Source organism: Nothobranchius furzeri, chromosome 11 (genome assembly GCF_043380555.1).
Source record: "Nothobranchius furzeri strain GRZ-AD chromosome 11, NfurGRZ-RIMD1, whole genome shotgun sequence".
NCBI classification, from domain to species: Eukaryota; Metazoa; Chordata; class Actinopteri; order Cyprinodontiformes; family Nothobranchiidae; genus Nothobranchius; species Nothobranchius furzeri.
The window spans coordinates 48593331-48663720 of NC_091751.1; the positions used below are offsets into that span (position 1 = coordinate 48593331).

Sequence of the window (70390 nt, forward strand, 5' to 3'; positions counted from 1 at the left end):
CGAATCGCGCTGCAATCTTCAAAAAGCTGCCGAGCGCAAACTTTACAGCATCTGCAGTTATCCAGCACCAGACTCACTCCTGCTGCACACCCTGGGACCTCAGAGGAACACTGGCACTCTTTAGGACATGAAGCCGACACCTGAGAGGAGAAATCTGATAAAAATCTGACTCCTTAAATCCATAAATACATCAGTTATTGTCTTACTAGTGGGACGGAGGTGATCATAAGGATTTTCCACATCTTCCACAAAATCCTGAGCTGGCAGAAATCTGTTCTCCTACTTTATCAAGTCGATCTTTTATTTGGCAGATCTGATGTATGGGCAGAATGAAGAAGGGGTCCCAGAACTATAGAGGAATGCATCTCTGCACATTCTGCCATGAGCTCTGCATAAGGTCCTCCTCTTCCTCCTCTGGGTCAGAGCCAAGAGCTGCCCTGAAGAGCTTCCACTGAGCCTGTCCTAGATCCTAAAACATCTAATTGTGAAAATCTAAAGGATAATTTATTGATTATAGGTGAGTTATTTTTCAAAGCCTAAAAAAAATAAAACACCAATTATTTAAGTTCACTTGAAATTTCTTAAAGTTTTAAAATGTACATAAAATTTGTAATTAAAGCTGCAGCGGCTCATTGGGGACTGACCTGTTTGCACATACTTTGTGCAATTTGTGGTTTAATGCAAATAAGGAATTGATTTTTAGAAATCACTGAGCTTTATGTCAGAAGAAATTACAACAGTCTCTAAACAACAGAAAGAGATGAAGGAATTAGTGGAGGAGGTTAAAGTCCTAAGAAGAAAAAATGAGGAAAAGGACAGGAAAATCACCTTACTGGAAGAAAGAGTGTCAGAACTGGAACAATATTCAAGAATAAATTATGTAATAGTGACAGGACATGAAACAACACACCAAGCTTATGCAAGAGCAACAGCTACAGAGAGTGGAGAACCACCTGAACAAGAATTAAACAACTTAGAAATGCAGGTAATGGACTTCCTTGGTAGCAAAGGGATACATCTAGAGGCCAAGGACTTCTGCTGAGAAGGTCGCTGGATGCAAACTCCCCTCCATACAGGACCTGTACACCTCCGGGACATAGAGGTGTGCAGGTCGGATCACAACAGACCCGTCTCACCCTGGACACGGTCTCTTCGACTCGCTCCCATCTGGCAGGAGGCTGTAAACCATTTGGACCAGAAGCTCTCACTACAAAAACGGTTTCTTCCCTCTGCAGTCGGACTCATGAACGACAATCTGCTGCTTTGTTTCAGTCGCATGACCTGAGTGTTGCGTTTGCACCTGAACTGACCCGCTCTGACCAGAACCTACACTGACTTAAAGTAGCTGCTTCTCTAACTATTGCTTCCATAAATCATCATTTCATTGTGTTTATTTCTTAAATCTAATTTTGCTTATTGTTAATTTTTTATTTCACCAACTTCCGCAGCATTTGAATCCTTCTGATTCTGATATAACACAAAGTTGTTCCATCATTAAAATAAAGTGTTCGTTTTAAAAGTAGTTCTGTTGTTTATCCTAAAGGGGAATGCTGCAATGAATGTTTATTTTGTAGGGTTGTCCTATGGGTATGAATAGGAAAAATAAATTATATGTACAGTATTTCTTTTTTTTTGTGAGGGGGTCTATGCTCTGAGTATACTAAACTGATGCTGATATCATCTTACAAGCTTTTTATGCAACATCCCGACAGAGCATGTTGTTACATATTAGATTAATTAGCATTGGTCCTTAAAGGGATTTTTCTGCAGCTTTCCCTCAGTTCCTTTCTGATCGCTGGGACTGCAGCATGGTAAAATGTTTGTGTTTTGCCCTCCTGCAGCTGGCAGGTTTCAAGTTTGCTCCAATACTGTCATGAACAGGGCATGGTTGGACCCAAGTGCAGGAACCCAGATGACACAGGGAGATGGTGTAATGAAATACAAAGTCTTTATTTCTGAGCGGTCAGGCAGAGCTCGGGGGGGGGGGGGGGGGGGGGGGGGGGGGGGGCAATTCTCAACTAACTCTCAGAAGGCAAATTCTAAACTAGAAACTCAGAAATATGGGAGGCAACAGGTGTGACACTCACGCAGACACACACAATGAACCAACAAACACCGAGAGACGAGATACACAGGGGGCAGTGATCAACAGACCAGGAGCAGGTGTGTGGGGAGTGAGAGCTGATGGAAGACAGGTGAGACTATTTAACTAAATGGGGAGGGAAAACAAAGTAGAGGAGGAAACTAAATCATAAAGCCTGTAAGACAAAAACTCCTGCACAAAAACTAGCCTAAACCTGCAGGGCTAAAGAACCAAAGTAAATAACCAATGGCCTGAAGAGTTACATAACTAAATAAAAGGCGTAGGAAACACAGATGAAACTGGGACTCTGGGTGAAGGAAATTATTTGCAGTTATAGAGACTGGAACCAAGGGCAGGGGGCAATCTAACGACACAAGGAATGAGACAAGGGGCTCACAGGCACACAATGTGACAAATACTTGTGAGTCTAATTCACTTTTTCCTTTTCCAGAGGCCTTTCTCATAAATGATGGGTTTATTTTTACCTTTCTCTCTGCTCTGTTTGTGCAAAAACATAAGGGACAAAAGTCTTAGATTGATGCATAAAATATTCCATCATCAGTTTGTGTGAGCTCAGACCCTTCTGTTAATATATATATATATATATATATATATATATATATATATATATATATATATATAAAAGGAAAGCTACATATTTCTGTTTGTTTAGACTGCTGCATGCGATGGGCTTTTGTGTCATTCAGCAAATTCCAGTGAGCCACCTGCCAGGGTGTGGGTGGATTAGAATCTGCATTAGTGCTTCAGACTTTCAAAGTGAAGACAAGAACTCGAGGGAATGTTTGAACCTGAGAAATCCAGATTAAAGGAGGACATTCAATCCAGTAAAATGTTGCCTGGAGCCACACCCTCTCCGTAGTGAACTTCACAGGTTTCAATTCAATTAAAGGATCAGCATCAAAGAAAATGATCAACTAAAGCAGGAATTTTTGTCTCAAACGTCGGTTACAAAAGTCCTTCAGAGTCTGTGCCAGCCCAAACACATAAAGGGCGAACAAGCGTGAACTCGGTGAACCAATTATGTCTGCAAATCGCTGACTGTAGTGGTTTGGAAGGGAAACGTTTCCCACCAAAAGATGTTATGTTAGAAAATTTCAGAAGCACGTAAATTGAGTGGAATGTTGGACATGAGACAGGCAGATGAAACATTTCAATTCAATGTGAAGGTTTGCTGCAGGGCCACAAAGACACCTGGATTATATGAGCCTTCCTGGAATAATTAAAATGTCTCACCTGAGATGTGCTGAGGAGCCATTTACATGAAAATCATGGAGGGGAAAGGCAAAAGAGGAAGTTTAAACCACATTTTTGCTGTTTTGCATAAAGTGCATGTGAACTCCGTGACACACACGGGGGTGTTAAAAACAGCCAAAAGCTGTAAGGTGGGTGGACAGGAGGGTAAAAATGGCAAGATTATGCAAAATTGTGGTTTCAGAAAGTTAGAAGACGTGATTCTCAGTAGTAGCAAGCTTTTTGTTGCTGGTATAGGATGCATTGTGCCACAGGTGTAAAACAAAATTATCTCATGGCTCTTTGTGCATCTTTTCTACCCTCCTGTTCTCTTACATTTTGCACAAATATTTTAAAATGTCATGAACGTTGTAGTAAAGAACAGACCATGTGCTGTTTTTTATATAAAAGTTCTTTTATTAAGAAAACAATTCACGTCCAGTCTGACCTTTGAAACTCCTGACATCTAAAGAGCATCTTCCAGCAACATCTTTCCTCCTGAAATCAGGAGTATGAGAGCAGTTATTGGTCATCCCTTCAATTTTCGCATTGTTGTATAAAACTATCAAAAGGGAGACAGACGGCCATCCGTCTGCTTTTCATTTGGATGAAAAACCTCTCCTTGGAAAACTAAAGTGTCATTTCTGTCTAGTTTTGTTTAAGATGTTGTCTTCTGTTAATTAAACATGTGGAAAAAGAAAATAAACTGCAATCATTGATGCTGATGAAGAAAAACTGACAGCAGATTGATTTCTGTTTTTCAAGTGATTGATTCATCACACTGAAGAGCAAATGGACAAAAATGTAGAAAGTTGTGGTATATTCTGAATATATACTGTCCAAAGGAGGTGAACTGAAGATGCTGGGGACAGACCAGTAACAATTTCTGGTTTGAAATTCCTAGAAAAAGGATTAGGCTGCTTTTATCTAAAATCACAAGCCTATAGCAGTAGCAAAAATATTTTGCCCTTTGCGTATATATTTACCCATGCAGGATGGCTTGCAAGGCTACCAAATCACGTCTACTACAAACACTCATCATTTCCAGTAGGAACAGGAGTGTTAACCTTTCACTGTGTCATATCCAAACCTAAAGAAATAATATTCTCTGGCGTAATATACTATCCCTATTATTCCAGATAAACTAACTGTAAGGGGAATGGGTTGTGGTAAAAGTACCTTTCTGTTATGATAGTTTTTCTGGGATTTTACCTGTCTGCGGTCCAACAGCACCCCCTCGTGGAGCTGGTTAGAACTACGCGTCACCTTTGAAACTTTCTAAAGCGAAACTTCTCTGTCAGCAGCAGAAAGCAAAGAAAGGTGCTACCCTTTCAATTAAAATAGGCCAATTATACGTCATTTATATTACACTTAATATGCTTTGTTAGAATTTACCGAGAAAAAGTCAGATTTTAGTGAGAGCGGCTTTGTTGTGTGAGCACTCCTCTCTTCTGTCGTTGACGTAGTTAAACATCGACACAATCAGGAAGTCCGGGGCTTTTTTAAAAATGCATTTTCCGTGATTAAGAGAAGGAGACAATAGATGTGTCAACTTTTAACAACGAATTATGAAACATCCCTATCTTTAACGCTTACGGGAGACTTTTTATGACGTTTGTTGAACTGTTTTTCGTTTAAAACGGATTAAAACCGTCATAATTCACCCGGAACACCTGGATTTGAGAGATGGATGCTGCTCAGCTTACTGAAGATGAAATGGCAGAGATTAAAAAAGACGTGAGTATGATCATTCAGACAGCAGCTGGCTCTGAGTCTGGATGAGTTTGATAAAGAGGTGGGGACGGTTTCGATAAGAACGTGATTCTGTGCGCCATGATCCGAGTCAGAGGCCTGTTAAAGGGGGAAATATCTCACCGCACCCTCTGAACCCACAAAAACAATAAATCCTACCAATAACAGCAGAAATGCGGCTTTAGCCACGTTGTAAGTTAAATTAAATAGGCTGTTTTGTTAAAATTGAATGTATGCTCGATATCTATTGTTCTGAAGTAAAAAAAATAAAACATGGAGTGTTGTCCACCTGCTTTTTGGCTTCAAATATTCGCTTTTCGTCCCTTTCATCTGCAGGTGCTGACCAGACTGCGGCACTACCTCTGCGATAAGATCCGAGCTGACCGCCACCTGGACTACCTGCGTTCTCGAAGGATCCTTACGCGAGACGACGCAGAGGAAATCAGCTGTAGGACCACACAGACCAAGAGGACTGCAACGCTGCTGGACATCCTGGCTGAGAACCCACGAGGTCTGGACGCCCTGATCGACTCCATCCGAGAGATGCGAGCACAAAACTTTATCATTGCCAAGATCACGGATGAAGTGCAAAAGGCCAAAAATGAGAAGATAGAGTCACTCAGAGGTTAGTAAGCCTTGCTAAGTGAAGATCAAACCTGCAACATCTTGTAAAAATCATTGTTTCAAAGTTTTTATGGTGCCCAAACCAAAAATATCTGCTTTCTGACTAAACTGCGGGGTGTCAGACAAGGAAGGGGGAGGTCCCCATCAGGGATTGTGAGATGCTTTTTATTGTTTCACTACTGTTGCAGTTCTGACTTGGTTCATAGTTTGTTGGCCCTCTGGGACCCCATTGAGGCCTTGGGGCCCCAAGCAATTGCCTGCCCTGCCTGTTGGCATCTAGCGCCTCTGGTAGTAATGTCTCATGTCCTTCTGCCTCTCAGCTGCAGGAAAATCCAGCTCATCGTGCGGCAGCGCCTTCAACTCCCCGAGCTCCAGCAGCGATCTCCCCAACACATTTTCCAACAACTCCACCATCCTCTTCCACCCAGATGGAGAGCAAAGCTCCTCCACCTCTGACGTGGCAGAGTCACTCAATATGCCATCGATACGGAAATGTGGAAACCTGCCCTCTGTGTCCGGGGCCAGCATCGGAATCGCTTCCTCCACAACCTCCTCCAGCCTCCCGAAGCCGGGAGACCCCGGAGCTCCTCCTCTGCCGGACGAGGTTGTGCTGGAATCTCCTTCCAACATAGACGCAGCAACGCCGGGGTGCACGAGCAGCGGCGGAGATCCGAATTTCCAACCGTTGCGATCACGCTCGCTCACCCCAACATCACACAGAAGCGTCTTTTGAGCCATGCTTTGAAACTTTTGATGGATTCCACTAACGGAGCGCTTCTTAAACACTGGCCTCATGTAGCTCTAACATAGTACAAACCACTATACTAGCCAACGTTCTTAGGACAAAAAGGGCATAATTTTCCATTTTAACGGGTATTTTGGTTATTTTCAAGTGTTTGTGTGAAATGTTTTAATAATTATCATCATAGATCTTAGAAAGTGTCCCGATCAGCCTCTGTTTGGAGAAATAGCTTTTAATTGTTTACTCGAGTTAACGGCTTGTTGGACAACAACCAAGATCAAAGTGAACGGCTGCCTTCTTAAAACAGCTCCCAAACTTTATCGTTTTCATAATCTTCAACAAGCCTGTGTTACTTTTTGTATCTACACAGAAATCTCTGGATCAATAGCCGTGTTCCCTCTATCAGAGTCCTTCAAATTTTCTGGGAGGGGGAATTTGACTGGGATATAGGCTGGCTCGGTCCTCTCTGCTGTTGGCCCTTTCAGGATTTCGCAACCGTTTCGTCAGTGGGTGATGTCACTGATCAGCACCAAAAGGTGTCCACGGACAATAAGAATAATAAATTACGAATTTTATTGTGCCAAAGTACCCTGTAGATTGTGTCATTCAGTTATCAGAAGAAACAGTTTTTTGCATTGCACTGTTAAACCACAAAGCGCCGTGAATTACGTTGTTCGGGGGATTTTCATCACTTTTTTCAGTGTTAAGACTTTAGAAACAACGTTTATAAAGCGGTGTGAATGTTGTTTACTATTTTCCTTTTCATCTGCTTCACCAGCAAATCTTGCTTTTATAAATTCCGGTTGTTTTGGCGACGTGTGCAGATGTCATTTCCTACTCCAATCAGCTTGAGATAACCACAAGCCCCGTTCAGCGAACCTTCAGGCCTATACAAGTACATACCCCAGTTCAGATACTCCGTTTGTTACAAGCATGAATAGTACCAGCACCAGCAAAAGGTAGCACTTCTGAGGCAGTCGGTGAAGTTTGGCTGGAATTTTTTTTAATTTTATTTTAGTTTTTTCAAAAATAACCATAACACAAAATTGATAGAACTAGCCAACAGAATCTATTTCTTCAAACAAAGCTCATTAAGGAAGCTTTCTACCGGAAGTGAGATGGTAATTATTTATGCAAAAACACAATTAAAAAGGGCCAAATTATCCCCATTTGATGTCTTTTGAAATTGGTGCCAACTTGTTACGTTGTTTTTATTTAGAGCAAAAATAATACTTTGGTCTTTAAAAACCATAAATATGTATTTTTTTACCTTTCAGTGTAAGCAGATGTGCAGAAACTGGGCCTGAATAAAGTAACTATGTAAAAAGAATATTTTATAGACATTATGTCATGAAGAGTATCAGTATGATCATTTTTAGTTTCATTTAACGGCGTGTTGTAAGTTTGGACATTCTGATATCACCTCAGACTAGTTCTGCTTTTTACTTCTCTAACTAAACGTGTGATTTCTTCATGAATCGTTGGACTGTTGGGTGATAACCGCTACGGTTTAGTCGTAGTTTTCACACTGGAACGACCGAATTAGTTCTGTACCAGACTCCAAACTGTTTTTGTGTTTTGTTTTTTATTGCATTACAGTAAGTGAACAAGACATTGCCTCCCACTTTTTCACTACAAGTTTTGAATCACAGAATTGATGTGAAATCCAAACTGTATTCTCCTTTTTGTTGGTTATTCACTGGTTGTTTTTACTGTAAAGTAAAACTTACAAATTAAAGGGCAAGTCACCTCCTTTCAGAGTCTTACTCCACCTCCCACTTCCTTTCTGAAAAATGCAACAAATGCTGTTGCCTGGCACACCAAGAGGGCAGAGCTGCTAACACACACAGGCTCACGACATTGTGACATCATAATGTACCAGCCAACATCATAGTGTACCTCTTAGCCAATAGTGATTGCAGATTTAAATTCAAATATAGTGCAGTTTTTACCTGAAGTTGGTGCAACACTACAGTTTTAGGTAGTGTGTGTGTGTGTGTGTGTGTGTGTGTGTGTGTGTGTGTGTGTGTGTGTGTGTGTGTATGGGTGGGTGGGTGGGTTGGGGTGTAAATGATCTTTAGGCCATACATGGCAACTTAGTTTTCTGACAAGTTTTATATTTTGCTTTACTGTTTTTCTTACTTCACTTAGAACGAGCAGCTATGCAGTGGTTTTGTTTGGTATTCTGATCTTTGTTGTGTTGTGTTTTTGCATTAAAGTAGTTGTCCATATTTTTCTTTCATCTGGTGGCACCAGCATATCACACCATGACCTACTCTTCATTTCCATATTTATGGCCAAAAGCAATGCCTCTCGTTCATGACTGCAATCCTCTAGCAGACAAAACAGAGGTAAAACACATTGTTTAACAATTGTCATGCTCATGTTATCTTTTCATATATTTATATTTTAAAGACTTACTTGTCCATGAGAAAGGTCGCCATCTATACGTAAGCGGTATTCTCACATTGCTGGCGCTCAGTTCATATTGCACTGAGCTTTATGGGACAAAGGGTGGGCTTAGCAAAAAACAAAAGATGAATTTCCTACATCATATCACAGTATGGGATAAAAGTAAATCACCTTTATAGATGTCTGAAAAAATCATACATAATTCCTGAAAGGGGAATACTCTGGACAGCAGTTTTAAGCAGCAAATTAAAGTTTTTTGTGCTGGAGCAAGGAAACAACCAAAACATAATGAATATGGAATATCAAGGACCAGAGTTAGAGAGCTAATGTAAAAAAAATTAAGCTTTATTGTTTTTACTTCAATAGCTGGTGGGCCGGTCTCGGCTCAGAATGCCCGAGCTGCTTTATTTTATCCCAGTCCAGCCGTGTGTGTGTGTGTGTGTGTGTGTGTGTGTGTGTGTGTGTGTGTGTGTGTGTGTGTGTGTGTGTGTGTGTGTGTGTGTGTGTGTGTGTGTGTGTGTGTGTGCGTGCGTGCGTGCGTGCGCGCATGTGTGTGTGAGAGAGAGAGATGGTTGGGAACTCAACTCTTCACCCTTAGAAAGTAATATCAGTTTCAGGAAATGCAACAGAACAGAAAACACGTCATTTCACAAAATGCAAAGTTCCAAAAACTCACTCATCTCAACTCATTCCTCAGTAGGATCTCCATCGGACAAAAGGTGGGGTCACCCTAAGAAGGGTATAAGAAAACAGTTTTGTTACATGGTGCTTTTGCTTTAGGATATTTTGTGTTTTCTGCTTGATTGATCTTTATAGAACATTTTCTTTGTGTTGAATAACTCTGAAGACCCTGCAATTCAGAGTGTGAACAGGAAATGAGTTTTATTAAACAGAAATCAAAGTTCAGAACATGGGGAACGTGCTCCTCCTCTCAGAGGGTGTCGCAGACTGTGAAAGACTAAAAAAATCCATAATCCAAAATCCAAATATGTGATCTTTTTTTCAGCAGGGGTCATTCACGCGGAAGCAGAAGTAGGGATACTACTACTATCATGTCGTGGTGAGAATCGGTGGTCACGAGGCGGAGCTGATTCCCTGGAAGGCTGTAGGGATCTGTTCTGGGCTGAACCACGTCACATCCAGGGACAGGAACGTGGTCCGACACTAAACAAGAACATAGCTCTGGATCACACCAGTCAAAGGCAGAAACTGAGGGCAGGTTCTAGCCGTGCGCAGGTGAGACAACCAGGTGAAAAAGGCTAAATGAGGAAAAACGAGATGAACAAAAACCACCAGATGATCACATGCTTTTGCAAATTGATTTCTTAAATGGAGTTATTTGGTGTCTGTTTGTTTACTGATAAAGATTTTTTGTGTTATTTTGAAGAATTTCTGTAATTTAGAGCAGAGATGGGGTCGTGACCCCTCATTGAGTCATGAAAAACCTTGTAGGGGGTCTTGAAACGATTTAAAACAAACATCAGCTGCCAAAAACAACAATCATCTATTAAAAAAAATGCTCAAAAATATATGTTTTAGAGCTGATAATGCTGTTTTCTGTCAGACATTCCTTGAAATATTGATTAAATGGTTCAATAGAAAATAAAATAAATAATGTGTAAGTAAAAAACACAAAAACACCACCTGCTGCATGTTTTCTCTTTCACTCCCTGTTTAATTGTCTTTTTCTAATGTTTGATTCTTTCCACCAGTGAAATACGTGCTCAGAGGTGTCTGCTGCTGCTGTTGTTTACATTTGAATCTGCCTGATAAACTTCATATTCAATAGTATGTAATGATAGTTTATTAAAAGATGTTAAAATGTGATTTTGGAGGAACAGAAGCTTCCCTGCTGTTTACAGTCAGCTTCTCCGTGTGTGAACTGTTTAACCATAAGCTCACTTTTTGTTTTGGAAAAACTGGAAAAGCCTACAGTGACACAGAGGAATGACAGTCAAAGCGGTTAAGACTGTCGGAGGGAGCCACCTGCTCTTCAGAAACCACACAGAAGCCCTGAGAGGTGGATGAACGCTCTGCTCTTCAGGTGTTAGCAGGTAACTCACTCCTTATAAAGAAAACATTATTTATGGGTGCTGATGGGATTTCATGTGCTGTTAACAGTAGTTTGTGAAAGAATAAATTAACACAACATATGATGCAAACACATGATGCTTGTGGTTTTTATCCTTGCTTTCTGTCACAATTCTTGGTGAATTTGACGTTATTTCTCATTACATGTTAATTAAATTATTCTTTAATGATCCACATCAATCTTAGTATTTCCTTTCTCGTTTGTTCTCTTTGCTGAATCTAGCTACAGTATCATGAAGGAAGTAGTAAATGGTGGTTTTTAATGTTTTAAAGTACATTTTGAACAACTGCTGAGCTCCTAATGATTACATTTAAACCTGCAGGAGAGGTAAATGGCTGTTGCACACACATGCAGGTCAACCAGTTTGATTAACATCTAAATGTCTGAATGTGTTCCTTTTGTTGTAAAGATTTCTGATTTGCAGTGAGCCTTCACTTGTCTTCTGAAAAGTGGTAAAAAAAAAAAAGTTTTGTTTTTCTCTCCCGAGCTTAATGGAGGAATCTGAGCCTCTGCTGGGTGAGGAGAGGAGGCTGAACGGCCACTGCAGATGGACCACTCATGCTTTGGACACAAAGGCTGTTGAGAATTTCAGACGGAAGCTGAAGTACTTCTTCATGAATCCCTGTGAGAAGTACAGAGCCAGGGGTCGGAAACCATGGAAACTGATGCTGCAGATACTAAAGATCGTGCTCATCACTGCCCAGGTGAATCCTTTGGTTTCTTATTGAGCGTAAATGTGCTAAGATTAGTTTGTTTTTTTATCTCATGGTGATTCCTCTAATTCTCTAATCAGTTGGTTTCTTTTGGCCTGAGCAACGAAATGATGGCCACGTTTAAGGAGGACAATCTAATGACGTTCAGACATCTTTTCCTGAAAGGATACAAGGATCACCAGCAGGGAAGCTTTGCACTTTACACTAAAACAGAAGTGTACGAGCACATCTACTACATCATCGACAGAGTACGAAAAAAACACAGAAAGCTTCAGGCGTTTGGTGTTTTTCTAAACTTACAAAACAATATGTCCCTCCTTTCTTTCAGTACATGAACCTCCAAAACCTGACCTTAGGTAACCTTGCATATGAGATGGACGAAGACGATTACACGCCTTTGTCCATCTGCCAAAGGTTTTACAAAAATGTCACCATCGATCCTGGAAGAGATACCTTTGACATTGATCCACAGATTGATAAAGGTACGAAAGCCCGACCTCAAACAGACACTTATAACTGCTGATTCACAGGCAAGCGTGGAAAATAATCATAATGTGGAGCTCCATGTGATGGCAAAAGAGGAAACAGCCACATTTAGGGAGATTCATCATGAATTATTCCCCCTCCTTGCTGCTAAGACCTAATAACACAGCTTGTTTCTCACTCCTTCCACCTCTTAGATTGTATTTCCATCAACCCTGAGCCGTCGTTGGACAGTAGCTTAGAAACAAAACTCAATTTCTCTTTAGATTTCAAAAGGTAAGCTACAAACCCCAAACGTTGGATTGAAAACCAGGTGATACTCTTGTTTTTACGCTGATTCATGTCTCTGTGTGTAGGTTATTATCAGTAAACATCACCTTTACACTAAAAACCATCAATCTGCAGACTGTGAGGCACCATGAGCTACCCGACTGTTACGGCTTTCACGTCATGGTCAGTGACCATTATCTGTAAACAGCCACACCTTCAGCGGGCCTTTTATAACAACACATCAGGAAAAAATGTGTTGAGACTTTTCACCCATGGATTTAGACACTGGTGTTGATATGTGAGGGAAGAAATAAGGGAATTCTCTTAAACCGTTTTGATGTTTTTTGTTCACGTTTATTGAAAAATTACTTTGCAGCCATTAATTTTACTGTAGCATGTTGCAGGATTCAAATGCAGGGTAATCAATAATTTATTATCATGCCAAAGCACAAAAATGTTTATTTGGATAGAAATAAAACAAATATGTCATCATCTGTGCATACTTTTAACATGTTGCCTTTTTTTATTATGAATTATCCAAAATAATAAACACATTTTATAATTTCTGAATGCATAATAATGTTTCTGTGTTTTTACACAGATAATATTTGACAATCATGCACACAGCGGGAAAATAAATATCATGGTTGATAATGACGTAAGCATCTATGAATGCAGAGACTGGAATGTGGCCGGCAACTGTAAGTTTTTACTTGTTTTCATACAAGATACAAACTCAAAATGTTACTTAAAGGGGACATATTAGGCAAAACTCACCTTTTGCATTCTTTTGTGCGTCCGTTCGGGTCTCTACTGCCTCTTTAAACACTCCAAACTTGAAAATATATTTATATGTTTTCTGTCAGTGTTTAGATTTAAGAATTAAGTGCCTAAAACAAGCTGTTTAAAAAAAGCCCCCGTTTGTGATGTCACAAATAGGTAAATATGAGCAGAACTTCCTCTTACATGCAAAAAGAGCTGCTACTGGAGAGCAGTGGCTCTAACCTGAGCCCCTCCCAGATATTGGCTCTTTACAGCATAGATATGTATATAAACACTAGATGGCTCGTCCCCGCTGTTTGCCAATGGGATGCGACATAAGAACGTGGCGGCCATCTTACCTCAGACAGCTGCCCCCTTTTTTGACATTGGGGTGAATGGTGCATGTACTATTTAAATAACTAACTTGCTCAATTTTCAACTGATTTTCAAAAGGTTCGATTTGTTATTAACACCAGAGATGTGTCTATGAAATAGGATGGGTTTGGCCCAGCAATTCCTGTTATTTCACTCCACAAAGCATTTAATCTTTCATAAATAATACATTTAGTTGTAAACTACAGTAATTTAAAGTATGCATAGCCTATTATATTATATAGATCTATATATATATATATATATATATATATATATATATATATATATTCCTGGTTTGTGAAATAGGATTTGTTTAGAGATGAGATTTCAAGGTTCTTTTGAGGTAAAGCCCACATTAACAGAACACAGATACAAATTGTGCACCCCAACAAATAAGACAACTGACACCCAAATCACATATGTCAGCCAGAACCGGCCCGCCAGCAATAAAATTTCACCCAGCAAATGTTGTATTTTCACTATTTCTTAACTTTTGTTTTCTTATTTATTGACTTTCATTTATTAATTATAAGCCCTTTGGAAGTGCTTTCTGAAAAAGTTAGGAAATAATCAACAGATAGATTAGGTTAATAAATACGATGTCACGTTGAGAGGATGGTTTGGACCCAAAATGCAGTAACCCAGGATGACACGAGGCAGAAGTGGATATGAAGTAAGAATCCGTTTGTTTTAGAAGGCTGGGCATAAATCCAAAGGCAAATGCTGGCAAAACAGAAGCTCTTTCATGAGCAAGATCAGAACACACGAGACGGCCAAAATAACACTGACAACGACAATGGACCGACAAGACACAGAGACAAGACAGGGCTTAAATACACTGGGGCATAATGGGAGGCAGATGAGCTGCAGGTGTGTGGAGTGGGTGGGGGGGGGGGGGGGAGAGAGAGAACCAGGTGAAAGCAATGACTAATCAGGGAAGAAACTAACATGGCCTAAGAGTGAACCTAAAAACAGAAAAGCAACCATATAACTAAAATTCTAAAGGGAAGGAGAACTACTAAAACCGGTGGGACAAAACATATTAAAGAGACTCATAAAAATGAAAAGCTGAAACTATAAACACTGCAGAGGGGTGACTGGCTGCAGAGGGGTGACTGGAGAAGACTAAAGGAACACAGGAGACACATAAATGAGATGCAGACAAAGGACATACGAGGGCGCTATGAAACACAAAAGGAGAACCTGGAGTGGGAACTGGAGGGGCTGGGGAACAAAGGGGCACAGGGATTACAGTAATAAATAAGATAGATGGATGATGGATTCATCTTGTGAAGGAGATTTTCAACATTCATAAAACCAGATAAATGTATAGAAGGAAGTAGCAGCAGCAATGGAACAACAGTTTAAAACTATTTTATTTACATAAAAACAATTAACAGACTGAAAAATGTACAAGTATAGGTTTTCTTTGCAACAGTTACAGATGACAGGTGATCCCACGTTGTCTCAGTTTGTCACAGCGGCGGTTCGAGCATCCGTAGGCTGCATGAAAGTCAGGCATATTGACCCTCGAGCTTCACAATTAATAAAAGTGTATTTCTGCAAACACAAATCCAAAAATGTCTTTTTTTAATATATCCCAATATAAGTTTTGTGTAACAAACCAAAAATGCTTAAAAATTACGGGTAATATTTAGCATTAATTTACTTAAAATAAAACAAGCGACTCCCACTGACGTAAATAGTCAACTTTGTTTTGCTAAGCAGTGTACCCACTGTATCCCTTGTCATCTCTAAGCCAAGTTAGACAGCTAATAAATACAAAAACGTCCACAAACAGCCATTTAGACAACAACTGGGCTGTCATAAAGTTGTTATTGGTTTTGTAGAACCACATAAAATATCGATTGTGGTCTCAACCTGAATAACATGCAGATAGCCTAGACAGGACACATGGTTCACAATTAAGCCACTTTCAAAAGTAAAAGCGTTACTTTGAACATGTGCAATTATGTTGTCTCAAGCCCATGTGTTCTGAGGTTTGTAATAAGGCAACCTGCTTGTAAATCCTTAAATATTTCATCGAGTTAAGGGTGTTTTTGTTTAAGCTGATCGCTCACCTTTCAGCTGCTACCATTGAGAGCAGAGGGGTTTGTTGTCTGAGGTAAGATGGCCGCCATTTAGCTATGCCCTCGACTCCCGCTTTCGCCATCTAGTGTTTATATACATATCTATGCTTCACAGCTCATATGGGCCATTCCCATCTGTACCGGGTTGGCCCGGGCCGGGTAGCCCCAGTCGGCCCCAGCCTGGCCCGGTTGATTCCACACATCCTTGCCTTAAGCCCATGTGGGCTGATTCTACCCACCAATCAGAGGCTTGCTCTAATGGAAGGTGTGAATTTGCTGTCAGCAGTGGGTGTGTTGGCCCTGGTCGGCCTGAAGCAGTACCCCTCGGGAAGAGGGCCGAGAATGAGCCTTGGTTGGCCCGGGAAAATTCCAGGCCACCCAGATATGTAAACAACCTACGCTACCCGGCCCGGGCCGACCCGGTACAGGTGGGAATGGCCCAATAGTAGCCTGAGTGGGGGATGGGTGGGTGTGGCCATCTCCAGCTTGTTTTCTTAAAGTAACAGTCCTGAAACAGCTTATTCAGGAAAGTACTGAAACCGTCAGGAAGAAAAATGCTGAAATAACTATTTGAAAGGGATTTTGTGCAAAGAACTTCATGAGCATGTTTTGTATCAACCACAGAACTATTATAACTTCAGAGAAAATTTCATATGTCCCCTTTAAACATGCCAAGTTTGAATAAAGATTTTTAGAGATTCACATTTATCTTCATGATTAATCTGCATAATAAATTAAGAATATTGTAATTTTGTGCAAAACAGCAGAACAAATTTTTTTTACCTGAAATCTGTGGTTCTGGTTTCCAGCTTCGAAGACTGATTATCTCCTCCTGTTGTTTGATTTTGTGGTCATCCTCGCCTGCTTCGCTTCTTTCATCCTTTGCACTCGATCTGTCATCCGCGGAATCCAGCTCCAATTTGTAAGTTAAGGCATGCATTTTGAGTATTTTACCTAGAAGGAAAAATATGACTGATGATTTTCTTTTTACATCTGCTGTTGCTTTTCATGTCTAATCATCAGGTTTTATTAAAATAAAACTTATTTCTGGTCTTTTTTGAGCCTCGATCATTGTAATTTGTGGAACCATTTATCACTCTGCAGCTTTTTTGCACCAATGATTTATTCTTTAGTGAATATTTTCACTGGTTTTATCATTATTTTTGTATGATTATTTTGTTTTTTGTAAACATACAGTTCTAATTTGCTATATTTATGCACCTAGTGTGTGTGTCCTGTCTGCTTTTGTCTCTCAGCAGTGCTTTTCAACCTTTGATTGATTTGCATTTTTCCTTTTACACCTCAAGAAAAAAAGAAAAGTAAAAGACATCTACATTTTTAGAAAGATTAGCAGCATAGGTCATGAATGAGTTGTGTGGTTGCTTTGCTGCGGAGTTCGACACCACGTTCATATCCTTGTATCTGCAGGAGTTCAACATTTTCTTCCATGCCTACTACAGTAAGATTGTGACGTGGTCAGACCGCATGGAGTTTGTGAACGGCTGGTATATTTTTATCATCATTAGCGACATATTAACCATCACAGGGTCAATGCTGAAAGTTGGAATTCAAACAAAGGTTTGTTTTACTTTGATTTTCATTTGTTGTTAAGTAGGATTGAGGCTATCATTTAAGGCAAACATATCTGCATAAATAAGTTGAAATCAGAACAAAGTATTCTTGACTTTTTAAGCTTGTAGTTTAATTATGTTCTATTTGTAGTTCCTGACCAGCTATGATGTCTGTAGTATTTTGCTGGGAACGGCCACGATGCTCGTTTGGATTGGTGTCATCCGCTACCTTGGTTTCTTCAAGAAATACAATGTAAGGACGTCTAAGCATCACACAGAGCAGACACATCTCTGGTGAAATTGAGTTAATGCGTTTCTTTTCAGGTCTTAATCTTAACTCTGAGGGCAGCGTTTCCAAACGTGATTCGTTTTTGCTGTTGTGCCACCATGATCTATCTCGGCTACTGTTTCTGTGGCTGGATTGTACTGGGACCTTATCATGACAAGGTATAGAATCTCTGTGTTCTCCATCTGAATTGACTTAAAATAAAGTTTATTTTATTCTTTTCCAGTTTCGAACCCTCGACAAAGTGACTGAGTGTCTCTTCTCTCTCATCAATGGGGACGACATGTTTGGCACGTTCCTGAGGATGAGAGACAAGAGCTACATGGTGTGGCTCTTCAGCAGACTCTACCTCTACACCTTCATCTCGCTCTTCATCTACATGGTGCTCAGCCTGTTCATCGCTCTCATCACAGACACCTATGAAACCATCAAGGTCAGCCTGATGACCTGATGATACAGATATATTTAAATGTTTTCTTTTAATTAATGTCTTTAATTTTATTCTTCAGCAAAACCAAAAGGACACCGAGCCAGAGTCCCTGCTCCAGGCCTTCATAGCTGAGTGCAGAGATCAACCGGAGTCTGGAAGATTCCAGACTGATGAAGAGCCTTTGACCTGCTGTGGATCTTTATGGGAGTGTTTTAAAAGAAACTAAAGGAGGTAGCATCTACAAAAAGCATGCAAAAGTGGTCAAAGTCATGGGACTCATTTTAAATGTCTCAATAGTCTATCTGGAACACTTGATTGAATGCATGAATGTTTGTAAATGTCAAGAAAAAAGTGTTTGTACTTTAGTTTCATTTAATGTTCAAAAAATTGTTGCAGCAAATTGATTTTGCAAAATTAAAAGCAGCGTTTTTAATGATTTTTCTAGTCACTATTTCTAGAATTTAAGAAAAATTCTCCCCAGATTCACAATAATATGGAAAGATTCATGTTTTTCTGTATGCACTTGAGTAAAAAACCATGTTGGATTACTTAACTAGGATGATGATGGGCCTGGTTGGAGTCCAACCAGGCCCATCATCCTAGATAGCTTTGCTCCTGTTTCTTTGCCTGAGTTAACCAAACTAGTTAACTCTATGAAGACCTCTGCATGCCCCCTCGACATCTTACCCTCATCTTTGTTTAAAAGTACTTTTCAGTCCATCGGTCCCAGCGTGCTCTCCATAATTAATGCTTCTCTGGTTTCTAGTCAGGTCCCTGCTTACTTTAAGAATGCTGTAATCCACCCGCTTCTTAAAAAACCGAGTCTCGACCCCTCTCTCCATAGCAGTTTCAGACCCATCTCTAAACTTCCGTTCATCTCCAAGATCTTGGAAAAGGTTGTGGCTAAACAACTCACAGCTGCTCTTGATGAACATAACATCTATGATAGCTTCCAGTCAGGTTTTTGTAGAGCTCATTCTACTGAAACAGCTCTTCTTAGGGTCTCTAATGACCTTCTGACTCACAGTGATGCAGGGGACTGTTCTGTTCTGGTCCTGCTGGACCTGACCGCAGCCTTTGACACTGTTGACCATCACCTGCTACTGGAGAGGCTGAGAGACTGGGTAGGCCTATCAGGATCTGCTCTGGAGTGGTTCTCCTCTTATCTCTCTGAGCGCTCTTTTTCTGTGGCCGTCTCCAAGTTTAGGTCCTCCACCACCTCCCTTACCCATGGTGTCCCACAAGGTTCTGTGCTGGGGCCTCTGCTCTTCCTCCTCTATCTGCTTCCTCTTCAGCACATCCTGAGCTCATTCAAAGAAATCTCCTACCATCTTTTTGCAGATGACATCCAACTGTACATCTCCGTTAAGCCCCATGAGATGCCTAAGCTGCAGCTGTTACACACCTGCTTAGACTCTATCAAAACCTGGATGGCTGGGAGCTTTCTTCAGCTGAATGAAGATAAGACTGAGATCCTCATCTGTGCCCCAGACAAGCTGGTTCCCAAAGTCAGAGACTCTCTTGGTCAGCTTGCTTCTCACACCAAACCTTCCGTCAGGAATCTTGGCGTGACCTTTGACCCAGCTCTCAACCTGGATTCTCATGTCAGTTCTCTTGTTCGCTCTTCCTTCTTCCATCTCAGGAACATTGCTAAGCTGAGTCCCATTCTGTCCCGCTCTGAACTTGAGACAGTTATCCACACCTTCATCTCCTCACGCTTAGACTACTGTAACTCTCTTTTCACGTGTCTGAGCAGAACCTCCCTGAACCGTCTACAGGTGGTTCAGAATGCCTGTGCTCGGCTTATGACCAAATCCTCCAAACACACCCACATCACCCCGCTTCTCCTCAAGCTTCATTGGCTGCCAGTCAACTTCAGGGTTCATTTCAAGATCCTGGTTCTGGTCTATAGGGCCTTACATGGACAAGCACCATCTTACATTGGTGATCTTCTTAGTCCCTACACCCACAGCAGGTCCCTGAGGTCCAGTGACCAAAGCCTACTGGTTGTGCAGCACCAGGCTAAAGACCAAAGGTGACAGATCATTTGCTGCTGTGGCCCCCAGACTCTGGAACTCTCTCCCCCTGAGCCTGAGATCAGTGGACTCAGTGGTCTCCTTTAAAAAGCAGCTGAAGACTCACTTGTTCAAGCTGGCTTTTGTATGACCTTCTTCACCACTCTCTCTTTATTCTGCTCTACCCACCTATTCCACCTTCCTCAGGATCCACTGATTTCCCTCTTTCCTATTCACTCTCTCTCTCTCTTTATTAACATTTTTTAATCACAATTGACTATTTTTTGCTCATTTTAAATATATTTTAACCATTTTCTAAATTCTTTTTTATATTTTTACATGTGTTTTGTTTTTGTGAAGCGCCTCATGATTTTTATCTTGAGAGGCGCTATAGAAATGATATTTCTTCTTCTTCTTCTTCTTCTTCTTCTTCTTCTTCTTCTTCTTCTTCTTCTTCTTCTTCTATTTATAGGAATATATCTCAAAATGTATCATAACTTGCAAATGTATATTTTGATGTTTATTTTTTTTGCTGTTTATTATTTTCATGCTGACATTTATTGACAAAACAGATCGCATTTTGAGTGCATGCTGTGACTATTTCTGTCTTTCATTTTTCTTTTTTGAGACTTCCTCTACTTTGTCTTGTGCATATTTATCCATTCTACCTCTATATTATACCAACTAAAGCGATCACAAATGGTTAAAATGACTATTTGTACTCCATGTGTTTTTTAGTTAAAATATTATTGTATTTTTAATATATTTGATGTTTTATTATAAATAAACACTAGTTGTGCCTTTATGAGTATGTTGTTGTTGTATGCTGCAATATTACTACTTACTGCCAGGGGGCGCACTACTCTGCTATGAAACAGCTGACATCCTTTCTGCATAATTTGATTTTGCACTCAACGCGTCACGTCCAATGCGTCGGACGTACTGGTTGCTTAACGTCTCCTCCTATAACACGTCAGTTTGGTTGGACTATCGCAAAAGAATGGGCTTCAAAAGGAAACAGCAGCAGAGCGTCTCTGTGAACCTGTCGGTTGTTATCATGTCTGCCTGGCTGAGTTAAAGTGCTGTTCTGTAGAGTTTACTGCTGCCATGATGACAGCTGAGCTCGGTTGTTTTTAACGACCTAAGGGGATCTTTTTCAAATTACACGTTCTCCACCGAACTTGGAAACTGTTTTTGGATGACCCATTTCAAGCTTTTTGGTGAGCATGTTTATCTCGTGAATTAGCATCTGTGTTTGTGTGAGTTAGGTTAGCTAATCTTCTTAAAAAAAGTAAAGAGAGTTCGGGTTTTTTTTCCCACACAGATATAAATGTATAAACTGCGAAGCGTGGCTTGTCCCATGTATAAAGTGGCGTCACTTTACCTTACTGCCATAAACTTGCGCACAGGTTTAAAGTTTTACCATAAGAGCTAGCTTAAATGTGGTAAACGTTTCCAGTCGTTTATTTTACGTTACATTTCCGCACGTGCAGTTAATTTAAAGCTGTAGTCCACCAGTTTTGTTTCGTAAATAAACACTTATCACCGCTTCAATGCAAGTAAAGATAAAAGCTGCCTGTTTTTCTGGCACTAGTAGCTCTCAGTGACCTTATCCTATATTTTCCAGTGCATTACAGCTTGTAAAAAAATTCCATTAGTTCAAGAACACTATTTTATTTATTTATTTGGTTTATTGAACAAGGACAGCACAAAAGATGTTACATGTAAGGGCAATGCAACCGTTGTTTTGTACATCGGTTTTCTAGCTAGCCAGAGGCTAATTTGCAAACCTAGTCCTTGGTTGGACTTCTAGATATAATCAAATGATAGCATTTATAACATTTGTCATCACACACACACACACACACACACACACACACACACACACACACTGTAGATAAACTAGTTTGACAAAGAAACATCAGTGTTGACAAGTTTGTTTTCGTTTCAGCCATTTTTTCACCTGGGAGTTAAAAGTTGTAAAGTGTGTTAACAGTTTTATTGTTGATGGTAGATTGACCAGATCTAAATGAGAAAGAGGATTGACCAAATGATGTTTTGTATTTCGGTGGTTTACAGTCTCTGTTGGCTACTCCTCTGGTTGTAGCTCCTGTGCTTTTATAATCAGTCTGCTCACCAGCTCTGGGACAAGGCCATTTATACATTTGAGTGTCAGTCTTATGACAGAAAGGTTTATAAAGTTTTCAAAACTTAGCAGATTGTACTTCTCCTGCATTTTACAGTAGTGCCATTTCATTGGTTTTTTTGGTCCAGAACTTTTAAGGCTTGTTTGTACAGACACATGACAGGTTTTAAAACAGACTGGGTTGCTTGACTCCAAACAGATACACAGTAAGAAAGGTGAGACAGAATCATGGCATGCAGGTACAACTGGGCAGCTTTTACAAGTAAACATGGTCTTCTCAGACTGAAGCAGTTGAGGTTGGTCTAACCCCCAAATTCCACTACCTCCGCTCCGCCCCCGCCTTCCGCAGCCGCTCTCTTCCGAACTCAATTTTTACTGGTACCCGCTCTACAACGTCTCCAGGGACATTAATTATGTGAGTCGACACATTGTTATTCAACCAAGATTCACTCAGAGCCAGGAAGTCTAAGTTAGAGTTAATTAGCAAGTGTTGAATCTGATCCATCTTTGGTCCAATGTCCCTAATTTTTAAATATCCCTAAACACTAATCAGTTAAACTGTGTTGCAATGGGAGTGCCTCATGATTCTGGTGCAGCCTGATTGACAAGAGTAGGTGATTGTATTAGTCCTGAATCCAAAAAATTGATAAATAAAAAACCTATATTGGATTTCAAATCCTCTCCCGATGATGTCATATCCCTGCACTGCCATTAAAATGCAAGTGGATGATGGGTCAGTTTAACCCCTGATCCTGTGCTGTTGAAGCATCAGACCAGCTTATCGATGGCGAATATCATGGCTTGATGTATCATTGCAGGACTCCCTTTCAGCGGGATCTTCTGATTCAACCTCCTGACTGTTAATCCGCCTCCCTTCTGACAACTTGTGACCTCACAGCTCGCTGTCCTGATGTTTCGGTGATATGGGAGAGAGGTGGACGACTGAGACATCCATGGGTATTTTTCTCTAATGGGGGTGGGTTTTCTGGTGCATTTCCAGAATAGAAACACCTATCATCTTTCTGGGATCTGAGGTGACCCACATTTTTGTTCTCGTTTGAAGGAGCAACCCAATTCAAGCCTCAGCATGAAAAAGAACTATGGCATCAGTGTGTCAGCGGCAGTTACTATAATCAGATTTTTTGTTGTTGTTGTTCCCAGAAAACAACGAGATCTCAAGAATGTCACATGTGATGATGTCCCCCTCAAGACAGAGCAATCTTGAGTTGGCATACTCTTTATCCACCTACAGTGTAATCGGTGCCTTCTGCACAGAGGATAATGTCCCTCAGTGTTTGTTACACATCAATCAGGTATGGAAATGATCCAGTCTGATATTTACTTGTGTTGTAACAATGTGCAATGATTGATTTTGTACTTCTTTTTTTCAGATTGCTTTGTTTTGCACTATAAAGTACAACCTAAAGTCCTTTCTTTCACAGGAGCTTGCGTCACTTGGCCTCCCTGTGTGCATCGAGGCCAGCTCTCCAGAGGGAGCTAACCTGAATGCAGTGCCAGTTCTGAACGCAGTCTATGAGCTGCTACAAATTCACAGACGAGACATGTGCACTTTAGAGGAGATGGAGAAAGAACAGATGAAGAAATCAAGTTCTTTAGATCTCATTCAGATGACTAACTCCAGACTCAAGGCAAGCAAGCAATACTTTTAAATTCAAGATTGTGTTTAAGTTGCAACAGAAGATTTTTTAAACTTGCTGATGTGTTTTCCCCTCCAGGACCAGCTGGAGCTGTCCATAAGGGAGAAGTCGGGTCTGTATGAGACCGAGAGGCAGCTGCAACTTAAACTTAAGACTCTGCAGCGTTGCTTAAAAGGCGAAAAGGATGAGGTGAAGCTTTTCCCTCCAGTCTGTTGTAAAAAGCAGCTTGTGTATTTTCATTTGAGGATGCAAGAGCCTGACCAGTTTGTCTGTCTTGACCTCGGGCAGGTTCAGAAGCTCCAAAGCATCATCGCCAGCCGGGCATCTCAGTACAGCCATGATGCAAAGAGAAAAGAAAGAGAGGCTGCAAAGCTGAAGGAACGCCTCAGTCAGCTACTGATTGACAGAAAGGATAAGAAACTAGGTAAATCTGCTCGCCTACATCTAAACATCATGTAATTATTGTTCTTTGCACTAGGGCTGCCCAATTAATCCAATTTTAATCCCAATTACGAATTGAGTCTTGAAAGATTATAAAAACCAAACAAGCCGATAATTTGCTCCTCCCTCTTGCTCTGCTCCAAGTTGCATATCAAGCGCTCCTCCCACAGTGTTGCCAACTTGGCGACTTTTTTGCAATTTCCAACAGCTTTTCAGACCCCCTTCTTGACTTTTTTTAAATCTTAAAAGTACCCAGTGACAAACCCAGAAACATTTCTGATAACCCTTGGCTACTTTCTGGATAACTGTCGTCGGCATTTCCTGCACGTTAGCAAAACACTCTGCCTGGTCCTTCTGGACATTAAGAAAAGAAATGATGTAGTGATGTTGGTCACAGAAGAAACGGCTCTCGGAGCCGGCTCCCTCTTGAATTAACCACAGTGAGTGACACACACTGTACCTGCAGGCTCCTGAGCCGCTAAAAATGGCAAAATGTGTGCATGCGGCGCGCTAAACGCGCAGCTTGCCCTTGCCTTCTGTGAGACTGGGTGGGGGGTTGCAGCACACCTTCGATCGCTGTGGCTGGGACAATTATTACATTAACTGATGGGACCTGTAAGTAAATAGCTTATAAACAAGGTAGAAATGGATAGAAATAAGTTCCTCGCTGATGAATAATAATGTCTATGAGGACATGTTGCTAGTGTACACTCCTCTACAGCACCACTTGACAGGACTAAATAAATATCATGCAAAATTTTGTGAACATAACTAAAACAAATGTTTATATGTTTTTTAATTGTTATAATTGCAACAGTATGATTCTTGCTGGCAGTATTTGCAAGATACTGGATGGATATTTGGGTCTGTACTGGTCAGGCTTAAATGAGTTAAACCTCAGCCCTTTGGGTCATAAATTATGAGCAATTATATTGGCCTTTAGATACTAGGTCTCACGAGTTGTTTTAGTGATCATCTTGTTTCTTTCTTTTTCTTATTTACTTTTGTCCTGATTGTACCCTGAGCAATTTTATGACTGAATAAAGAAACAAACTAATAAAATTAACAATAATTGAAAAATCATCTTAAATAATTGATCTCAATTTCAGTCACAATAATTGTGATTATCATTTTTGCCGTAATCGAGCAGCCCTACTTTGCACCTTCATTTCTTCCCATTTAAAACCATTAAACTCTGGCTCTGCATACACTCCAAAAAGCTATTGATGTGCTGAATAACTTGGGACGGTCAGATGGAAAAAGGAGCCAATGGAGGACGACAAAAGCCACAGCCAGGTACCATGAAAGACCCCATGGTTTGTTGGACATTGTGATGTTTTAATTACTCATGGATTTCTAACACATCCGTCCACAGCCACGAGGGTGAGATGTACAAATTCTTACTCTGTGACTATGAGGAGAGTCAGAAATCCTTGGTCCTGGAGAACGCTGAGCTTAAAAAAGTCCTCCAGCAGATGAAGAAGGAGATGATGCATATCCTGAGTCCATGCCAGCCCTCTTCCAGAGGAGCCACTGCTGATGAAGAGCTGGTAGTTACACAAACGCAGATCAAGAATGAAGGAAAAATGATTAGAGCTTGTTATGTGTGGTGGATAACTTTCCAAATCTAAATCTCACCCAAGCATGTTCACAAAACCGGTCACGAGTTTCACACTTTCATTTTTATTAAGGAGGTACATACAACTTCTGATCTAAACAGCAGGTTCACTGAGAAACCATCTTTTACTTATTAACTTTGAAAATGATCTGTTACTCTGAAGTTGTCATGCAGGCTGAATGTGAAAATAGTCACCTACACCTATCTATAGTGGGGCAAAAAAGTATTTAGTCAGCCACCGATTGCGCAAGTTAAAATGATGACAGAGGTCAGTAATCTTCATCATAGGTACACTTCAACTGTGAGAGACAGAATGTGAAAAAAAATCCATGAATTCACATGGCAGGATTTTTAAAGAATTTATTTGTAAATCAGGGTGGAAAATAAGTATTTGGTCACTTCAACCAAGGAAAATCTCTGGCTCTCACAGACCTGTAACGTCTTCTTTAAGAAGCTTTTCTGTCCTCCACTCGTTACCTGTATTAATGGCACCTGTTTGAACACATTATCCGTATAAAAGACACCTGTCCACAGCCTCAAACAGTCAGACTCCAAACTCCACTATGGCCAAGACCAAAGAGCTTTCGAAGGACACCAGGAAAAGAATTGTAGACCTGCACCAGACTGGGAAGTGTGAATCTACAATAGGCAAGCAGCTTGGTGTGAAAAAATCAACTGTGGGAGCAATTATCAGAAAATGGAAGACATACAAGACCACTGATAATCTCCCTCGATCTCCCGTGGGGTCAAAATGATCATGAGAACAGTGAGCAAGAATCCCAGAACCACACGGGGGGGGGCTGGTGAATGACCTGCAGAGAGCTGGGACCACAGTAACAAAGGTCACCATCAGTAACACACTACAACGGCAGGGAATCAAATCCTGCAGTGCCAGACGTGTTCCGCTGCTGAAGCCAGTGCATGTCCAGATCCGTCTGAAGTTTGCCAGAGAGCACATGGATGATACAGCAGAGGATTGGGAGAATGTCATGTGGTCAGATGAAACCAAAGTAGAACTTTTTGGTATAAACTCAACTCGTCGTGTTTGGAGGAAGAAGAATACTGAGTTGCATCCCAAGAACACCATACCTACTGTGAAGCATGGGGGTGGGAACATCATGCTTTGGGGCTGTTTTTCTGCTAAGGGGACGGGACGACTGATCCGTGTTAAGGACAGAATGAATGGGGCCATGTATCGCGAGATTCTGAGCCAAAACCTCCTTCCATCAGTGAGAGCTTTGAAGATGAAACATGGCTGGGCCTTCCAACACGACAATGATCCCAAACACACCGCCCGGGCAACAAAGGAGTGGCTCCGTAAGAAGCATTTGTAAGTCCTGGAGTGGCCTAGCCAGTCTCCAGACCTCAACCCCATAGAAAATCTGTGGAGGGAGTTGAAAGTCCGTGTTGCTCGGCGACAGCCCCAAAACATCACTGCTCTCGAGAAGATCTGCATGGAGGAATGGGCCAAAATACCAGCTACTGTGTGTGCAAACCTGGTAAAGACCTATAGTAATCGTTTGACCTCTGTTATTGCCAACAAAGGTTATGTTACAAAGTATTGAGTTAAATTTTTGTTATTGACCAAATACTTATTTTCCACCCTGATTTACAAATAAATTCTTTAAAAATCCTGCCATGTGAATTCATGGATTTTTTTTCACATTCTGTCTCACAGTTGAAGTGTACCTATGATGAAAATTACTGACCTCTGTCATCATTTTAACTTGCGCAATCGGTGGCTGACTAAATACTTTTTTGCCCCACTGTATGCATTAGCTTCTGATTGGAAATAGACGGAAAATGCTCAGTTTAGAAAAGCCCGACAGATCTACGTCACACTCTCATGTAACATTCATGGACTCGCTGATCTTGGCTCACGACAGGAAGGCTGTTATTAGTTCAGCTTCCAGGACAGACCGGAGCATGTCTATTGGAATCTAACAGTTAGCATTAGCAACCCCACCACACAGCAGAACTCCTCCAGGCTTGTGTTAATTGTGGAGATTAAATATCAAAGCTGCAAAGCAAAGCGAGTCAGTGGTTGAGTCATGTTGCTGTTATCCATTCAGAGGAGAGATGTTTGAATATCAGGAAATACGACTCTAAATCCTGTCGTCCGAAGCTACTTTCTCCTTCATCAGAATTCTATGTCCTCAGACAGGTGCACCAGAGCTGTTTTTCCTCCCAGAGAACGACTTAATATGATTTAGTTTACTCTTTTTGTGAAATATTCAGATTCTGTTTAAAACTTTTTTTATTCTTTTCCTTCAGGCTGAATCAGATGAAGATGAAAAGACAAGGGACTCTAGCAGGGACACACTGGATCAGTCTTGTGAGCATGCCAGGGAGCAGCTCACCAACAGCATCCGCCTGCAGTGGAGGAAACTCAGGAACCACGTAGAGAAGTTAGATAACCAAGGTTTGTGCTGCCGATCCTGCTAAATGCATTTCTTTATGCGATTTAATGACAAAATTCTTTATTTAGGTTAATGTAAAGTGAGCTCGTATAAAATGTAAATCACTAATGATGATCCTTTTGTTGGGTTAGCCTCTCAAGTGCTGCATCAGATGGAGTCCAACAAAGATATGATTCCCTTTGAAACTCACCAGGATGAAATGGAGAGGATGAGACATGAAGTCCAGCAGTGCAAAGAGTTCATTCATGCACAGCAGCAACTTCTCCAGGTCAGGAACTACTGGGCTGAAGATGAAATGTCAGCAAATTAAAAGATAACTTAGCCAAGATTTTTACTCACACTGAACTCATCAGTTTAGAAAATGAACTTTGTCAGGCATAAATAAATCATCTCCATTTGTTTTTGGTGTTTCAGCAACAACTCAGCACCTCGTTTGATGATGAGACGGCAGCTCTTCTTTATGACTGTTACACGCTTGAGGAAAAGGAGCGCCTGAAAGAAGAATGGAGGCTTTTTGAGGAGCAGAAGAGAAACTTTGAGAAAGAGAGAAGGAACTTCACAGAAGCTGCTATTCGCCTTGGCCGAGAGGTGTTCTGCTTTTCTTATTTAGTCCCGTAGATTAGTTCCACTCGTATAATGTGCCTTCATTCAATGCCTTTTGTGCTCTATAGAAACAGGCCTTCGAAGAAGACCGTGCTGCTTGGTTCAAGAATCACTTTTTAAACATGACTCCCTTCACGAATCGCAGAAGATGCTCATCATCAGACGGTCAAAGCTCCTTGTCAATCAGTAAGTCATTGTAGGGAAGCAAATTTCTGATGCAAAACCTAGTCAAATTTAACTTCATTGTTCTTTATGACAGTAAGTGAACCAGAGATCAGGATGTCAGTGAAAGCTCACAAGGCAAAGGCGTCAACCTACACTACATTTTCCACTCCTAAATCTTCACGAAGCACCGCTGCACCATCCACTACAGACCTTTACCGAACACTCCGTCTGATACCAGACTGCAGGTGCATGTTATCGAGAGAACCTCTCCCGTTCCTGCAGCTTAAGCAATACAATTATGTTTACTAGTTGTGCATTATTAAAGATCAGACCTTTTTGCTTAAAATTGTTTACTGTCAAATAACTCATTAACCCTAATTTTCATTGCCATTTTCAGTTCCTCCATGCATTCAAATCAAGTCTGGCAAGAGTCTAGCACCAATGGAGATGAAGATATTCGAATCAAGTCAAAAAGCAGAGGTCTTCACTGTAGTGACTTGGATATTTTTGCATTGGGTGAAGATGACAGCCTCACTTAAAGGAACATTTATGCCTTTTTTTTCCCTGTTTTGCTGGATTTTAGTTTTTGTTTTTAAAGCCTGTTTTAGACTAAAGGACAGATCCACAAAGAACTGTGACCCTTTTTTCAGAGATGCACAGATAATTCACCAAAGTCTGACGAATAAGAAATCACTTTAGCAAAATGCTGCTGTCTTTTTTTTTTTTGTACTTTAGATTTTAAGCTATTGTCATATACCATAGATTATGGTAAATTGTTTTAAGAAATAAGTTTTTGATTTTTAGTAAAAATTAGAACATATTGACCCCTTTTTGAAATGTTTATTATTGATTTTAATTGAATTGCAGATGCAAATCAGTGCCTGATGGCTTAATAAAGAATGTTTTTAATGAAGTTGTGTTTGTGGTTTGGCACCCCCTAGCGTATTTAGCTTGTTATTACAGTCACGTGTTACCAAACGGGACCCGGATGTTCCCTTCTTTGCTTTTGTTTCAGTAGCTGAGAGGCGAGTCAGTTCGGTGTTTGTCTTTCACAAAACATTAAAAATGTCCAGTTCCTCCAACCTGGTTGCCATGAAAAAGGTGGTAAAACAGCTTCGTTTTGAGGCGAGCATAAACAGAGTGAAGGTGAGGAATTTAATTTCTTTCCTGGCAAATGTTTAAAAGTTTAAACCGTTATTTGTTAGCATGTCTAGCTAACATGTCTCTCGAAGCCATCAGCGAGACGGGCAACAGGCGTTTCAGGGCGTTGTGTGGAAATAGGGCGGTAGTAGTTTGTGTCTTGTTCAGTGTGATCATTTAACCGCAAAGCAAGCAGAGTTGACCTGTCCGGCTTGATGCTAGGATCTTAAGTTTCTTGCAGTGATCTTTAGCGGTAGCATTTATGTACTTTGCTTCTTGGCAGTATACGCCCAAAATAAAGATAAAAACCATGTGCCTAATTGATATTTCCAACATAAGTTAATTATTAATCCAGATAATCACCTGAACAAGATTATTTATTTTACTAGCTAAACAATACTGTTAATAGCGGCTATATTACTTATTCCTGGATTTCCCGTTTGAAGAATGAGGCAGCAGGTTTTCATCTCCAGAATAAAATGGCTATACACAATATCTGTACTTTATCGTTTCAGTGGACAACCACTTGTTAATTTTAGCTTTCACCCTAAAATAAGACAATTTTCAAACTAAAGAAGAAATCACACAAGTCCCCTAATAAAACATGATTAAAAGATTTTTTGCTGCAGATATGTCACCATTTATTTATTTTTATCAGGTTTCACAGGCAGCTGTAGACCTACAACAGTTTTGCATGCAGAATGCCATTCAGGACCCTCTGCTCACTGGTGTGTCCTCCAGCACCAACCCCTTCAGGCCACAGAAGGTCTGCTCCTTCTTGTGAAAGTATTTATTGGTAAGTGCTGAACACATGCATGCACACTTTAATATTCTATGCGCTGTAAGAAGTTTTAATAGTTTTACTTTCTGAGCTTGAAGAGTAGCCAAGGTATTGGTGAAATTCTTTTTTGGGATTTTTTATTTTCCTTCACTAATAGAAATATAAACCTGTTGACAAACATTTTTCATGCAATTAAACAATTTTTATGAATGGCAGTGAATAGTTTGAACTTAAATGTTGGTAATGGATGTCTACAATACAAAATCTGTTCTATACATTCCCCTCTTGTTCTGCAGGCCTTAGATGCTACAAGAAGATGTTGACCTCAGCACTGCTCCTCATGCCAAGCCATTATACTGCCACAGGATCTATAAAGTTTACATCATATTGCAGATGGGTCAGGAATAACAATATTACTAGTCACAGTAGAAGAAAAGATCATTTTTAAATGGCACAATCTGATTTTTTTGTTGTTGTTTTTTTTATATTGTGCCTTTTTTATCATTCTATTTTAGTCATTGTTGCTCTGGACTTTTTTGTATTTAATAAAAAATATTCTTAACTCTGCTTTGTTTTCTTCTTTTCAACAAAGAGACTGGATTCATCTTTATTGTGATTGTCACTGTTTCCAGGTATGAGATTAAATGTACCGGTAAGTGCAACAGATGTAGCAATTTATTACAGATAGTAAAAGGAAATCCAGCAAGTAAGAAAAATAACTTCCTAAATGACACAGCATTGTATAAGGTTTGGTATAAACTTTTTGCCTTTTATCCCCTTGTTGAAATTTTCTAAGTAGTGAATTGGCTGTATATTTCATTATTTGCATTTATAAGTGCCACTTGGGCCACGTAAACAGAACTGATGGGTAACTCAACAAAGATGGAACAGTGTTACAGGAAGAACATAAACGGATGTGTAAAAAAAAAACACTTGTTGCAAAAAATAAGTATTAATCCAATTTTTAAAAATATACATTTCCCTCATAAAATATGGCTATTTAACTTAATGAATCACATTTGTGGGGTGAGGCAAAAATATATTTGTGGGATTAAAAGCTAAACTTTATTCCACGGAATGTTAATAGAGAAGAGATGGAAAGCTGTTGAAAAAGCCCTCTCTGATAGATTTGTTGCATGATTGATTAAGAGAAGCAGATTTTACCAACATGTATGAGAGGGCTCGGTATAAGCCACCAAACCATGAAAGAAAGTCCTGCAAGCAGTATTTAATTCCAGAAGGTATTGCATTCATTACTATTAAGAACTCCCTAGGAGACACCGGTACAGGATACTTTTCTATGAATATAGAGTAGGTGTAAAAGTGACCATTAGGCTTTGTTAGTTTAACGCCAATAATATTACAAAACCAGTTTTTAACAGACAAGCTTTTATTCTTGTGAGTAATGTACATGTTCCAAATATAACAAGTATGTGGTGAGAAATTGTGCTTAAAAATGAGGGACTGTGCAAGTATCTGCTTGTTCGAGAGTTTATGGGGATTTTGGGAGTCTCATAATTACAAATCAAAATATTTTTCAGACCACCTAATTTGGAGAAAATGTAAGAGGGGATAATGTTTCAATCTGGAGACAACAGATTACCTGTTCTACGAATGTGACGCTGTCTTACAGTTGTGAAAATCTCCACGAGTCAATGTCCTCCATTTTTAGTAATGTTGCCTTTTGGTCCTCTCAGAATATTCAATTTGGTGTAAGTTTATGAAATAAAAATACAGAATTGTTGGTTAACAATCTTATTATATACACAAAATATGATATACATACATTATGCTAAGTCTGCCCCCTCATGGGTTGCTCTTAAAAAGGATTTCTCCTTATTGCAAAAATCTTTGAAACTGTTGGAAAGCCCCTTTGCTGCTAGACTGCATACCTTCTTGATCAGCTTAATTTTTCTTAAATTTATTGAATCACTTTTGCATAAGAAAATAGATCCTCTTTGAGATTGGTTTAGATTTACTTTTTCTTCTATTTTGTTCCCCTTCTGTTCCTTTTATTACTTTTTGTATAATTGATTAATATAGCTGACACACTAAGGTCCTCTTTTATTTAATTTTTTTATAACTTGTAACCGAATTGATTAAAGCTGTTTTATTTTTTATAGGAAACCTTCCTTTTCCAAACAAAGTCCAGTAGCATTCTTTCAATATTTTTAAGAGCGTTATCCACGTGTCATCCAGCATCATCTTGCCAAGTTTGACTCTCGCGAGATGTGAACCAATGGGTGTCAGATCCATGAGAGTAGAGCGGCGCATCCGGGAGTTCCGGGGACTGAACCCAGGTCTGTCTCCGCGTCCTGCTCTCTCAGCGGTTCAAGCAAAGCTCGTAACTAGTAACTGAAGCTCGACCAGCCAAATGAGCCCACATTCAGCGGTGTGCGAAGGATGAATCATGGGACAGCGTTACTGTGGAAACGACGGTAACCTCTTTTGTTAACCTAGCATGGTTAAAACAGCTAGAAAGAAACAGCTAGTTGAAAAAGCGGCGGCTGGTGGTTAGTGCGTTTATTTAATTTAGGATAAATATATTTTTTTCTGCCTGGTATTTCGCCTAGTTGGTGGTTCAGTGATTATATGACGCTAACGGCTAACGGTGTAGCTGATGCAACGTTGGGAGTTTTTACCTCCCGGTTCGTCGTTACACAATTGGCTCAATCAAAGCTCATTAATCTGATCCTGCGGTTTTCTGAGCGGGGAGAACAACACGCTCGAACATGATGATGCTCCAGGACGGTTCGACCCAGCTCATCTGCCTCACCGCCAGCAGCGGGGTTCCTCTTTTCACTAGAGGGGCCTCCAGACAGCTGCCTTTCTCTGTCATCGGCTCCTTGAACGGCGTTCACATGTTCGGGGGAGGACAGGGAGTGGTGTTGTCCAGCTGCGACACGGACGGTGGAGGGAAGGTGGTGTGGAGAGTTTTCCTCGACAGCGTGATGCTCATCGCTGTGAGTGGAGGTGGACCGAGTGGGTCATGCGGCACAGAGGAGGAGACCCGCCTGCAGCGCCTCCTAGAAAACGTTTGGAGCTGCATGGTGCTGGTGTTGGGGCAGGATGAGCTGACTAATGTCAGGAATGTAGAAAGACTGAAGAGGGATTTGAGGTCCTGCTTCAGCCTGATTGATCAGCTGCTTGAAGAGAAACAAGGTTATCTTGGAAACCTTACACACTGTGCTGATTCATTACTACCTTCAAGCTCCATTCTTCTCCAAGAGGCGGTGGATGGGTTTGCTCAGGCTGCTGACAGTGAGTTTGGTTGCCTGGTGGTCCACGGGCGGATTGCTACAGCGACTGAAGAGTGGTGGCGGCAGCTGGTGCCACAGGAAATCGTGCTGCTTTCTGCTCTGATTCGTACCTTATCTGCATCTGGATCAGCCTCATGTGATTACCCAGTTTTTCTCCCTCAGTTTAGCCCCACCGTCGCCCACCGCTTGCTCCGCTTCCAGCTACTCCCAGGAGCAGACGTGTGTGTGCTGTGTGGTTCCACGCCATCCCTTCACAAAGCTGGAACTGAGCTGGTGGGTCGTTTCTGGTCACCCCTGGTAGAAACCCTGAGAAATTGCCTGGCTCTTGGAGACCGCTGCTTACCCGGATCCATATCGCTGAGGCCTGACGTACTGGCTCTTCTGCTCATCAACCGTGAAACTCGTCGTTCAGTCTCATGTTTGCAGAATTCATCCCATCACCCCCCTATACTCTCCAAAGCTCGCTGCTGGGAGCTGCTGAAACTCTTCTATACATTCAGCATTTCACGCTACTTCACCCAGGAGGAGAGGACTCAGAGAGACATCACAGAAGACTTTCTCCTTGGATTCTCCCACCAGCCCCAACAGTGTTATTTAGTTACAGAAGAATGCAAATGCTATGCATTGCAGACACCACAGCACCAGCTCTATCTTCTCGTGATGCCATCTGTGCCCACCTTTGCACTGGGCACATTGGCTACACAGACTCTCTCTGATATTGTTGCACCCACAGGTTTTTAATACATATCCATTGCAACTTTTCAATCTCATGTTGGTCACTTGAAATGTGAATTTATGTTATAGTCTTACAAAAATAATCACACAAAAAGGGGATCCAATAGAAAAAAATGCTATTTTTCCTCTGAGTATATAGAAACTCAATTATTAACTTTTTCTAAAATATTTTTTACGTAGCTGCTTACAGTTGTAGAGCAGACATTAGAACAAATGCTTTTTTTTTTAGAATTAAGATTGTTGCACATTTGTGTTGAGCCTCTAAGCTGCTTCTGTTGTATGAATAAAAGCTGGTCACACTTGCCTGCAAATTAATAATGTGTCACACTAGATAAAAAAATTAATTAATGTTTTTTATTCTTTTTTGTTTAAGTAATCTCTTTTCTTTATAACATTATTATTATGATCTTGTTATTATATAATTGTCTTGCTACATGTTTCTTCATAAGCATGCATGAAACAAATGAGTCCATCATGCATCAGGAAGACATGACGAAAGTTTCAGCATGCCGTTTGACTCCTACATGCGTGAGAATGAGGAAACAGTTTAGCAGAAGCCATGCAACATTTTTCTCAGCTGCATTATTTAAAAAAGCTGTTCACAATTTAAAGTTATGGACCAAATATTTATAAATTCAACACATTTATGCAATTATTACATTGTAATAACATTTCCTAAGTCATTGTATATGCTCGGAAGTGATCCAACTGCTTTGCGTGAACTGGGACTACACAAGAAAATATTTGCATTATGCAAACTTTCTTGCACAGAAACGGAAAAGATCAAATAAAAATGGTGATTGCAGCCATCATCAGTTAATAAATATGATACAAAACTTATTTTATGTTTCTTGGGGGGTATGTGCCACATAATGCAATCCCAGTTTCTCAACACTTCTATATAATGTTATTTGTTTACTTGAAAGCAGGTCGCGTCCCAGTTTAACCAGTAAAAACAAACATTTGATGCACAGAAAGTCACGTGGCGTGCTGGTTCTTGATACGAACAAGTGGAAACGCATCAGTTCACAAAGAAGGAATGAAGTTCAGCTATTAGTCACCCAAGTCTCCTCCCAGAGCCTCCTGAATATTCTCACATCAGAAGAAGACAAGCCATGTAGAGATCAGAGTAAATCTGAGTGTCGCTGCTGAGGCGGGACTGGGACTGGGACTGGACCAGTAATCGGAGAACCTGCTGGAGTGGGTGGGTCGGATAAGGGGGGACTCCCTCCGGCTCAAGCCTTCAAAAGCTGCAGTTTCGTCCGCGTTTCTGTGAAATCCCGCAGATGTGTGCGGGGATCGGTTCAGAGTCTAAAGGCCTTCAGGAGCGCCGCGGCTCGCGCGCGTTTTTACGCACCACTTTCATTTGAAACTTTTTCAAACCGACTTTTGGTGAAGATGTCAGCCACGCGTTTGCAGCCGCTGTCCCACCGACACCTCCAGCTTTTAGGCCCGAGGCGAAGCGTGCTGTTAGCCGGTGTCGGGTCGAGATCACTGACTTCTCCCCTTCTGTCCTCCTCCAATAGAGCTTTATCGAGTCTGAGCACCACCCGGCGCGGGCTTCCCAAAGAGAAAATGTCAGAGAACGGGATGATGTCTCGGGCCAAAGTTCTGACCATCGACACCATGAACCCCACGGTGAAGAAGGTGGAGTACGCAGTCCGGGGTCCCATAGTGGCGAGAGCAGTGGAGCTAGAGAGGGAGCTGAGTGAGGTTTGTATCTGAACAGAGAGCCATCTGTGTCCTTTAGCCCATCTGAGCTCTCTGGTTCCAAGTCTGTTTAATTACTTATTTTGGGGGTCAGAGATGGAAAAATTGAACTTTTTTGCATACAAAGCTGCTTTTATTATGTAAAAGTTGCCATAAAGCTAACAGCCTGTTTTCAGCTGCTTATCAAAGCCCATGTTAGTCATCAAAATTAAACCAGCTCATCCAGGAAGAGAAAAACCAACTGGATCCAGCTGTTGTCATCAGATCCAGCCACTGTATTATTATTATATATTTATCATTGATGGCAATTTTTAAATAAGAGGGAAAAAATAACATTTGTCACCAATGAGCAAAATTTCTCTCTTTTTTTTATTATTCTCAGGCTCTTCCATTCAGTCTTTTTTATGGTGATGTGGCAGCTGTTGGTGTACAAAGTGCATTCTGCTGTAAAACCTCCCCTGAGTGCTTCCTTCAGAGGAGAACTGGTTCTGCATTGTGGCCCATGGCATCATAATGATAGTAACCTTTGGTTCAGGGGCTTCAAAGATGTGTTGTTCTGTTTACTCTGACTGAAGCTTATCCTGAGCAAATCCCGATCGCAGCTGATCTGATTTATTTGAGTTTTCTTCCAGTTGATTAATTTTTTTTCTCCACTGTATGAGAGTTTTATCAGGTGTTACTGATGTTTTCTGAGCACAGAAAGGCAGACATTACTGGTGGAAGAAAAGTGCAGATGTTGTTTTCCTTTTGTTTTTCACAAACTGCTCCAGAGGACGTGTAATCACTACCAGTCCTCTTGGCTTATCGTATTTTTCCACAATAAAAGTCTCGTTCTGACTTGCAGTAACACCAAATCCGCTTCGCTTTCTCAAACTTTGCTCTGTAAGGTGTTGGGTTACTTTGGGAAATGGGTCATTATGGGATTCTCACACACACAGCTGAAGGTAATGTTCCTTTTCTTGTGATCCACACCTTTATTTAATTATGTACAAAACAGGAGGAGCAAGTTTAAGTGTGCAAAGTGTTGTTTACACAAATGTTCATCCAGAGCTCTGATGGGGACTCTGTGTGTTTGCTGTCTTTGTTTTGGCTTAATGAGACAGTAGCTGATAATGAATGAGGACATTTTTTGTAGTGTATCCATGGCAACCAATACAAAGCTCTTTAATTCAGCCAAGCCGTACAATGTTGTTTTTTATCTCGACATCTGGACGTGAAAGCTCTGGCGAGCAAAGCTTGGCTCGTTTCCAAAAGGTTGCTGTCATGAACTGGGGAGGTTTTCCCTCACTGAGGGGAGTCTTTTCTCTTTTCTGATGTCATTGGCTCAGCCTGAGAGACGCCTCTTCAGCGTGACCAATGACAGTCCCAGAGTGGCGGGTTTCATCAAATCCAGCAAACACACTGTTGTGATTGCTGCGGGGTGTCACACAGTTGGTGACTTTTCTGCAGAGTCATGCTGTCAGCATGAGCCGACGTGAGCAGCTTGTGTTTGTGCTGTGTCAGGGGTCCCAGCTGCACTACAGATGATCTCCCAGAAATATTAGCATCAGCCTGGAGGATCGTAATTAAATACTCAAGTAATACGCTTAACTCGTCTCATAAACGTGGCATGCTGCATTCTCTTTCTTCACGTTGGGCAACTTGTTCTATTTTGGTTGGTAGCGGTTTAAATGTTGGTGTGTGAAAGTTAACAGCATGTTGAGGTGGTTTCCTCGGGATTGTGATCTGATTTAGAGGTTTTCTTTGTTTGTGTCACTTAACGTTCTCTACATGATGTTTATGGTTGACAGGGAATGAAGAAGCCCTTTTCAGAGGTCATAAAGGCTAACATCGGTGACGCCCATGCTATGGGTCAGCAGCCGATCACTTTCTTCAGACAGGTCAGCTTCAAAATCCATTCTCTGATTTTTTAAAATCTAAATATTATAAATTTAGTGGTTTTAATGTGAATAAACCCGATTTAACATGTCAGCATGTTTGGTTTTTAGGTCCTGGCTCTCTGCTCCTACCCTGAACTGCTGAGCGACAGCACATTCCCAGAAGATGCTAAAAGTAGAGCATGCAGCATTCTGAACTCCTGCGGAGGGAACAGTATGGGTACGTAAAAGCTCCACTTTATTATCAGATGATTATGTTTATGCACCAAGTCTTCTGCTGATCATAGCATTGTCTTCCTCTGAATGCCAGGTTCCTATAGCCCCAGCCAAGGCATCGAGTCTGTGCGTCAGGATGTGGCTCGTTACATCGAGCGGCGGGATGGCGGTGTGCCCTGTGATCCAGATAACATTTACCTCACAACAGGGGCCAGCGACGGCATTGTGGTACAAAACAGCTCTCATTACAGCTTTTGTTTACTGTCTGAGTCCAGTTTATTTAGTAGGGGAAGCTAAATGCTGTAGAAAAAATACATTAGGCTTCCTTATGCTTCCTAAAATGTATTTTCTCTGTTTTGTTTTTTTTGTTTTGTTTTCATTTACGACTAAATGAAAATGATGTCTTTCCAAGGAGTTTCTAGTAACATGTGTAAACAAATTGATATACCTGGTCTGAATAATAGTCAGTCAGAGGTATTTTTTAAAATAATTTTGAAAATTTTTTCCATTTTCTTTCAGTTTTTTTTTTAATTCATTGTTAAATGTGGTTTTTCAGTCAAGTTTCAGCCAAGGCAGCTTTATTTGTAAAGCACATTTCATATACAGAAGCAATTCAACGTGCTTTCCATTGGCAAGAATAGCACAGACATTAAAGGCACACTTGGCAGTTTTGGCTTGCTTTTAGCATCGCCTAGTGTCCGTTTAGTAGAACCAAAAGCAAAACTCATCTCCTCGCTGTGCTTTTATCTTTTTAACACCTTAATCTAACTGCTGAAAAGTCTCCCCAGCCTTCATTAGTGTCTACAGGAGCGATTCTTAACTAAATCAAACAAATCAGCTGTGTTTATGATCTAAAACATGCTGGAAGCAGACTGCAGTGCTGTCATGTCAGCTCAAATTGTTGTAGGTCCACAGGTGGCGTGCATTATTCTGCAATATGGGGGTCTGAGTGACTTTTTGTTAACCCTGTAAAGCATTATTTGATCACATACTGGTTCAACTGAAAAAGTTGCCTAGTATCCTTTTGAAATAACGTGACAGCTCCATTAAAATATACAAATTTATTTCAGATTTAAGAATCGGAAAAAAAGACAGTTAATGGGTGAGCAGTTACAGTGCAGAAGGTCCAGCATAAACATTCACTTAAAAGATAATGAATACATGAAAGTTTTTCATTTAAAAGTTACTAGAGTTGGGTCACATTGAGGTCACGAGGAAGCTGATTCCGTCTGTGTGCAGCGTAGAAGCTAAAAGCAGCTAAATGTTTCAGGACTGGACTGTGTTATGAGTGTTTAAAAATAAGAAATTAGGGGGAAACTGTGTCTGAAAGAAAATGAAAAGGTCAGTAGAATCTCTTAAAGGAGAGTTTGGTTCCCTTAAACTTAGAGTTAATAAAATTAGGATCAGCATGAGACTTTAGGATGCTGTTGTCCATTAAGAAGAAAACCTTCTGTATGCTGCAGGTTTCATCTGGAATTGCAGATAAGTGAGTTAGCTTAAACAATTACAGATCGTACTCACAGGAAGCAGGTGTGTATTTACAGAAGATAAGCAGGTTATTATTTCTGTTATCTCCCCATTCAGACGATGCTGAAGCTGTTGGTGTGTGGCGAAGGCGCAACACGCGCTGGTGTCATGATCTCCATACCTCAGTATCCCCTGTATTCAGCTGCGCTGGCCGAACTTGGTGCTGTGCAAATCAATTATTACCTTAACGAGGAGAAGTTCTGGAGCCTGGACATCAGTGAGCTGCAGCGAGCTTTGGATGAGGCCAGGCTCTACTGCAACCCCCGAGCTCTGTGCATCATCAATCCTGGAAACCCCACAGGTAGGTTTATTTTTACCTTTTTATGTTTACTTCCTATATTGTCTGGGAATGTGGGACATGTTTTTGACTGACAGATCCTTTCCTTTGCCATTAGATGGCAGCACAACAACATTATCGTCTCATCTTTTCCTTTTATTCTCAGGTCAAGTTCAGAGCAGAGAGTGCATTGAAGACGTTATCCGGTTTGCTGCTCAAGAGCGACTCTTCCTCATGGCTGATGAGGTACTGTCTCTGCCTCTTTTTAAACGTCTACCTGCTCTAAGTCGCATTCTGATGTCTGGCTTCCTGCCCCACACCTGCAGGTGTATCAGGACAACGTGTACGCAGAGGGTTGTCAGTTCCACTCTTTCAAGAAGGTCCTGTTCGAGATGGGACCGGAGTACTCGGAGACTGTTGAACTAGCATCGTTCCACTCCACCTCCAAGTGCTACATGGGAGAGTAAGTGTTCTCAGTTTCATGTTCACAGAAAAGCAAACACATTTTGCTTTTGTTTTGTCTTATTTAAATGTTTTTTTCTTTAAGGTGTGGCTTCCGTGGCGGCTACATGGAGATCATAAACATGGACGACGATGTGAAGGCACAGTTGACCAAGCTGCTATCAGTTCGTCTGTGTCCTCCGGTTCCTGGACAAGCTTTAATGGACCTGGTGGTCAACCCCCCGCAGCCCGGGGAACCTTCATACGAAAGATTTATCAAGGTAAACAGGAGCATTTTTGTCCTGCAGACTATTACAATCTATGTCTGAATAATAATTCAATAACAATATATATCAATCAATAGGCATGTGGTGCAATATGGAAAAGAATTAATGAATACAAATGTTAGTTTTTCCATTATAGCCTATTGGGTAGCTTCATACTAGAGGCATTACTTACACCTAACCAATCAAAACACAGACCCAAGCACGTTCTGTCACCAAGCCCTCTCCTCTCAAACCTCAACAGACAGCAATGTGACTTAAACAAGATGTTGTAGCAAGGAGAGGTGGAAGAAATTGTCTTGAGAAAAGGTTACAGTACTTCACCAGTGTGGCAGTTTATTTATTATTACAAGTCTGACGAAAAACAACGACGCTGGTTTGCACAATTGGCAGAGAATCGATAAAAATCAAGTCTGGTATGCAACCAACTTGTTTTATCGTGGATTCATGGCATAAAGTGGAACTTAAAATATATTTTCTATATTTTTATATAGTCAATTATTGATGTCAATCAATATGATTTTTTTAATTGATAAGCTTTTTTCCTATATCGTCCAGCCCTAATATAATCAGTTATCCCTTCCTGATGAAGTGACACAATCAGCACAGTTTCACATAACTTAGAGCTAAAGTGATTAAGGGGTTACTGATGAAACAGGTCTAGGGTTACCTGAGTCACCCGTCTATCCTGTGAGTCGTTTACTAAAGATGGGTGTCATGGCTCATTTGCATGCATTGTGCCGGTGACACCTGAGGTCAGCTGGTTTCACAACCACTCAGACCTTGAAACTGGACTCACTAGTCAACATTTTACAAGTTAAAACGACTCTCGGGACGGTTGGGTGGGTCAGTAACTTGTGAAACTTCAACAGAAACTTTTGGAAATTTCCTATCAGACCAGTTCCAGTGTTTGCCCAACACATGCTGGGCATTGGTTACTGGATGCCTTCACCCTGATCAATTGTAATAAGTGCTATGATCAGTTTGGCTAAAATTATAAAAATGTGCTCATGTTTCAAAGTAACACTAGACAGTTTCCTGCTCCTCCGCCCTACTGGTCAAAGTGGAATTACAACTGTCGTAAACAACCCTGATGCAGCCTGCTGTAGATAGCACTAGCAACAAGCTAACACTAACATGAGCCAACTAATACTTAAATAAACCATGAAGTAAAAAGATCCACATTTTTGAACTAAAATATTATTACTTTAAAGTCCAGTAGCAACAAAGCCAGGTCACCATCAGTCTGTGCCTTCTTTAGCTCCTTCAAACTAGTGTAAGCTACATCGATGTTCACTCTTTTTTCCACTTTCTCTAATCCTCTTCCGTGGACATTTCTCTAAAATTAGAAATAGTTTCTTTTTGGAAAGATCCTGTTACAGTTGTGTCTCTAAATGAGTTTTATTTAGGTGGACTGAGAGAGAAAATGACTATTAAAAAGATTATAAAGGTTTCAGAACCCTGATTTAAGCCAACACACAGCCAGTTAAGGAGAGCCGAGGATGACTAGAATTAATTTTAGAGCATTTTAGCAAAGCATAAATAAATTAAATAATATTTTAAAAATTTTTTACACAAAATCTCTCTTCAGTTAACTCAATTTTTCTTCCTTTTCTCCCAATTCCAGGAACGAACGGCCACATTGAGTACCTTAGCAGAGAAGGCCAAACTCACGGAACAGGTTCTGAATACCGTCCAAGGCATCAGCTGCAATCCTGTGCAGGGCGCCATGTACTCTTTTCCTCGCATAACCATCCCTGAAAAGGCCGTGAAAGAGGCCACGGTCAGTCTTAAACCCTCTAAATGTTCCAATCACTCAAGTTTCCATCCATTGTTAACTCAAGGTGATTACATCACAGAGACTGGGGGCTTACCAAACATGATAGAACCCACCCATTTTTCTTAGATTTATTTATTTTTTTGTTGTTCTTTGTTTGCAGAATTCTACGAAACAATCATATTTAGAGCTTCCATTAAATCTGAGGGAAGTGCAGTGCTGAGTTGGGGTGGTATCGTACGGCCACCGTTCTGTTTGCTAAACAGAACAAACGATTTCCAATAGCTTTCCGTAGCACTTGTGTTTTACAGCTGACTGCTCTGTAGGTTGTTCAGCAGGCTGAGTAGTAGAGAAGGTGCTGGGAAACTGATTAGCTCCACAGAGGAGAAGGTCAGAGTCGACCAACCTTCTGACTTCTGATCAATCCCACCGACTCGGCTCATGATAATCTCTATTGTTTTCACCACCTTAAAACAGTCGCACGAAGCTCGAGTGGCGTTATGTCATCGGACGTTTTTCACGAGGAATCCTGCAAAATGTGTTTTTTTGTTGTTGTTGTTGTTTTAAAACTTTTATTCAACGAAAGGAACGGAATTCTTAGAAAACAAAGATCATCAACACAGCGAGAGAAAACATGGAGAGTTTATAACAAACTAATAAACTGTCATTCTTCTATAATAGGGCATATGGATTTTAATCTCAGACGGTGACTAAATTGAGCGATTTTTTTGTAAATTGATTCTGTTTTTTTATCTGTTTGACAGTTCAGATCAAACCCACAGAAACAAATAAAAAGTCAAATTATGTGGGAAAAGCTTGTAACTGTGGATTTGTTTCTTTAAAAAATAACTACATAATATCAGATTTTCTTCATAATGTTTTTCTATTTCTCTTTGTTAGGACATGGGACAGCAGCCTGATATGTTTTACTGCATGAAGATGCTGGAGGAGACGGGAATCTGCCTCGTTCCCGGAAGTGGTTTTGGTCAGAGGGAGGGAACCTACCACTTCAGGTGCTCAACTCATATTTTTACGAGTTCTAACAAATGATTGTTGGGTGATCAATTACATTTTACTATCAGCATGACTTGTTCTATTGCTTTGTTGTGCATGTAAACGGTCAGTTTAGTTACAAAGTCCACAAATAGACGAGCATTTCTCACATGCATGAAGTGCTTTTCTGAGCTGGATTCAGCTGCAGTTTGAGGCTTTTAAACACTAATCTTTTTTAAATGATGCATTTGTGCTGTAATAACTCTAAGAAGTAATGTTTTTGTGTTTTCCTTTTACTTAAAAACACCAGATGGTTTATTTATGAAAGAAAAAGGAATATTGCAGCTGCAGCATTTAGGTTTATATTTTATTTTTTTTATATGTTAGAATAGGAATTTATACAGATGCAGAAGAACATGGCTGCAGGTGTAAAATGTTATAAAACACTACTGCAGTGGTGTTCCTGCCTTCATTATAACATGACCCTTTATATTCTTAATTATAGTTGCCACTCGGGTAAAAATTTAGGAGTTGAGCTCTTCGTTTTATGATTTAATTGCTCTACAAAATTATATTTACTGTTTTTTTTTAAAATAAAACATAGAAACCTGCTGCTATGAATATCATTTCTGCAACTGGAGCCATGAAATATTAAAATTAATGAAGTTTACTCCTTCAAAATAAGTTTTACCTGTGCAGTTTATTGTTGAATGATGGCTCAAACTGGAGGTTATTCAGATTAAAAAAGGTTAAGATAATTTCCTTCCATGTCTTCATCCATATATAAGATTAATAATCATGTGTTTGTTTCGTGTCCTTCGTTTCCACCCAGAATGACCATCCTGCCACGAACAGACAAGCTGAAGATCCTGCTGAACAAAGTCCAAGAGTTCCACCTGAAATTCACCCAGCAGTATTCCTAAACACATCCCCACCCACGGTGGGATCCTGCCAACCACATCAAAAAAGTAAAAGCCAGTCAGAATATTTCTGTCTCCAATAAGTGCCTTTACTGCGGTGGCCCTGGTGGTCTCCGTAGCGACGCACTTGGATCTTCATCGCAGTCGGACATTTGTGGACTTCACTCACAGGGCTTTTGTTGTGCGTCAGACCACAAAAGACAAAAGTAGAAATGGAATAATTCTGACCCGTTTCATTGTACAAAACTGTGTCTGTGGTGTTTAATTGTTGGAGGTTTGTAAATACTTAATGTGAAAATGTCGGAAAACTTAAACGCATCAATGTGAAGTTACTAAAACAAGGTAAAACAGCTGATTCTGCTTCTTAGACGTAACTTCAAATCTTCATTTCTGCTGAGCATACTATACAGGACAGACTCCTGCTGCATGCTGTTTAGGTAAAACATATAGGTACGTTTCTAAACTTGTTTCAGGAAAATCATCATTTTTTTCATTTATGAGCACTCATGATGATATCTTTGTCCCTATTGATATTACTTTTATTTATATTGCTGTACTGAAGGTGTTTTATGTCCCAAAACACCTTTGGAAAATCAAATTTCAGTAATTTTACTTGTTTACTTTTAGAAAACAAAGTATTAAATAAGTGGTCCCTTTTTTTAGTCTGAGTTTTTTTTTAATATAATTTTTTAATGTGAAATTAATTTTAATGGGTTATTTCCCACCATGTTTTTATTGTAAATACAAAGTTAGCTTCAAATGTAACCAGTGCTTTTACGATTAGCGAGATTCTACATTGCTTAGAATGAACAAGGACATGTTTACCTTTTTTTGTTAACTTTCTCACTTCAAGCGAAGAAACTTTACCCTGTTGGACGTGACGTGCAGGGATTTGCTGCTTCGTTCTAAATGAACTTGTTAGGTCAAAGCCTGGAGTGTAACTTTAGCAGCTTCTTGATTAAAGTTGCTGTACGAATGAGATTTGTCAAGCACTTCATTGACTATTTTTCACATAATTAAAAAAGATGAAAGTGGTTTCTTAGAGAAAAAGATTTTTTCAGCTTTATTGCTGGACCCAGAGGTCACAGATCGGTCTCCAACCATTCATGAAAATTGCTTTATTCTTTTCCTTTTGAAATTGTTGTTCAGAAATTACAAGTCATTCAAGTCAATTACAAATCCTGATTTTCAAAAGGGAGTTTTTAAGCTTTTTTGCAGCTGGAAATGAATAAAAAGGACCTGACTGTGTTGGAAATGTTAATTTTCTAAAAGCGCTATGGTTAAAATTAAACACATTGATGCATTTTCATAGATTGAACAGCTGGTATTTGTCACTGAAATAGTTGAATAGTTTTTATGGTTGCTCATTTTACAGCTTTTTTCAGATCCAGAAAGGTGAAGGGCCTCGCGCACAACAAACTGGTCTTATGGCTTGACCAATATCAATATTGTTCTGTTAAAGGGATTTTTCTGCCATTTTAAGGTTTATTTTAATATAAAAGTCATAAATAATATGCTGAAGAGAATTGAAGTCCTTCATGATTTTTAGCTGCCAGTCTCTAAATTTATGTCTTTCAACACTATTAGTTTTGCATATTTACACTTTTGTTATATATGAGAGCAACTATAACCAGCAGCACAATATAGCACTTCTGGTGAAACCAGGGATCGAGTCCAGTGGGTATTTCTTAAAGGTGTGGAGCACTTGTTAAATCAATCCATTTGCTGTAGTTTCTAGTAGAGAGAGAGAGAGAGAGAGATATTTTTATTCGGTCAACTACAAAAATGTATCAATTTTACATGAAAGTAATCAAACAACTGAAAAAAGGAATAGGTTGAAGCCTAGTGGCTTATAATTAGCCTGTCCTTAACTCCCACAGAGATAATCAAATCCTTAACCAAGGCTGATAGCTAATGCATAACATTTAAAGAAAAAGCAATGATAAATCAAGAAAAGGAATAAATGCCTTGCAAACTGCACTCAGGACAAAAAAAAAAAGCCCAGAATTGCCTTTTTCAGCACCAACATGACTTGGAGTCTTACTTCCTGATATTTGGACATATTGCCTAAATAACACAAGCCTGGAGGAGTTTTTCTGTGTGGTGAACTTGCTAATGCTAACTATTAGCTAGTAGTCTGCACGTTGTTGGGCTTTTCCTGGGCGCTAAACCAACAACAGCCTTCCCCGTTGTGAGTCTAAGAACGTTAGGTGACAGTGTGACATAGATCTGTCGTCTTCGTCGTTGTCTTCCTCCGCTTATCTGGGTCCGGGTCACGAGGGCAGCCTCCCAACTAGGGAGCTCCAGACCGTCCTCTCCCCGGCCACCTCCACCAGCTCCTCCGGCAGGACCCCAAGGCGTTCCCGGACCAGATTGGAGATGTAACCTCTCCAACGTGTCCTGGGTCGACCCGGGGGCCTACAGCTGGCAGGACATGCCCGAAACACCTCCCCAGGGAGGCGTCCAGGAGGCATCCTGACCAGATGCCCAAACCACCTCAACTGACTCCTTTCAATCAGGAGGAGCAGCGGTTCTACTCCGAGTCCCTCCCAAATGTCCAAGCTCCTCACCCTATCTCTAAGGCTGAGCCCGGCCACCCTACGGAGGAAACTCATTCGGCCGCTTGTATTCGCGATCTCGTTCTTTTGGTCATTACCCAAAGATCATGACCATAGGTGAGGATTGGGATGTAGATCGACCTGTAAATCGAGAGCCTGGCTTTCTGGCTCAGCTCCCTCTTCACCACGACAGATCGGCTCAGCGTCTGCATCACTGCAGACACCGAACCAATCCGCCTGTCGATCTCCCGATCCCTCCTACCCTCACTCGTGAACAAGACCCCGAGATACTTAAACTCCTTCACTTGAGATAGGACCTCTCTCCCGACCCGGAGTTGGCAAGCAACCCTTTCTCTGTCAAGAACCATGGTCTCAGATTTGGAGGTGCTGATCCTCATCCCAGCTGCTTCACACTTGGCCGCAAACCTACCCAGCAAGAGCTGAAGGTCAGAGCTGGATGAAGCTAGGACGACCACATCATCCGCAAAAAGCAGAGACGAGATTCTCCTGCCACCAAACTCGACACACTCCACACCACGGCTGCGCCTAGAAATTCTGTCCATAAAGGTTATGAACAGAACCGGTGACAAAGGGCAGCCCTGGCGGAGTCCAATCCTCACCGGGAACAGGTCCAACTTACTACCGGCTATGCGGACAAAACTCACGCTCCTCTGATAAACGGACTGAATGGCCCTTAACAAAAGGCCACCCACCCCATACTCCTGGAGCATCCCCCCACAGGGTGCCCCTGGGGACACGGTCATAAGCCTTCTCCATATCCACAAAACACATGACAATTGGTTGGGCAAACTCCCATGCCCCCTCCATCACCATTGCAAGGGTATAGAGCTGGTCCACAGTTCCACGGCCAGGACGAAAACCACATTGCATAGTTGGAACACACCCTCCGGTCACCCTTCTTAAAGATGGGGACCACCACCCCGGCCTGCCACTCCACTGGACCTGCCCCCGATGACTACACAATATTGCAGAGACGTGTCAATCACGACAGCCCTACCACATCCATAGCCTTGAGATACCAGGACGAATCTCATCCACCCATGGGGCTCCGCCACTGTGTATTTGTTTGACTACCTCAGCAACTTCTGCCCCAGAGATTGGACAATCCATCCCCAGGTCTCCCGGCTCTGGCTCCTCCTTGGAATGCGCGTAGGTGGGATTGAGGAGCTCCTCAAAGTATTCCTTCCACCGCCCGACTATAGCCCCAGTTGACGTCAGCAGCTCCCCATCCGCACTGTAAACAGTGTGAGCGAGTTGCTGCCTCCTTCTCCTGAGGCGCCGGACAGTTTGCCAGAACCTCTATGGCGCAGATCGATAGTCTTTCTCCATGGCCTCACCAAACTCCTCCCACGCCCGAGATTTTCAATTCAATTCAAAAATACTTTATTAATCCCAGAGGGAAATTGATTTTGCCTCGGCAACTGCCACTGCTGCACCCCGCTTGGCTATCCGGTAACTGTCTGCTGCCTCCGGAGACCCACAGACCAGCCACGCCCTGTAGGCCTCCCTCTTCAGCCTGACGGCTCCCCAAACCTCTTGTGTCCACCAGCGGGTACAGGGGTTGCCACCACGACTAGCACCGGCCACCTTGTGACCACAGCTAGCAACAGCCGCCTCAACAATCGCAGAGTGCAACAAGGCCCACTCGGAGTCGATGTCCCCCACTGCTTTCAGGACGCGGTCATAGCTCTGCCGGAGGTGGGAGTTGAAGACCATCTTGACAGGTTCTTCTGCCAAGCGTTCCCAGCAGACCCTCACTATGCGTTTGGGTCCGCCAGGCCTACGTGGAATCTTCCCCTGCCATCTGATCCAACTCACCACCAGGTGGTGATCAGTTAACAGCTCTGCTCCTCTCTTCACTCGGGTGTCCAAAGCATACGGCCGCAGGTCAGATGATACGACTACAAAGTCTATCATCGACCTGCGACCTAGGCTGCCCTGGTACCAAGTGTACCGATGGGCATCCTTATGTTCGGACATGGTGCTCGTTATCGCCAAACTATCTAGCACTTGTCCCAGGGACTCCAAAAAGGGTGGGTAATCTGAACTGATATTTGGCGCATAAGCACAAACAACAGTCAGGACCCATTCCCCGACCCGAAGGCGCAGGGAAGCTACCCTCTTGTCCCCCGAGGTAAACCCCAACACACAGGCAGAGAGTCTCGGGGCTAACAAAAAGCCAACCCCAGCCCTCCGTCTCTCACCCGGAGCAACTCCAGCAAAGAAGAGTGTCCAACCCCTCTTAAGGACTTGGGTTCCAGAGCCAATGCTATGTGTCGAGATGAGTCCGATTATATCTAGCTGGTACCGCTCAACCTCTGCCACAAACTCCTGCTCCTTCCCCGCAAGCGAGGTGACGTTCCATGTCCCAAAAACCAGTTTCCTTGTCCGGGGATCGGACCGCCAAGGCTCCCGCCTCGGTCTGCCACCCGATCCACACTGCACCGGACCCTTCATGTTCCTCCTGCATGTGGTGGGTCCACAGTTGGACGAGCCCATGTATCCGGTTCAGGCTGGGCCCGGCTGGGCCCCATGGCCAAAAGCCTGGCCACCAGGCGCTCGCTCATGGGCCCCAACCCCAGGCCTGGCACCAGGGTGGGACCCCGGTAACCTTCTGGGCTGGGTACTCAGACTCTTTGTTTTTACGTCCATGAAAGATCTTCTGAACCGTTCTTGGTCTCACCCTTTACCTAAGACCCATTTGTCATGGGAGACCCTACCAGGGGCACAAAGTGCCCCAGAAAACATAGTTCCTAGGATCATTAGGGCACTCAAACTCCTCCACCACGATAAGGTGACGGTTCAAGGAGAAGTAGATCTGTCGGGATTCTCAAATCCTAGAATTTAACCGTCTATTTCCTCTCAAAATCTAATAGAGAAGATAGGTGTAGGAGACTATTTTCATGTTCAGTCTGCATCAAAAACCCACAGTGACCTGTGTGATGCACCTGAACTGTTCTGCTCTGATCAGTACCTTCACTGTCTTGTACATATTTTAGCCATTTCTCTAATTTTTGCCTCTTTATATTATTTTATTTATCATGATTATATTCTCATTTCTGTTCGCTTCCCATCCTGGGATCTTTCTGCATGGAGTTTGCATGTTCTCCCTGTGTGTTATGGAAATTTTATATTTCATTATTTTAATCCTATTAACTGAATGTCCTGAAGCATTCACACACACACACACACACACACACACACACACACACACACACACACACACACACACACACACACACACACACACACACACACACACACACACACACACACACACACACACATTCTTGTCCTTGTAACCTCCCATACCCACACACACTCACTCTCTCCCTCACATGATCTCACTCCCATTCCTTTCTTATCTTTTGTATAAATAAACTCTGACCAGATGTTCGGGGCATTTGCCCTGCGCACTCGCCACAAATCATGATTTGGTTGTATGTCTACCTCATTTTCTCATTTTCTTTTCGACTCCAGGAAATGGGCTTATTGATAAACATATTGATAAAATCCTTAACATAATTTGGTCCTTCGAGAGCCGGGGTCCCGTCACCTCGTGGCGCCAAGAACCTTGTGGTGGACTGTCGTCAATCTAAATCTCCAGCGCTGAGTTTTGCTGGGGGGTCGGTGAGGGTCTTGACATCGCTAGGAATGCGGATCCATGAAGTGGAGAGATTTGGTGAGACAAGTTTGTTTTTTGTCGTTTTGTCTTGTGGTACCGAGAGAAAATCCTAGGTGACCAGGGGTTAAATTGGTTGGTTCGCCAGAAGGGACTTGTTAAACATATTCCTGGAGTGCTGTTTTGGTGTGGTTCAGAGAGAAAGATAAACAGATTCCGGAAATGCTGTATTGGTTAGTTTTTTGAGCGTTTTTGCTGAAATATAAACACAACCCTGGTGTGATAAAGAGATGAATGAATAGACCGGTGTGATAACTAAGAGGTTAAATTGGTTTTTGAGCGTTTTAGCCGAAAATACAAACGCAACTCTGTTCTGGCCTGATTTTGAGCGTTTTGCCTTGAATAGAAACACAACTCTAGTTATCTGTTGTTGTTTGTTTGTCTTAGATGTTGTCTGCTTTAACTGTTGCTTGAATAAATTAGAGAGTGTATGGGTTTGCCTTGTACGTGTGGTATCTGATTATGGGGGGATAAGATCTCACAAAATACCTTTTGAGTAAATATTGTACATTGATAGAAATGTAAATCCAGTAAATGTGGAAATGATCTGAAAATTATCAGAGGATTGATGGAAAACATGATTTTGACAACCGCTGATGTGTCACAAATGTACTATGGCTACGAGGATGCACAGAGCGGTGGAGAGAAAGAAAGGGTTGAAGACGTGAAACAGAGAGAGAGCGCAGCCAGCTCAAAAAACCCAAACAACTGCTGCTGTACTCTGAGCTAATAAGGTCTAATCAATTGAGGCCCGAAGGTAACTGAACTAGAACATAAAGATGAAAAATTAACTCCCTGATGCAGAATGGTCATTACAGTGGACAGGTTCTCAAAATTGTAATTTACTTATTAGTTTTTTTATTTATTATTATTATTTTTTTTGCTATTAAGCACAGCTGTTGAAGACTTTATTGCAGTTGAGCCCCTCTATGTGGACTTCAGTAAGTCCAGCCAACATATTTCATGTTCAGAATACACACAGTCCACTGTGGTGAACCTAAATTATATGCAGATTATTAAATGTTACAAGAAGTATTTGTTGAAAATTGTTTCATTCACACCTGAAGATGAATGAAAATAATTGTAAAATATTCATGGTTGAAGATTTCATAATTCATGCATCAAAGGGTTTAGCACTGACAAAATATTCAATTCCTGGTATCTGGTGACTAATATAATTTGAACTATAAACTGTGTCACTTTTAGTGGCTGAAAGGGAAAGGGTTTTAGTGGAACCCCTCAATTTGAGAAATTGACAGTTTATCAATACTTGGTAGTAAACAAGAGCCCAATAAAGCTAAGTATGTAGATTTTAGTCGAAACCTCTTGGACTGGGAGATTGACTGTGTGGTTAACAGTAATCCCAGACCAACAAAACTAGTGACTATTGTCAAATTGCATTTTATCTCCTTATTTTGTTTTTCTTTATCTTTGCCTCTGACATTTTAAATAAGACAAGGGAGTTTTCAGCAGATGACGATCGCACCCGGGTGAAAGATTGGTATGCAGGGCCTGTTGAAGTCGAAAACTGCATTTTGAACACTCTAAGAAATATTGGTTGTCATGAACTGAATCTCCTGGTGTCTGTCAAATGTAGGAACTTGTTCAGATCTCTGATTAGCGGACATTGGGATCAGAACAAGGGGAGAAACTGTCTGGAAGTAAAATTAAAATGAGACAGCAGATTGAAGCTGTTGTGGGAAATATTCGTTTGAAAAGTTTTAATTGTTTTAATTCTTAATGTATTCTTAGATTGGGAACTTTGAAATGCTTTGACACAGAATTTCACGCTCCTCTGTGTCTGGGTTAAGCAGCAAGGTCGTATCAGAAAAACGTACACATCCTAAGAGACCTTAACAGCCATGTGATTCTTAAGCAGAAATCAGAAAAGGCTTCAAAATACAATTCCTGAAAGAAAAACTAAACCAAAATGAAAGAGTAACTCTGAGTTAATGCTTTAATTTAAATATACAATAGGTTTTGGACACTTTGAAAGTTAGTATAAAGTTGCTGGACAGGTTTGATTAGATAGGTGTGAGTGTGTGTGTGCATGATTGTTTGTCCAGTGTGTCTCTGTGGTGCCCTGCGATGGACTGGCTCTCTGTCCAGGGAGATATGCACCATCTCACACGAGGAATTCTTTCAATTCTGTTTGATCAAATAGAAATTTTCTTATTGGTCTATTAACATTTTTACAGAATTAGTGCATTTCCACCAACCTCCAGAAACATTTCACATTTTATTCTCAAAGTTCAGGGTGACTAAAGAAAAGAATAAAAATAAAAACTGTGACCAACAAACACAAAGGTCCTGAGGTTGAAGTGTTTCACAACATGAAGGGAAACATGCAAAATGCTTGTTAGCAATTATAACAAGTGGTTTGAGCTGTGATGGCTGATTACTGGGAATAAGGGGTATGATTTATTTCCAACATAAAAAACAACAGGAAAACCATGAATCAACAAATGCATCATTAGCATTGCTGCACAAAGGAAGGGTGTGAATAATTTTGTGAGTACACATCCAGCAATCATAAAGCAACATTAGTATTCTCTTTTAAGATCTGGCCTTCGTTGATTTGGGAGAAAATGTCTTAAAATTCAGTTGCATTTACAAATAGAGCTGAGGAGGGAACTAAACGACGTCCAAAACAGGGTTTGTGTAATTCATTGAGCTCATGGCTGAGTAATGATTAGTCATTTGTTGCCAGCTGTCATTTGATCCATTGCTTCTATGAAAATACGGAGTAGTGCAGCTTTAAAACAAGACAAAATTGAACATTTTTAATGCTTTAATACAACAGATCGGCTCATTAATCCAATCCTGTGCCAATAAATCTGGAAAAAAAAAAAAAGAGAAGGAACTTGTCACTTATCACTAAGCAGATAATTGGACAAGGAGATGTGGAGAACTTTTTTAGGGGTAAAAACTGAGGTTAAGATGGTAAGATGTGAGCTGTCGACACCAAAGAGAAACCACCGCCTCTAATAAAGGGGCTGCACACGTAAAAACCACTACTGCTTTTATTGTATTTGCACAGTTGGTCTGTTTTAATGGCCGGTGTGCTGTATGAGGCTGAGTGGGGTGATGGACGTAACTGCAGGTCGTGTGTGTGTGTGTGTGTGTGTGTGTGTGTGTGTGTGTGTGTGTGTGTGTGTGTGTGTCTGTGTGTGTGTGTGTGTGTGTGTGTGAGGCAGACAGAGGCTGAAAGATGACGCAGTGAGTGAGGCCTGCAATTTGAAGGGGTCCTCTTCCTCTCTACTCCACTGTGGCTGTCAGCTTTAATTATCTTTGACAAAGGGGCCTTCTGAATCCTAATTATCCCAAGTTTTGTCTTTCCTGGAGCCCTTCACTATTCACTCTCACCGCCTGACGCATTTGCTTGTTCCTGTTCTCTTCGCCCCAAATTAATTGGCTGCGTTTGCAGTTTTCCCCTAGTCTCCTGACATCTTTTGGGAATCAAAGGTCATCATTAGTTGGGGTGAGGATGTCGGACGACAGCGGGACAGTTGTGCATCAGGCATCGGCGCTGTCATGTGGCTGTCCTGGATGTGACACTGACCAGTCTTCATCCACTGGGCCCAGTTTGATCTCTGACTGGTTGCCTTATCTAACTGAGGATCCAGAATGTTTGTGGATTTACAATCACACATTTGTGTGGACAGTGAAGGTCAAAAGAGTGTTTATTTTCTTGTGAAAGATGCAACTTAGAAAATGAGGTTTTCTTTGTATGTGAGAGGTTTAACCTTCTTTTGAGATGCAAAAGTGAAATTGTAATTTTCTACACTGGTTAATCCTCACGAGGGTTGTGGGGAACAGCACACCTGTGCAAGTCTTCAGTCCAGCAGGGACAGACGGAGACAAACACCCCTCAACACTCTGGGTCACATGATTGTAATCTGGTTGATAGTCATGTTCCATCCACCATGAAACCTCTCATTGAAGGGATACTTTGCAAAACGTTTATGTTTTTAAATCATTTCCTTGAGCCACTATGTGCTAAATGACCCGTTTCGGGGTTAATGAAAGGCCACCCAGCCCCATATCGCCCCCTGTGGCCAGAATATTCCACTTGCATCCTCAGAGTGGCAGAACGCACTGTTGGACTTAGGCCTGAGTCATGCATCTCCATCTGCGTCAGTGCGGAGAGACGCAAAGCCATTTTTCGTCCTTGCGTAGGGCCCCGGCAGGCACGCAAGTACGTACAGAGTCAAGCCCACTTTTTTAAATATCCGTCCCTCGAGACGGAGAACGCAAGCTTGTGATTGGTCAGGACGCCGCTGTTGTCTACACCACCGCCATTGCGCCCTCAAAAACATAAAGAGAGCCGAGGATAACTAGCGGCAGACACGGAGAAGCTTGAAGAACACCCCATGAAAAAACTCTAAAATATGAACGTTTAATTCCCCGTGACTGGAGGAGTGAAAAGATACGCAGCAAGCGTTTTATTTGTGGACGGAAATGACAGCAAACGTGGGTTTAGAGGTGGCGAGCGTGTGAAGAGGTGGAGGAGAATGAGAGACAAATTTGTCAGTGTTAAAAAGTCTCTTATAAACAAAAAACACAATATAAACACTATCTTGGACTGATACATGACAGGATACCACAGAACAGCGCAACACCCTCTGTTGTCTTGTCGGGGAATTGCTTTGCAACACTCCCCAGGAGACGGAGAAGTATGAGAGCAAAACGGTCCCGTCAATCCGTGCGGGTCTGTCCCTTGCGGCGCTGACGGAGAAGCATGAATCAGGCTTTAGAAGAAATTGAGACTGCAGTCTGGTTTCAGCATGTTTCCTGTATGTTTTAGATCATGAACACAGCTGATTTTTTGTAAACAATTTAGTGATGAATCACTCCTCTAGACACTAAGGAAGGCTGGGGAGACATTTTAGCAGTTAGATTAAGGGGTTAAAAAGACGAATGCACAGCGAGGACATGAGCTTTGCTTTTGGATCTACAAACAAACACTAGGGGGTGCTAAAAGAAAGCCAAAACTGCCTCGTTCCCCTTTAAAAGGAATATTTAACAAATGTTTCTGAGGCTCTGCAGTGATTTTTACCACAGAATGATATAATTTATTGCAAAGTCACTTCATCTTCTTTCTCAGACTTCTCCGATTCCTCTTTTCATAGACTTGTTTCTTAATATGCAGGTTTCTTTGGATTTTATGAATTATTTAGATGAACTCTTTGCTAGGTTACAAAATTAGGAAGTTAGCTGAGTTCCATGAAATTTAAACCTTATTTTCAAACTTCTGAACTTTTTGCAGATCTTTGTTCTGATCTTTCCACCTAGAAGAACATTTTATGTTTATATTAAACAGTCATTAATATTTTCTATCTTTTATGTTCTTGTGTTATCAATTATGTCTTTGAAAAACTCAAAATTCACATATTACCATATTTTTCCATGGAAAACTTGTGTTTTAGTCCATTTAAACTACATTTCCATAGTGCCTTGGTTTGGGGGAGTTTAAATTATTTGATCATGACTGATTTTTGATCCATGTAAACAACCATAAATTTTTTATTCAGATAGATAATTTCTAGCATTTCTAGCTTTTATTCATATCAGAATCATCTGATATGATGCAAAATCTGCTAAAAGCTATTTGTTCTTCTCTCTGTAGAGCTTGAGCAATGAATCACCAAACACTCATCACTTTGTTTAACATCCTGGTGAGACGATGAAATGCACATCAAAAAGGTTCATTAGAATCTAAAACACTCCCAAAGTAAACGTTAGAAACCCTTTTGCACTTCTCTGAACATGGTGTCAAACAGTTGGAGCTTTTTTCACTTTCACCACATAGCTGACAGGTGAATGAATGAAATTAGCAGTTTAAGGAAATGGAACAAAAATGTACTTAAATAAAATGATCCATCAGTTCAGCTATCATGCACATGACACTAAGCTAAACTGTCCTGCAGAACCTGGACCTCTTTGTGCCTGTGGCTCGTTACTGATGAGCCTCACTGTAAGGGAAGAGTCACACATGTTTATTCATGCAGGAATTATGGTAAATGGTAAAATGGCCTGTATTTGTATAGTGCCTTCTTAGAATTCTACAACTCCCCAAGGCACTTCACAACACAATCATTCACACACTGGTTAGGATGAGCTTCTATGTAGCCACAGCTGCCCTAGGGCACACAGACAGAGGCGAAGTATGCCATACGTTGGCGCCACCGGTACCCACCAGCCGGCATTTATCTTGCCCAGGGGCACAAGAGCAGCATTCTCAGAGGCAGGATTGAACCTGCAACTTTCTGATTACTAGACAACCCACTCTACCTCCTGAGCTACTACTGTCCTTGGATTATCAGAGGTATGTTGAGTTCTGCAGCCCTTTTTATGGCATCTGCATTTTACGTATGTTATTAGAAATCAATTAGAAATATAAAACTTTGACTGTTCAAGAAAACTGTTTAAATCCCTGTAAAAATATTTTTTATTTATTTTACTGTGTGCTTGAATTTTTCATTTTGCATTTTATCACCCTACAATTAAAATCTGCTTAATGTAGAGGTTGCGCATTTCACAAATTTCAGTTTAAGATGTAATTTGTAAAAATGAAGTAAGGATGACATCATGTGGTAAAATTTTGTTACTGCAATCTTTTTCTAAGCAAAACAATAAATTTCTCTCTCCCGTTCTGTGAGTTGCTTGGTTTTAACTAGTTACAGATCATCACCAGAAGATTCTAAATGACAAAAGAAGATGAGTTTTAAATAGTAAGTTGAGATAAATACATTGTCATATCTAGCGTTAGCACTCTTTGGTGTTTTATGACAGGGAGCACATACTACACTTATTACGGTAATATTTCGGCATTAGAGGAAGTGCTGTTGCTTGTTATTAGCTTGCTGTTATAGTTCTGAACGACTCATTAAAGGAAGTAAAGCGCTGTGATTGACTCATTTTTCACTTCACACAATTCCACTGTAATATCGAGTTGTTGGTGATTGAATAAGTAGTTTGAGATATTTTTAGAGCTGACTATATGCTTCTAATTCACCATTAGCATTGTTAGCTCAACATTAGCCTCTAGCCTTATTCACCTGATATTAGAGTAAAACAAATGGATACCGTGGCTTCTTAGGCGTGCAAGAAATAACTTCCTGGTTGCTCCTGTTTACTGGATTTGGCTCTTTTAACAACTTTGGAGCTTTTTGCGTGCTGGTGTCGAATCACAAATGCTGATGCAGCAGCTTTGGCTCGGTGTAGACTCGACATCCTTACGGGCTCACTGATGGCAAAACATAACTGCCTCCCTCTTTTGCTTCTGTTTCTTACACCGATTCATTGTAATCACCGCAGAACATGAATTTATTTACAAATTTAGGTTTGAAAGAAGTTGACAGTTAGCTTGATTGGCAGGTTTATGAGTAAACTTTGATGTAAGTTCAGTTTTTGTTTTCTGAAAGGAAAGTTTTCTGCAAAACATGAACTTTATTTAATTGTTTGTTTGTTTATTTATTCTCACCAATACGTAAATATATTTTAGTGCTGTGTTTCCAGAACAAAAATTTAATACAATCTCAAATATTCATCAATTCATTGTCCATTTTCCTGATTTTTTTTTTTCATCCTTGGAATAAAAGGTTGCAATAACCTTGTTCGTCTCTTTAAAACCCATGAACAAAAAAAGAGTCTTCTCCACTTTCACATGACACACTTGAGTCATTAAACTGAGAAACAAGGACAGATTTGTTAAGAATAAATAAATAAATAAAAGTGTCTGAGAAGAGAAAACAGCAAGAGGGGTGGGGTGATGATACAGAGATTGGGTGATAAATCTTGTTCTGATCAGGTTTCTTTGGTGCCCTCACACCTCAGTCTCTTTCTAGGGGTAATTAATCAATCCCAGACTGGAGCCATTGATCGGCCTCTCGTGGCTCTCGGTATGTTTACACTCCTCGATTGTGTTTGCCACTAAGCCCCTCGTTGCCGCTCAATCTCATCGGTAGAAAATGTGACAGTCCACCCTCTGATGCCATCAGTAAAACAGAGCATCGATTGACATCTCGATGAAAATCAATCTACTTAGATTTTTTTTTATTTTGGTTGCATGAGGGATTTGGTTTTGTCATAATCCTTTGCTGTAATCTCATAGTTCTGGTTTCAGTACGTAAAGTTTTGCTGGGAGCAGTGAGGACACTTCCTGAGTACAGACACAAACTTTCAAACTAGGGATGGACAATATATCAGCATCAAAATCAGTATCGGTCGATGTTAGTCCTTTTTTAACATGTCGACATCAGTTCGATAAATAAAACCGGGCCAAAATTAACAACCAATATTTTTTCCATCTCATCTCCATTTGTTTGCCTGTTTCAGAGAATGAGAGGGGTGATGTGTAGTTGTTTAGTCATGCGAACAGTGAATGTAATCCTCTCAGAACCGTAAATGTGTGTGTTGTATGTACATAATAACGTAAATTCAGCTTTAATAATTTTCATTCTATACAAAATCTGCTGATTTTAGAAGCATTAATGCCAATACTGCATATTGATATCAGCAAACATCAGTAATTGGCCATTACAGTGATCTTGATATCGGATATCGGTATCGGCCCAAAAATTTCATATCGGTGCATCACTATTTCAAACATTTTGGTTTCACCAAAAAGATTCCCATTAAAAGTACTCAAAGTAGAAAACACCATAGGAAAATATATGCATTTATTTATCACATTATAGTTAAAGTATGGCTTCATTTCTATAATCTTTATGTTAGAGGTATGCAGGGGTGGTTCTAGAATTCCAGGGTGAGCCAGTGCCACCCCGACAGCAAGCTTGGACCCCCCCTGCCGAGAGCAGAGCCAAATCAAAAATTTGTACAGATTTTTTGTGATAACTTAGCCTAAAGCAAGAAGTGAAACCAAAGCATGTGAATGCATTTATGTGAAGTTGAGAGGAGATGCCGAGGCAAATACTTTTATGTTGTTACTGAGATAAATGACTGAGATATCAATGAAGTTTTTTTTTATAGTTATGTTTGAAAAATTAAGCTGGTGTATCTAAGGCAATTGCAAGTGAAAGCTTATATTGTTTAAATGCACTAGAAGTTTAAATGTTTTTACGGTTTTCTTACATGTGTGCCTCTGGAACATGTTCATAATGATTTGGGTTGACTTTGACAAGATCTCATCTTAGAAATTCAAAGTGGAATAAAACTAAACAATGTCAGCATGATGAAACAATGACAATTCTAGAATCATTCTTTCTTTTTCTATTAAATCATTTGTGTGCCTTTCCATACAATTCCTCAGCTTTTCACAGGCTGCAGCGCGTGATTCAACATCTTACCCGAAGACGAGAGCAATGACGTGTTTGGCTTTGAGCTCCTGCTGGAGGACAGGAGGACGCTGCTGAGAAGGAGGGAAACATGATTTCCGAATTAGTAACATGAAGCTGCGATACAGTCATGGATGCTAAGCCTCTAGACATTTAAAAATGTTTTCTCACCACTTTTAATCTTTAAAGAGGTTTTACCAAACCAGCACCAAAGAGCTGTGAAAACCTATTTGTCTTCCTTCCGTTTTTATTTTTTATTTGGTTCAATTTAAATGTTTCAGATCAGCAAAAAAAAAAATTAAATATCACACAAAGTAAAAGCTTGTAAGCAGAATATGCAGTTTTCAAATAATTGTTTTATTGATTGGCTGTAAAATAATCTAAACAAAGTAATATGAGCTCCTTTTGGTTTTCAAGCATGAACTTCCTGTTCAAGGTCAAAAGAACATTAAGGTCAAGGTCAGACAGGAAAGCAGAAGTTATAATTTTATTAAGTACAAAAAAATGTCGGTTCTGAAGCAGCCAAGTAGTCCCAGACCATCATGCTACCCAGGGGCGGCGTTAGGCCCGGCTACTTGGGCTCAATTCCCGAATGTTTTATGAAAAGCCCCGGATCTCAAACGTGGAAGTAACATGCAGTACCAAAGTCCAACAGAGAGGGAGCAGCTGGCAGTAGTTTGTATACAGACTGCCTGAGCCTCCACCACTGAATAAGAAGCCCTTCAGCAGCTGGCTTCTTCTACAGTCTGCCTGAAACGCATGAGTGAAGATGGACATAAGGACGTTTTTTGGACAAAAAGTACAACGACAGAACCCCAGCTTTGATGAGAATGGTGTTGACTCAGGTTTGTGAGTCTTATTTGAAAATATTTGTTGTGCTGCTGGTTTGCCTAAAGTTAGCTTATCAGGTAAAGTTGTTGGAGAAAGAAAGGGAATATTTACTATCATCTCACACTAAACACTAACAGGAACAATACTCTGCCCTAAATATGCTTAATATGTAGCTTCAGATTAAAAATTATGTGGTACAACACAAATACATATGATGTTGACTAGTGCATGTCACGTGTGTGTGTGTGTGTGTGTGTGTGTGTGTGTGTGTGTGTGTGTGTGTGTGTGTGTGTGTGTGTGTGTGTTAAGCCCCGGATCTTCTTCAGTCCTAAATCCGCCCCTGATGCTACCACCACCTAGCCTGGCAAGAAGCCAGACTAAATAAATGTATTATTTATTTATTTATTTGCAAAGCAAGAATTTGGTCTAGTTCACTAGGCTAACCACCAACATGTCTGACTGTTGATATAACATATTTATGAAATGCAACAGATGAAACTGAACATGCACCTTCTTAAAAAATCAGCTTTTGTCTCTTGAATCCACAGAATAATTTACCAATAGTCTTTTGAAGATGTTTATTGGTAAATGAGAGATGTTACTTAATTGCAGCTAAATTGTGTCGTTTTTACCACTAATCTCTGGAAAGATCCATCGAAGCTTGTTGAGAATTAATAAAATGGTGTCAGAAAACTACAATTTGCATAGCATTCACTCTGAAGGACCATCGAAGTCTGAGAAGTCATGCCAGCATTGCATGATTTCTGCTCCTTAAGTAACATTTACTGTAATGTTTTTTCAACTAGCGACAGTCAGGAAGGTATGGTGTAAACGTACCCTGATATTATGTGTGTACTGCCCCCTAGCAGCAGAAAACTACACACAGCCACTTTGAAGAAACAGTGAGCAATTTTCTGCTCCTCCACCCTACTGGTTGAAAGTGGATTTACAACAGTCGTAAATAACCCTATTGCAGCTTGCTGTAGCTAGCGCTGACAAAGAGCTAACACTAACACGAGCCAGCTAATACAAAATAAACCACGAAGTTAGAAGAGCCACACTGTTGGACCAAACTTATCATTACTTACAAGTCCAGTAGCAACAACAGTTCACCATTTGTCCGTAATTTTGTAGCCTCCATTAGCTCCCTCAAACTAGTGTAGGTCGCACTGATGTTCACTCTGGTTTTAGTTCTTTGCTTCACTTCCAAAGACGTTACTCCCTTACTTTTACTTTAAGGCTCCACCATGATGCCTAAAAGAAGAAGCAAGAAGAAGAAGCAAACTTCTTTTTCTTATTGTGCTTTTTTGGGTGAACTGCAAATTGAAAAAGCTAACCGCTAGCATTACAGCTAACAGTTTTAAAGTGCCTCCTATAGGGCATCTCCCTGCTCCACAAAATTATCAGCTGAGGTTTTAGGTCAGCAGAGGGCTGCAGAGTGGAGTTAAATATGAAACTGGTCAAGTTTCTAACACTCAGGTCAATGTGTAGTTTAAAGTTTAAATAACTATTGTTGCATTGTTCGGCCAGTTGGTTTGGATAACTTTTATGCTTTTAATAAATTAAATCAAATTGTGGAAACTGTGTTTACACATCTGTAAGGCTCTCTTTGTCTACAAACCATTTAATAATTGCTTTAGCAAAATTGCAAAAGAAAAACTCAATTTGGATCAAATTACTCTTTATAACTAATAAATCTGTACAAATCAGCCAAGAGAGCAGATAAAAAGATGATTTAGCTCAGACTCTGCAATTATAACTAAATTAGCCAAGGACCAGATTAAATAAAATGTTATTGACTGATTATTGATGGAGGAGTTGAAATTGGCCTTTCAAGCAGTGAAAAGTTACACCTCCTTTGTTTATCTACAATGAAAATGAGCCAATAGAGGTAAATCCTGTAGATGTTATTCACCCTGATCACTTCTGTAGTTGGGACAATCACCATCACGATTTGTCTTCTCATTTGGAGCAGAGGCAATCAGGATGTAATTCTCCTCTCCTATCAGGCTGTGCAGGAGACCATACGATCTAAGCTGCTGAGTTTGGTTCTATCTGTTGTGGAAATCATGAGAATGACTGTAAAGAAACCATCTTCAAATACATTTAGGAGCAATCTCTAATCAGTCTGGAACACAGAGATTTGCTGGACTAGTGTTCTCAGTATGTTGTGCCTTCTGGTCGATGATTACGAGTCCCAAATTGCTAACTGAATCATTTTTAAAGTTGATTTGTAAGAAATTAACATGAAAAATTCCAAAAGCTGACTGAGTTTATTTTATAAGGCCAGTCCTTCTGGTCGTGGTGCTCATCTATGGTTTCTCCAGTTTTTATTTTCACTTTAGCTGCTTTTTCCAAAAGTTTTCTGTCCAGTTCTTGTTCCTGACCATAACAGAGAATTATGTGTGTTTAAAGAAATGAAGGAAACATCAAACTGTGCTTTGTTTTGGTATTTTTCATGGACACATTGTAAAAAATGCGAACAAATCTTGTTTTTGTGACATGCTGTTAGTCACAAATTGCCTAAAATAATGTAGCTGGTTGCTGTCTTGCTGTTAGAGTAAAACAAAAAGATGCCGTGGCTTCTTAGGGGTACAAGAAATAACTTCTTGGTCGCTCCTGTTTACTGACTTTGGCTCTTCAAACAACTCAGGAGCTTTTTGCCTTCTGCTGTCGAATTAAATAATTGTGCTGCTGCTTTAGTTCGCTGCAGATTCTGCAATCTCAGAAACTCAGAGTGTAACAAAAGGAGAAAAACTGACAACCCCCAGCCGGCCGTGAATCAAATCCATTTCAGATCCTTCCAACATGATTGAGACATTAAACTGTTTTGTAATTATTTCTTTAAATAATCACAATAAATAGCTGTGGCTTTTATGAAACGGATAATTTCACAGCAGAATTCTGACAAATTGTCCCGATATTCTGTGAACAATTGCTCTTTTAGAGAATTTGTGAACTTTGTAACATTCTTTTGGTCACATTTTCTGCTATATAATCTTATTAACACAGAATTTAATACTGAAACTAATTGAAGATTGGTGTAATTTTCTATTTTAGTCAGAATTTTTTTTATTTCTGCAAAACTGACACCAGTGCCAAGCTTTAAAATAACAACCTGCTCTTCCACTTTTGCATGTTAGTTGTTAAATGATGGAAATCTATGTTGTAACTGGCTTGAGAAACAGAAGCTCATCTGGTCAGAATCAAACTGTATTTCTCTATTCTGAGGTTGCTCAAATAGGTATTTATAGCAGGTAAGATAGTCATTCATAAACTTTACCACATGAATCCTCTTCAAAAGATCTGAACTGTCTCTTAACAGAAATCAGAAAAGTTTATTTAATCCAGGACATCTTTTTTCTAAAATTTTGCATCAAAATGTGCCAAAAGCTCTGATTAGCTTCACCGTTCTGTCTTTATTTACCACCAGGAGGTAAGGGATACAAATCTATTTCAGGACATTCTTTTGTGCTTTTAAAATACTCCTAATCTGAATCGATTATTTTCCAAGTCCTCACAAGGACATGCACGAGTGCACTGGAAACACCCCCTCCCCACACCGTCAATAGAACATGACAAGAACACAAGGACATGGTCTGAATGAAATAAATAAGATTTTCATGTGGTTTGTTAACAGGTCAGGAGGAAGGACATAATGAAATCAAATAACACAATTGCACCTTGCTTTTTGCCTGAAAGTTCTCACCCAGGACAACTGTGATTGCGTGGTCTTCTTAAACACAGCGCAGGAGCAGCTTTGAGTGGGTGGTGTGGTGCAACATGCTGTTACACACCTCCTGCTGTGCTCCACGGTGGACTCCAGCCTTTTTCAAAACCGGCTTTTCAGTGGAAAAGAGGAATAAACAGCCAGATTCAGAAAGATCAGAATGTGGAACGAGTCCCGAGGTCCACATGGTGCGTTCTCAGATGATAAACACTCAGGTGTCAGTGGTCACATAATGCTTTCCATTCACTTTCCCTCCCATTCATTGCCTCAGATGCTCGGCAAACCTCTCAGCTTTGATTGTCATAACCACAACTGTTTAGCCAATTGGCTACATTAAGGTCATCCATATTTCATGAAGAATCCCAGTTATCTGACAGATTTTTCTTTTTCTTTTAAATTGAAATGAAATCACGCCTCACATTTCATTAGAATCTCAGAGAGCCTCTGGTTTGTGGTCAGATGGGCTCAATGTTTTATTCATGTCCTCTGAACATCTGCTTGTCTGGGTGTCAAAAAATCATCAGACTCCCAGTGGACTCCTGCCTGACTGGTTGTAAATGAACTCTGAAGCTGAGACTCAAAACAACCTGTCAGAGCTCTCCACCACCAGAGGGAACCGAGCACAGTGAGCCGTGTAATGAAGATCCTGTGTGGACACGGCAGTTCAAAAACGATCTGTGGACACACTCATTTTTTTCTTCACTTAAACACAATATTTAGAGTCTGATTGCGTGAACGTGTAAAAAAAGGGCATCATACAGGAGCTGATTTCTTTCCCCACAGCTTTTGTGTGAATTTTGACACTGTTGTTCATGCTGGCTCCTAGTCGACAATTCTCCCTGAGTCACTGGAGGTTTGAGCTAACTGGAGGGAAAGAGTATGACCACTAACAAGTGCTCACTGACTCATAGCTGCCACAGTATGTCCCACTGTGTTTGGGCATGTGTGAGAGAGCTCAAGAGTTTTATATACTATTCACTTATACACTTTTTTCTTTTTTTTTTTGTATTTGTCATGCTTCCCACAGAAAATGTGTCTTTTTAGAAATGTCTTTTAGCTCACATGTCCTTCAAACCTACTGTCAAGTGTAAAACAACCGACACGCTCAGAGAATAAAGTCACATCAATTAACAATGAGCTCTTCCTTTCTAATTTGAAATGACAAGCCTAAAAATGTAATTTGAGATTACAGATTTTAAAAATTTCTCCTTGTAGTTTGTTAAAAAAAAACAATCATTTTTTTCAGCAGAATTTCATGCAAAATCTAGCTTCCATTTCATTCTTTAACATTTTGTGACATACTTTCCATTCGATTTACACAAATTAACATTTATGTAGTTTTTGCAATAGTCTACTCTGCAAATGTACATTCTTAGAGAAACGTACCCAATGGTACCTTTGAGGGAATATAGACTTGTTGGTATGTTTGCACCGTTTTGAGGTAAGCCTCATCCCTGGTAGCAGAACTGGACACAAGATTACATGATACTTAAAAGAGCAAAATGTAAGAAATCTACAGTAAAATAATCACAAGACAGTCAAAATTCAATCATGTTGAAATGAAGGTTACATTGAAATAGATTTCCTTCTCAGCCGGCTGGGGAGTTGTCAGTTTTTCTCCATTCAAATAAATAAATAAATAAATAAATAAATAAATAAATAAATAAATAAAGAGGGACGTAGTTACTGTTTATAATCAGTGGGCCCTGAGGTTGATGAGTCTGCGCTGAGCTAATGCTACAGCGCCAGCATTTGTAATTCAACACCGGCCAGCAAAAAGCTCCATAGTTGTTTAACTAACTGCCATTGACGACAAAAGTCGTCATTTGCATTTTTTTACTGTGTGGGGGTTGAAATGAGCCCCCGCACCGTGAGATCAAACATCCCAGCTCTAAAACCGATCTTCATCCGCATACATCACATGTCACGTGATCAGGAAGCAGAAAAGCCATGTGTTTGGAGATCGTTTTGGGCCTCTGCTGTAAAAAAAAGTGATGTGCGATCCAGAAAAGCTTCTGCCGATCACTATTCGACAAAGGATTATAAAAGAATGGATAACGCTCGAAATGCGTGGATTCTTCCTGATGTACGAGGTGAGTTTACTTTTTGCTTTGGTAGTTTGGCGTTGACATCATCATAGAGCGCAACGTTCTGTAACTCTTCAAAAAAACTGAAAATGCTGAAAAATACTGGCAACAAAGGACTTTTCTGATCAGGAAACGGCTGGCAGTTAGAACCAAAGAACAAAAACCAGTAAACAGGAGTGACCCAGAAGTTATGTCTTATACCTTTAAAATGCCACGGCATCTTATTATTTTACTCTAATATCAGGTGAAGCAGGCTAGAGGCTAACATTGAGCTAACAATGCAAAGGGCAAAAAAATCAGCTCTAAAAATGTCTTAAGCTACTCTTTCTATTACCAACAACACACTCATCATCTCCATCAACTAATGGAGATGATGCGCATGCGTGAGGAAAACAGACGCTGAAGTCGCTGAAGGAGCACGTTGGAGTTATGGAAAGTGGTTAAAAAACTGTCAAGATTGATGGAGTAATATTCTGGATAAAACTTTTCGAATCACTTTTATGGTGAAGGACTGCTGGCGGATATTTGGAGCTTACGGATGACGTTATGTCGTTAAAAAGGTCAAGGACAAGGAACGCGAACAAGAAAACAACGCTGGAACACGGTGTGGCTGACGAGCAACAGGGGACAGGAGTTACAATGGCAGGCATGGATGATCAGCAACAGGATTTACCGACGATGATTCGCATGATAATAAGAGAGGAAATAAGAGGAGTAACAGAGACCTTGTAGCCAAAACTGGACGGTATAAAGCAAGAGATATCGCAGGCTGGCAATAAAATAGAAGATGTGGAAGAATTGTTGTGTGAAATGGACAGTCGGATTACAATATTAGAGAAAGAAAACGGACAACTTCGTAAGGAGAACAGTGAGTTAAGAAAGAAGGTTGATCATCTTGAAAGTTACTCTAGGATGTGTAACATCCGCGTTTATGGGCTGCTGTAAGATGTAGAAAAGGGACATTCATCAAAATACATGGCTTCTCTCCGGAGTGAGATGTTTAAAAGTAAACTAACTTCAGAACCTGAGGTTGAAGTGGCTCATCGGATTGGATTAGCTGGGAAGACCGGAGACAGAGCCATGATTGTGAGACTACAACGATATAAAATGAAGGAAGAGATCATGGAAACTATGAAGAAGGAAGGCATCTTTGAAATTTGCAGGATGAAGCTACGAATTACTGCAGACCTGACGGAGATGATAGCGAAAAAGAGGACAAACTTCCGTGATGTGAGAGAGAAACTGTGGAAGGCGGGGGTGAAAAATGGGATCATTCATCCTGCAACATTAATTATAACATTTAAAGAAGAAACCAAGGGGTTCGTAGATCACCTCCAAGCAGAAGATTACTGGAAAAAAGTGATAGAGCCAAGCTTGAGTACTAGAGAATGATATATTAAGACCACAGGATCTAATTAATGTTAAAATACAGCTGGCGTGGTGAGACACTTCTAATTTAGATATGGTTAAAGGTGGTATGGAGTATGAATGGGTGAATGTGTGTGATGTGATGGGGGTTTTCTTGTGGTTGAATGTCTGTAATGTTATGTGTTGCTCAAATGTATATTATTTTATGACAATGGCAAAGGCTTGTGTATCGAGATGGAAAGTATTGAAACGACATAATGACAAATGTTCTTGAATTGCCTAAAAAAGGATTGAGGATGACTCATTTGAACATATGTAGTTTAAGAAATAAGATACAAGATGTAGCAGAAATGACATCCAGATGGGATTTACATATAATGGCGATTACTGCAACACATTTAGAAGAGTCAATTAGTAATAATTTGCTAGGTATAGAGAGGTATATAGATCTGACAGGAATATAAGAGGAGGAGGAGTGGCAATTTATGTTCGAGATCACATACCAGTAATGGTTAGAGGAGATTTAAGAAATGGGGAATTAGAAGTAATCTGGTTACAGGTGCATTTACCTCATTTAAAGCCGCTGTTAGTTGGGTGCTGTTACCGCCCACCTAATGCAGAAGTGAAATATGTTAATTTAATATGTGAAATGATTGACAGAGTGTGTGATGTGGATAATGAGATTTATTTACTGGGAGATTTTAATATTGACTGGAATAAAACATCATGTGCCATCAGAAGTATATTGTTAGCTAGTACACAAACTTGTAATTTGAAGCAGATGATCAGGAGCCCAACTAGGATAAGTAACAGGGCTGATGGATCAGTATCAGCCACTTATATTGATTTAACTTTTACAAACACACTAGGGAAGTGTTCAAAAGCAATGACAGTACCGGTAGGCTGTAGTGATCGCAATTTAGTAGCAATAGGCCGAAAGAAAAAATGCCAAAATCTGGTCAGAAGATCATTTTCAAGCGGATCTTAAAGAACTTGGAGTGGAATAAGTATTACATGGATGTAAGCTGCATTGATTGGTCGATAATTTTGAAAGAGATTGATCCTAATGAGGCTCTAAGAGGAGAGACATGCACCAATAAGAACATTAACTGTGAGGAACTCTAAGGCTCCCTGGTTGGATGAAGAACTTAGAAAGAAAATGACATTAAGAGAGAAGGCAAAGGCAGAACCGATAAAATCAGGAGACACAATGAGGTGGGAGTCTTACAAGAAACTGAGGAATCAAGTCACAAAATTAAATAGAATAAAAAGAAGAGTGTTTTATCAAAGTAAAATTGATTCTGTAAAAGAGGATAATAAAAAAATGTGGAATACGATTAATGAATTAATGGGAAGAAAAGGAAGGGTAACAGCATCTTGTTTTAGAAGTGGACGGGAAAGTTCTCACCAAGCCGAGAGAAATAGCTAGCTATTTTAGCAACTATTTTAGTAATAAAATTCAAAATATAAGGGAAGGACATGGCTTTGTGGATAAAGATGCAGGATTATCTGGTGAATTAATAAGAGAGAAAATTATGGCAAACAAGACGTAAATTTTCTTTTGTGACTGTAGATGCAGATAAAATAGCAAAATTACCGGTACTTCAGGCTGATAAAGAAAAACCAGCTGGAGTTGATGAATTGGAAATGAAGTTGTTAAAGTTGGTAGATGATTTAATTGCAATACCTGTGGCTCACATTATTAATACAAGTCTAGGAGCAGGTGTTTGCCCATTGGAATGGAAAATAGCCAAAATAATCCCAATACCAAAGAACAATAGAGAACCAATTTCTGGAGAAAATAGCAGACCCATTAGTTTACTACCAGCTCTTGGTAAGATAATGGAGCAAGTAATATGTGAACAAATTCAAGA

General features: G+C 40.5%; 6 protein-coding genes across 9 annotated transcripts; all 6 read left to right on the top strand.

Annotated features, from left to right (window-relative positions):
• The first annotated feature begins 4596 nt into the window (after positions 1-4596).
• Positions 4597-8212, top strand: bcl10 (BCL10 immune signaling adaptor). The gene is made up of 3 exons (XM_015956629.3): positions 4597-5071; positions 5423-5711; positions 6031-8212. The coding sequence occupies exons 1-3, from the start codon at positions 5021-5023 to the stop codon at positions 6441-6443; spliced, it is 753 nt and encodes a 250-aa protein (XP_015812115.1). The 5' UTR covers positions 4597-5020; the 3' UTR covers positions 6444-8212.
• A 2537-nt stretch (positions 8213-10749) lies between these two features.
• mcoln3a (mucolipin TRP cation channel 3a) lies at positions 10750-18605 on the top strand. Its single transcript, XM_015956634.3, has 13 exons — positions 10750-10918; positions 11444-11660; positions 11750-11917; positions 11998-12151; positions 12350-12428; positions 12509-12605; positions 13024-13123; positions 16459-16571; positions 17078-17227; positions 17372-17473; positions 17545-17667; positions 17733-17939; positions 18016-18605. Exons 2-13 carry the CDS (start codon positions 11448-11450, stop codon positions 18160-18162), a joined length of 1653 nt encoding a protein of 550 aa, XP_015812120.1. The 5' UTR covers positions 10750-10918; positions 11444-11447; the 3' UTR covers positions 18163-18605.
• A 2364-nt stretch (positions 18606-20969) lies between these two features.
• ssx2ipa (synovial sarcoma, X breakpoint 2 interacting protein a) lies at positions 20970-29915 on the top strand. 3 transcript variants are annotated; one of them, XM_015956637.3, is made up of 14 exons: positions 20970-21171; positions 22916-23073; positions 23259-23410; positions 23540-23746; positions 23834-23944; positions 24044-24179; positions 25417-25492; positions 25572-25746; positions 28089-28236; positions 28366-28502; positions 28649-28822; positions 28906-29023; positions 29097-29247; positions 29400-29915. In XM_015956637.3, the coding sequence occupies exons 3-14, from the start codon at positions 23279-23281 to the stop codon at positions 29539-29541; spliced, it is 1707 nt and encodes a 568-aa protein (XP_015812123.1). In that variant the 5' UTR covers positions 20970-21171; positions 22916-23073; positions 23259-23278; the 3' UTR covers positions 29542-29915. The 3 variants fall into 3 exon arrangements, with proteins under 3 accessions (XP_015812123.1, XP_015812121.1, XP_015812124.1); XM_015956635.3 differs by having other exon boundaries at positions 22916-23054; XM_015956638.3 differs by lacking the exon at positions 20970-21171 and having other exon boundaries at positions 22984-23131.
• A 68-nt stretch (positions 29916-29983) lies between these two features.
• LOC107383828 (guanine nucleotide-binding protein G(I)/G(S)/G(O) subunit gamma-5) lies at positions 29984-31490 on the top strand. Its single transcript, XM_015956645.3, has 3 exons — positions 29984-30148; positions 30801-30938; positions 31220-31490. The coding sequence occupies exons 1-2, from the start codon at positions 30068-30070 to the stop codon at positions 30924-30926; spliced, it is 207 nt and encodes a 68-aa protein (XP_015812131.1). The 5' UTR covers positions 29984-30067; the 3' UTR covers positions 30927-30938; positions 31220-31490.
• A 1661-nt stretch (positions 31491-33151) lies between these two features.
• On the top strand, positions 33152-45598 carry gpt (glutamic--pyruvic transaminase). 2 transcript variants are annotated; one of them, XM_015956640.3, is made up of 12 exons: positions 33152-33361; positions 36445-36631; positions 38419-38508; positions 38617-38725; positions 38816-38949; positions 40306-40549; positions 40692-40771; positions 40852-40988; positions 41073-41247; positions 42878-43033; positions 43928-44040; positions 44853-45598. In XM_015956640.3, the coding sequence occupies exons 1-12, from the start codon at positions 33327-33329 to the stop codon at positions 44941-44943; spliced, it is 1551 nt and encodes a 516-aa protein (XP_015812126.1). In that variant the 5' UTR covers positions 33152-33326; the 3' UTR covers positions 44944-45598. The 2 variants fall into 2 exon arrangements, with proteins under 2 accessions (XP_015812126.1, XP_015812125.1); XM_015956639.3 differs by lacking the exon at positions 33152-33361 and having other exon boundaries at positions 36132-36631.
• fuz (fuzzy planar cell polarity protein) lies at positions 33509-35069 on the top strand. Its single transcript, XM_015956644.3, has one exon. It carries the CDS (start codon positions 33656-33658, stop codon positions 34922-34924), a length of 1269 nt encoding a protein of 422 aa, XP_015812130.1. The 5' UTR covers positions 33509-33655; the 3' UTR covers positions 34925-35069.
• Positions 45599-70390: the final 24792 nt, after the last annotated feature.

Bases quoted from the DNA above. Each gene is read 5' to 3' on its own strand.
- bcl10 (XM_015956629.3), top strand. From the start codon at position 5,021: ATGGATGCTGCTCAGCTTACTGAAGATGAAATGGCAGAGATTAAAAAA. The intron at 5,072-5,422 runs GTGAGTATGATC...TTTCATCTGCAG, and splicing joins TGGCAGAGATTAAAAAAGAC to GTGCTGACCAGACTGCGGCA. The intron at 5,712-6,030 runs GTTAGTAAGCCT...TCTGCCTCTCAG, and splicing joins GAAGATAGAGTCACTCAGAG to CTGCAGGAAAATCCAGCTCA.
- mcoln3a (XM_015956634.3), top strand. From the start codon at position 11,448: ATGGAGGAATCTGAGCCTCTGCTGGGTGAGGAGAGGAGGCTGAACGGC. The intron at 12,606-13,023 runs GTCAGTGACCAT...GTTTTTACACAG, and splicing joins GTTACGGCTTTCACGTCATG to ATAATATTTGACAATCATGC. The intron at 17,228-17,371 runs GTTTGTTTTACT...TTCTATTTGTAG, and splicing joins AAGTTGGAATTCAAACAAAG to TTCCTGACCAGCTATGATGT.
- ssx2ipa (XM_015956635.3), top strand. From the start codon at position 23,021: ATGGGAGAGAGGTGGACGACTGAGACATCCATGG. The intron at 25,493-25,571 runs GTACCATGAAAG...ATCCGTCCACAG, and splicing joins ACGACAAAAGCCACAGCCAG to CCACGAGGGTGAGATGTACA. The intron at 28,823-28,905 runs GTGTTCTGCTTT...TGTGCTCTATAG, and splicing joins CTATTCGCCTTGGCCGAGAG to AAACAGGCCTTCGAAGAAGA.
- LOC107383828 (XM_015956645.3), top strand. From the start codon at position 30,068: ATGTCCAGTTCCTCCAACCTGGTTGCCATGAAAAAGGTGGTAAAACAG. The intron at 30,149-30,800 runs GTGAGGAATTTA...TATTTTTATCAG, and splicing joins CGAGCATAAACAGAGTGAAG to GTTTCACAGGCAGCTGTAGA.
- fuz (XM_015956644.3), top strand. From the start codon at position 33,656: ATGATGATGCTCCAGGACGGTTCGACCCAGCTCATCTGCCTCACCGCC.
- gpt (XM_015956639.3), top strand. From the start codon at position 36,317: ATGTCAGCCACGCGTTTGCAGCCGCTGTCCCACCGACACCTCCAGCTT. The intron at 40,550-40,691 runs GTAGGTTTATTT...TTTTATTCTCAG, and splicing joins CAATCCTGGAAACCCCACAG to GTCAAGTTCAGAGCAGAGAG. The intron at 44,041-44,852 runs GTGCTCAACTCA...GTTTCCACCCAG, and splicing joins GAGGGAACCTACCACTTCAG to AATGACCATCCTGCCACGAA.